The 60,948-nt window shown below is 42.8% G+C and overlaps 3 protein-coding genes across 11 annotated transcripts in view; all 3 read left to right on the top strand.

Annotated features, from left to right (window-relative positions):
* Positions 1 to 20,126: 20,126 nt before the first annotated feature.
* On the top strand, positions 20,127 to 27,517 carry kcnj21 (potassium inwardly rectifying channel subfamily J member 21). Its single transcript, XM_076281279.1, has 3 exons — positions 20,127 to 20,271; positions 20,631 to 21,495; positions 27,147 to 27,517. The coding sequence occupies exons 1-3, from the start codon at positions 20,185 to 20,187 to the stop codon at positions 27,515 to 27,517; spliced, it is 1,323 nt and encodes a 440-aa protein (XP_076137394.1). The 5' UTR covers positions 20,127 to 20,184.
* A 1,324-nt stretch (positions 27,518 to 28,841) lies between these two features.
* Positions 28,842 to 37,902, top strand: fbl (fibrillarin). Its single transcript, XM_076280726.1, has 9 exons — positions 28,842 to 28,943; positions 29,768 to 29,917; positions 31,709 to 31,849; positions 31,936 to 32,030; positions 33,466 to 33,636; positions 34,094 to 34,226; positions 35,730 to 35,842; positions 36,058 to 36,203; positions 37,398 to 37,902. The coding sequence occupies exons 1-9, from the start codon at positions 28,934 to 28,936 to the stop codon at positions 37,420 to 37,422; spliced, it is 984 nt and encodes a 327-aa protein (XP_076136841.1). The 5' UTR covers positions 28,842 to 28,933; the 3' UTR covers positions 37,423 to 37,902.
* A 1,565-nt stretch (positions 37,903 to 39,467) lies between these two features.
* Positions 39,468 to 60,948, top strand: part of dyrk1b (dual-specificity tyrosine-(Y)-phosphorylation regulated kinase 1B) — a 45,409-nt gene continuing 23,928 nt past the window's right edge. For 7 of the 9 annotated variants that reach the window (XM_076280723.1, XM_076280721.1, XM_076280722.1 and 4 more), the window contains exon 1: positions 58,841 to 59,437. In XM_076280723.1, coding sequence (XP_076136838.1) covers positions 59,296 to 59,437 — 142 coding nt within the window. In that variant the 5' untranslated portion in view covers positions 58,841 to 59,295. Of the gene's footprint in view, positions 40,208 to 40,353; positions 40,497 to 58,840; positions 59,438 to 60,948 lie in introns of those variants that run through there. The other 2 variants (XM_076280725.1, XM_076280724.1) reach the window with 2 other exon arrangements.

Raw genomic sequence — 60,948 nt, 5'->3', positions numbered from 1 at the left:
TGGCACGTGGTTTTAACATTTCTTTAATGAATGCGTTATCTTCGGCGACAACCCTCCCTTTGCCCGTTTATTCCTCTGGCAAGATGAATTTTTCACGCATAACTAATGGCCCATAATCTTTGCGCTTCTTTTTCTCCCCTCCTCTCCGGCTCCCTCTCATCTCTTCAGATATCTATCTTAAAGGGGGCCCTGCAAGTCTGCTGTAGACTGGAGCACAGTGATTAACTGGAGGTGAGCACATCCGCCTGAGTACGAGAGACATGGAGGCGGGCTAGGGGGTGGTGGGGGTGGGGGGGGTGGGGGGTTAGTTCTTCCAATTAGACACTCCAACGCTCATCTCGCCGGTCATAAGGAGCATGTCTCCCTAACGCCTTTCGCAGGGCTTTGGAGGGAGATAGGCGCGTATCAAGTCTTCCTGGGGAGTATATTTGCACTGGTTTAATCTCTGCAGGGAGCAATGTTCATGTGAATCCTTTCGGTGCTATTCCCAGCCCATCATATGCAGTAAACATTCCCTCATAGAAATACAGCGCACTGTTGGTACAGCTAATAATCTTAGGTCTGCACAAGGAGGACACATAGTACAGCACCTGCCTGTCATGTTTGTTGGCTTCAAATCTCCTGTCTCTATGCGAGCGCTGCCTTATCGAAGACTTCCTCACCAACCACGCAGAGTGAGTGAGGGCTGTTACATTCTTGTGTATTCTTCCACATCACACATCTTTAATGCGTTATCCTGTCTGTCAGCATCAGCTAAATCTGGCCCTTGAGAGACTGCCACATTAAGAAGGTGGTGTGGTGTTCATTATGAATCACACGGATGAGCGGAGAACCTGGAGGATGGGTGATGGATACTCTCCTTCCTGTACGCTGGTATGGTGTGTGTGTTTACTTACCCTGCAGGTGAGCTGAGATAAGGCTTTTATTTATGGTAGTACTTTGGTACTTGCTTGGCTTAGCCACACAGCAGACTGAAAAATCTGGACTGGAAGCATTCAACACATACATGACCCCCCCCCCCCCCCCCCTGCTACTTTACAAGACTGAATAATTTTTATACATTGCTTGAAAACATCATCCAAGTTTTACATATAAAGATCAATACTATCTCCCACTTTTTGTCTTGTTCAAGAACACAGAGAATGTTCTTTAAATAATTGCTTTCCCCTTTCTTTCTTTTCTTTCTTGCTTTTTTCTTTTTTTGCCCCAACGTAGTTAAAAATTAAAAGCCAAGACGGCTGATAATCCCCCCCAAGTCTTGCGTACCCCCAACAACTGGTCAGGAAAGCCGCAGGACTTTTATCCACGTAAAGCAGAGAGATGCTTTTAAGTCTTCTTATGAGAAGAAGACTTTGTGGACACACACACCTCAGCCACCACCACCTGCCCAGCCTCTCTCGGCCCTGATGATACACTCCCTATCTGTCCTAGAGTGTTTGACTCTTGCTCGCTAAGCGCAAAGTTTTTTATCAGCGGAATGCCAGGAAACCCTTCCTCCCCTAAGCTGCACCGGGACTTCAATCCGTCTTTGGTTTGGAAGTTGGAGATTGCTGTTCTTAATCTTTTTAAGTAGCCCTGATTTCGACTGGGGATTTCGCTTCTTCTGTGAGTGAAATTCATGGCGGCCCGATGGTTTTACGTAACATCGTCTTATTGTGTTTTCATGCTAGGCTTGCAGGCTTGGTAAAAACAGCATGTGTATATATGTATACCATACTGTCTGTATTTGGGTAATGTACCTTTGTTTCTTCCTAATTATATTGACCTGATGAAGTTTTTTTTTTCTAAAAAGAACCCAAAAAAAGCTTCATTGGCTGAACCTAGATTTTAGAAAACACTGTAATTCTCTCTAAAAATAAATTACCGGAATATTACAATCATGTATGAAAAGGGACAAAATGAGAGTCTATTCCGATGTAATGTGCTAAAACACAATTCCCTGGATGTTTAAAACTGGGATGGGGTTTGTCCTGGAGGCTCTGTCATACGAAACAAGATCCCAGTGATGAAAAAAATATCTTCCCATGTTCCACATCCTTGGGTAGCCATTCTTGTGGAAAAGCCCTCCTCAGCTCTCTTAAGCAGCACTCAAGGGTGGTCGTGGAGATCATTTGTCTCTCCTACATTTCACTGAATCCCCAGCATTATGCATTCGTTAGTGGATTAAACCTCTCGTCCAAGCAAATAATATACTTTCAAAACCACTAGTCAAGTAACCCACTGAAATTAAAATGAAACCCCAGTGCCATTCATTACAAAATCTCTGCAAAAACATTATGGTAATAGAGAATGTTCTTGATCCACCCATGAGTGCAATTTAATCATTATATCACATATCTTAATATGAATAACAAAGCAAATCATGAAACCAAGTGCCTCCTAGGGAAATGTAAAAACGGTTATAATCTCGCCACTGTAATAGCGAGATTTAACATTTGGAGATTGCACAAATAAATACCAGCTCTCTCCACCTTGTAATTGCGACTGCAATCACCCGTTTGCTGGCATTTACACTTAACCGATGCTTCCTCTGGTGACTCGGATGTGTCTGGCATTAAACAAGACGCTCGGAAAATGCTCACGGCTTGCTGCTCACATTGGGAGTCCATTGAGGAGGGTGCAAGTGGTCGGGGGGATGTGAATAAAATGGGAAGTGCATCAGATTGACTCGCTGGTATGTGTTTATTGATCTCTGAATCTGAGCCAAAGCCACACTGTGAATATTGTTTATCAGCTTCTGCAAGCCTTAGTGTCACTAAGACTTGGTGAACTGAAACTGGGTGATTACTGTGATATACGAGCAGTTATAGCCTTTTCCTCAAAAGGTGTAAACCATTCTTACTTTGCTTGCATCCGCTGTCTGTTTTTCTCCCACCAGACTCGCTGTGTCTGTATAATTTCGGTCTCCCACTTTCTGTCCCTGTCTAGTTCTCTATCTCTCTAGCTTTCTCTCTATGTCTCTCTTAAAAACACACACACACATAAAGAGAGAGAGAGAGAGAGTCACCATGCACACGCAGCAGACATGATGAGAGGGCTAGAGGCAAGCCCTGCAGGATAGCACACTAGAGTGGAATGGAAACCTGCTCCAAGAACATTGACCTGGTTCCAGTTGGATATTTGCATATTCCACATTTTTAAACAGCTGTGCATTTAAGGACGCAGTTGTGTTTCCTTGGAGCAACCATCGTGTCTGCACTCTCAATGACTCTTCATTGCCTTCATTCAAAGTAATTCACTGTTTACTATTGGCAGCATTTTAGAGTCCTTCCTATACTTCCTTCCTGCCTTCTTCAAAAAGTCAGTTCAGGCCGCCTCTTGTTCTCGGCCTGTGCATGCAGTGAGGGTTGACTGTGAAGGCTGTACCAGCCTATTATGTGTATTCTCCTCCATAGCTTGTCCTTCCCGCAGAAACCAAATGCACTGTCGATGTAATCCCTGCTCCACCAGTCACAGCACACAAGGCAAACCCCAAGTCTTCAGATCCCAAACCCAAACAAAACACACACCTGTAAACACATTCGTCATCGCTTGCTCACTCACTCATCCATACATAGACACAGACACACTCACACACACTCAGTGTTATCCTGTCTGGTCCCCTGGATTGAAAATAGCTGAAGGTGGCTTGCAGGCCTCCACTCTGAATACCTGATAGTATTGATAGAGTTGTAACAGGGACAGCAGTGATCCCTCTAGGCTGTCCTGCATACAAATCTCTCTGGTGTCTATCGGGATAGTGATACCTCCAGACTTCAGAATATCCACTCTGGCTTTGTGCAGCTTCCTGCATGCCTGTCTGTATGCTGCCTCTGTGAGTGCAAATCTTGTTTTTTTGGCCGCAACTTGGAATTTATGTAACCATCATTAGCTACCCAAGCTAATGGTCAGCTGTAGCGCTTTGGCAAGATATTGATTATGTAGCTACTGCTGCTGCCATGCATTTTGATTGTGTGTGTGTGTGTGTATTTTGTGTTTGTGTGTGTGTACAAACCTGTGTGTATCAGAAAGTTCAAGTTTCACTGAAGTCATCAAGTCATACGTAAAGGTCACTTGACTACTGATCATTCAGTAGTTTATGTTAAATAGCTTTGCATCCATAGACATACATACATACGGTATATGCATGAATATACACCTATAACATGCATATAGTTATGCCTTCTAGTCAGGAAGATAAAGCAAACATAGAAATGCATCATTATTGAAATAGATTGAGCAATGTTTTTTTATTGAGCATAGATTACCAAACCCAAATTCCATAATCCTGCAGTCATGCAGAGTACAAACCTCATCTCAACCCTGAGGGTTGGAGTGTTATAACTGTGTACGTCTGTGTTCATCCAGTGGGCACCGCAGGGTCAAAGGAATGGTCTGTTTAGAGGTGTTCTGGGAGAGCGAGGCCGGGGGGGTTGGAGAAGGTACAAACAGGGACATGCGGTAGCGTGAGGGGACAGGGGATGGGCGGACAGGGGGACGGTCGTGCGGCAAGGACTCGAGTGCTCCAGCACTCCGGGAAGCAAAAGATGAAGGCAACTAAATAATGCAAATGTGCAAATTTGGTACTTTACAGACAGACATCCCATAATTCACTCACCCGTTGTGTTCTCTTTAGAGTGCATACAGATACTAACTCACACACACACACACATACACACACACACACACACATACACACACATATACAGGCCATAGAGACAAACACACACAGACACACACACACAGACAGGCCGTAGAGATAAACACAGCTGCACACAGAATGGGGCCACAGACATGACCATCACTCTGACAGCACTAGCTACTTAAAGCTTGCGGTGGATATGCAAACACACTACAACCCACGTGTGTGTATGAGCATGTGAAATTCTCAGGATACATTTGCATACAGAAGCTGGAAAAAGACCAGCTGGGGCGCAGCGGAACACTAGGCAGCCGACCGCCTCGTAATGGACAGTTTGCCTTTCAAATCAGTGGCCTCACCACCGCATTCCAGCGGGAGAATGTTTTGAAAGTGTAGAATCACACTGATTCAGAGGAGCGGCAGCAGATGTGTGTCATTTTCGCAGAGTCCTTGTTGGCCGCTGAGTGCCTGCTGATGACAGAGTGGATGGGTGTCGCGGGTGGTGGAGGGGTGGTGCGCGCGGTGGGGGAGTTGGTGGCGCGGGTGGTGGGGGGGGGTTGGTGGCGCGGGTGGTGGAGGGGTGGTGCGCGCGGTGGGGGGGTTGGTGGCGCGGGTGGTGGAGGGGTGGTGCGGGCGAGGGTGGGGGTGCTCTTGCTGTGAATGCACAAACAGGCCCTTCTAAGGCCGTTCTCCCCCACATGTTGCTTTTTATGTAGCAAAAAGGACATAGACAACATATCAAATGTTGAAAATGAACATTTTGACCATTTCATGGAAAATGTATGATTATTTTGAATTTAATGCCAGCAACATCTTTCAAAAAAAGTTGGGATAGGGAATGTTTACCACTGTGCTGCTTCACCTCTTCATTTAACAAAATTCTGTAAATATTTAGGAACTGAGAAGACCAGTTAGCCTTGAAATCTAGACGCACCCTAGCGGCAGGAAATGTAATTTGCAGCCAGGGTCGCCTAGCAACTATCCGTTGGCTCGTAAGCTGGAAAAACCAAACTGTAGTCAAGCCAATCACATCGTGTATAGAGTCGGTGGGCGGACATAACCGTAATGACGGCAGAGTTGCGACAGTTCCACGTGAATTCCCTGCTACTTGAAAACAAAGACACGAACGAACAGCAGTCTTTGAATCGGCTTTGGCCGCAACTCAAGTTAAGCTTTTTTTAAGTTGCCAAAAGTTTAATCTACCAACTAGCTCCGCTGGTGGGAAAATGTATGGGACTCATGGGTTGTAGCGCTATCCTATTGCGTGCAGAGGGAATTTGAAAGACAACCGTTTATCCTGCCCCTTTGATTGAGCACTGCCAATGGTGAGTTCCCAGACCCAACATTTTGATGTGGGTCTGGCTCGTCAGGCTAAAGACCAGTTGCTAGAGTTTTGAGAATTAAATGTTGTCCCATTCCTGTCCTTTTTCCACGTTACCTCAGTCCATTTTAAACAAGTTCAGGCCCAGATAAGACCGTGGTATTTCTGTATCATGTCTAAATGCAATTTTGGCTGTTGCATGGTAATGTTTGCACTAGCCTTTCTGAATTGAGTATCAAACTGTGCTCATAGACAATGGTTATCAGAGCCCATGCAATGATTTTCTTTATAGAAACAGGTCTGGTTTTAATGCAGTGCCATCTGAGGTCCAAAAGACCACAGCCATTCAATATTGTTTTTCAGCTCTATCCATAGTTTGTAAAGATTTCTCTGAATTCTCTGAATATTTTAATGATATTATGTACTGTACTGTAGATAATGAACTCCCCCAAATACTTTCACAATTTCATGTTAAGAAGCATTAAAATTACATTGTTTCATCATTTGTCCATGAATACCCCTACATCTTTACTTCTAAGCAGGGGCGGAGCTAGACATTTGAAACATTGGGGGCTTAGCCCAGTGTCACACGCTGGAAGGCTAGTGGGGTCTGGGGGGCATGCCCCCTCGGCAGAAAATTTTGAAAAATAACCCCTTCTAGTAAATTCTGTGTAAACTAATGGACACATTGAGACTTTAAAAATGTGAGACTTAAGGTATCTGACTGGCACTAGGCTACACTGTGTAAAATTATAGTTTTGGGTCTTTCAAGAGGGGTCTATAGGCATAGCCTATCTGATCAGCATGCACTTAAGCGTTTATGAGTTATGGTTTGTATATTATAGGCTAGTATACTATGCTGAGATAACCCTGATGGACTCTGATCAACTTGTAAATGAACATATATTTTCAATGAAATAGTACGATTTGATATGTATATAGTCCAATAAGATATATGTTTGATATATTTTGGCAACTAAATATGAGTTTATGATTGGCAGATTATTTACATTCTGTTTTATTCACATTTTACACAATGTCCCAATTTTTTCTGATATGGGGTTGTATATGTGTGTGTATATGTGTGTATGTATGCATTTCTGTGTGTTTGATTCTGTGTAGCAGAGAGAGATGGAGGAAGAAATATGAAGTTTAGGGGCTTTGAGAGTGAATCACAGACACACTGCACATCACAGCTAGTCTGGTTGAAGCTCGGGTGGGTTTTAATGCACTTTTGTTAAAAATGCCAATTATGTTATTGTCATAGGCGGCAGTACACAACTAATGGCCTCTAATGTAGTGGCTAGCAGTGAAAACATGGACGGAGGGTTGTGACCTGGTTACTGTGACATATCATATTTAATGAGCCCATCACTGGCTGGCACTAAAGCAGTGATATACAAGAGGCCATTTTTCATCTTGCTGTCCCCTCCTGTAATTGGTTTTGCGTGTGTGTGTGTGTGTGTGTGTGTGTATCTGTCTAGAGTCCTGGATGTGTGTAAACACTGCATTCTGTAAGTGTTTTTCAAGTGTGTGTGTGTGTGTGTGTGTGTGTGTGTGTGTGTGTGTGTGTGTGTGTGTGTGTGTGTGTATCTGTCTAGAGTCCTGGATGTGTGCAAACACTGCATTCTGTAAGTGTTTTTCAAGTGTGTGTGTGTGTGTGTGTGTGTGTGTGTGTGTGTGTGTGTGTGTGTGTGTGTGTGTGTGTGTGTGTCTGTCTGTCTGTCTGTCTGTCTGTCTGTCTGTCTGTCTGTGTGTGTTTGTGTGTGTATGAGAGAGAGACACACACACACACACACACGCCAATGCTGACAAGTCATCTCCTCATTCATTAACCTTTGCTGTCTGAGCAGTGTTTCCCCCTGCTTTGAGGTGCAACACTTTGCCCAGTCGCTAATGCATAAATCATTTTTGACCATCTCCCACGGAAAACAAAGCAGACTACTCTGTGCAAGTAGAGCTAGCAGTTGAGGGCACCAGGGTGTTCATCCAGTGTACTCACAGTAACTGGAGCCTTTTTATAAGCTTGGTGATGTGGATAAACAAAGGGAGAAAAGGCCCCAGTGTTGCTCAGCATATCAATATGGTCAGCCTTAATGTTTTTGTTATGGGTTCATCTCACAGCATTTTTGAGAGATAATCATCCAGCATGAAAATTATCAAAAAAGTAACCAGCATAATAATAATAATAATCATGCGATCTAGGAAAAGTGATAGTCCAGATCTGATTCCTTTGTAATAAAAATGTCTTGTGTGAATGGTCATTGTTGCAATTACAACATTATAAGGATATTTGGAAATGAAAGTCATTGCTCACAGCTGTTGTGTGTAGCCATCTGCCCTGGCTTCAGACTCTTCATGCGCCCCCCCCCCTTCATCTCACATCTTCTCTCTCTCTCTCTTTAACCCCCCCCCCCGTCTCAGGTCTTCTCTCTCTCTCTTTAACCCCCCCCCCCCCCGTCTCAGGTCTTGACTCTCTCTTTAACCCCCCCGTCTCAGGTCTTCTCTCTCGTTCTCTTCATGCCCCCCCCCGTCTCAGGTCTTCTCTCTCTCTCTTTAACCCCCCCCCCCCCCCCGTCTCAGGTCTTGACTCTCTCTCTCTCTTTAACCCCCCCCCTCCCCATCTCAGGTCTTTTCTCTCTCTCTCTCTTTAACCCCCCCCCCTCCCGTCTCAGGTCTTCTCTCTCTCTTTAACCCCCCCCCCCCCGTCTCAGGTCTTCTCTCTCTCTTTAACCCCCCCGTCTCAGGTCTTCTCTCTCGTTCTCTTCATGCCCCCCCCCGTCTCAGGTCTTCTCTCTCTCTCTTTAACCCCCCCCCCCCCCGTCTCAGGTCTTGACTCTCTCTCTCTCTTTAACCCCCCCCTCCCCATCTCAGGTCTTTTCTCTCTCTCTCTCTTTAACCCCCCCCCCTCCCGTCTCAGGTCTTCTCTCTCTCTTTAACCCCCCCCCCCGTCTCAGGTCTTGACTCTCTCTCTCTCTTTAACCCCCCCCTCCCCATCTCAGGTCTTTTCTCTCTCTTTAACCCCCCCGTCTCAGGTCTTGTCTCTCTCGTTCTCTTCATGCCCCCCCCCGTCTCAGGTCTTCTCTCTCTCTCTCTCTCTCTCTTTAACACCCCTCCCGTCTCAGGTCTTCTCTCTCGTTCTCTTCATGCCCCCCGTCTCACGTCATTTCTCTCTCTCTCTCTGCTCCTGTCTTCATCATGGCTAATACGTCTCCCTGCGACTGTGGTGCTGAAAAAACCCAAAACGCTTCGAATCATTTACAGGCACCCCCTGAAGGCTGGGACTGTAATAGGCTCATTTCTGCCATTTAGGCATGTACAGTCGTGGCAGCGGGTTATTTAGGGGGTGATTTGGAAGACATGGGCACACCCAGAAGGGCTCACATTTCATTGTGATGAAGAGTGTTGCTACCTAGGGCAATGTCACCCCAAATGCTGTTGTGTGCCTCCATCACAAGCTCTCTCTCTCTCTCTCTCTCTCTCTCTCTCTCTCTCTCTCTCTCTCTCTCTCTCTCTCTCTCTTTCTCTCTCTCTCAGCCTTCTTTTTGCATTCATTTCCTAGGGAGCATGGGGATTATTGCAGGCTGTCTAGGACTGCTGGTCATTCCTGAGTCAAAATGGTTCTAATACAGCAATGGTGCATGAAGGCAAATATTGCTCCATTTTTATATATATATATATATATATATATATATATATATAATACAGCGATGGTGCGTAAAGGCAAATATTGCTCCATTTTAGATGTTTGAGGTGATTGTAGTGTGAGCGGAAAGTGACCATGCCGTCCATCCTCCTGACCTCACATAAAATGCTCTCTCTCTATCGTTCTCTGTCTCTCTCTCTCTCTCAATCGTTGTTTCTCTTTCTTTCTCTCTCTGTCTCTTTTTCTCATCCATGCCCTCGCCTCTCCCCCGGAGTGCACACTGGCCTCGGAGATGGCCACGTTGAAACCTTAATGTGCCACCCAGAAGACCCCCTCAGCCCTCGTAATGAGAGGGCGTATTTGAAAGAGGGGAAAGGAGAGGGGCATGTCACTTCCTCTATCCTCCCCTTCCCCCCTCCTCTCCAGCCTCAGCTCCCGACATTTAACCCCTTTTCTCCCATTAGGGCTGATCCACTGACAACGGATTCTCCTGTTCCCGCAAGGATATTTACTGCCTTCATAAAGTATGATACATTGATATTACTGTGAGACGACAGCTCACCGGATGATGCTTCTGTGTATTTATGAATCAGAGACAATATTTATTCCTAGCTGCTCACATGAATAACATGTGCGTATGTTGTTGCACAAAAAAAGACAATGTTTTATGGTCTCCTGAGAATTAGTTTATGAAAGATTGTGGCAGCAGCATCGTCTAGTGAGGTCAGTTTGTGGCTGACCCCATGCTGGCTCTGGGAATTCTTCAGATGGTGAGATGTGGGATCTCTACTGCTGATGTCATCAAAAGCTGCTCTCATTTGTCACAGCTCTAGCAGACCTTGGGCTGTTCTCCTCCTTCAAAGCATTGTTTATTTCCCAGTGAATCTGCTAACTCACGCGCACATTTGTCCTCATCTATAAATATGAAGAGAAAAAACAAAGCACCGCAACCCGCATTCCATGGTCTTTGTACTATAAATATGACAGTTGAAGGGAATTCACATCACAAGGAGATGTTTACGACTCTGATCAGACATTACCTCACAGTGCTCTCATTATCTGTTGATCTCTGATTTGTCCAAGCGCCTGTCTGACTTGCATGGAAATTAGTCAATACAATACAAAATTGCGAAACAAATTATAGATTGAATTTCAATTTACCAAATGATGGACTTTTACGAGAGAGAGAGAGAGAGAAAGTAGGAATACGAATAGGAGTGAAGCACTACAGAGGGAAAGAGAAGACTCCCAAAGAGAGATTGGAGATGAAAATAAGAGACTTGGCAGAAGGCACAGGTTTGCAGAGACGAAAACGTGCATTGAGAGTTAGCGGCGGGTGAACGTGTGTGTGCGCGCGTTTCCAAGGGATGACAACTGGGCATTTGTGTTGAGAGAGTGTTGAGAGAGAACTATATGCGACACTGGAGATTGCGGTCACCGTTTGGCCTGGTGTCAGAGTGGCTGGAGTCTTGGAGAGATGCTGTCCTGACAGAGAAGCAATGATGAGAACTGTGATAATCCCTTCAGTACCTGGCAACAGGTGGGGCCTTGCATGCCTTATTATGTCTGCTACGCTGTTCTCTGCTCTGGCTCCTGCTGAAATGTGGCTCACTAAGATCAACACTCAGTCAGGCACAGATAGACACAGACCATCATGCCACTGACCTCTCCGTCCTTTTGATGCCTGTGTGTGTGTGTGTGTGTCTGCCCGCAAACATGTGGGGGTTTTGTGTGTGTGTGTGTGTGTGTGTGTGTGTATGTGTGTGTATTGGTTCATTGAGGTTCCACAATCAAGTCGCAATGTTTCCATAAGACATCAAGGAAATGTTTATTTGTGTAAAATTAGTTAGCATAGACATGTTAAGGTCTTTTAACAGGTGATTCACTCACACACACACACACACACACACACACACACACACACACACAGATTTTATATGTGCTGTAGATACATTAGTATTACATCGCTAATGGTACATGGACATTCTTAGCCAACAGAATTGGCCTAATATACACCTGATAACCCTGCTCTTTTTCACTCACCTGATCTGACTCTTAATTGCATTGACGTTCTACTGAAATCTTTTGCAGTTTCATGCATGGGGGCATCAAGGAACTATTGCATTAAAAGGAATTAGCGGCGATACTATGAAATATGACAATGCCAGTGCTGCGCGCGTACGTGTCTGCCCTCAACATCCAGAACATAAATGCTACCACAGTCCGCGAATCGGCAGCAAAGGGGGAGGGGATATTTGCATTACGCGCTAGCTCTTGTGCCATTGCGCCCGTCTCCGTCTCAACCATATCAGCGTAGATCGGTCTGAAATGTACACAATGAACCATGTGCTTATATTTCCTTGTTCGTTTATGTTTTAAAACATTTCTCCAGTTTAGTGATTTCCTGTTATTGAATCTGGCTCAGTTTGGAGAGAGGTAGGCTCGCTCCTAACAGAACAACATCGCGACTCATTGACCGTCCAGTTGGGTTATCTATCAAGACGTGGCATGACTGTATCGATATTCAAAGGTATTAATTTATAACAAGTCAAAGTTACTGTAAGAGCCATCACAGCAGTTAGGAAGAAAATCATGTTTTAATCTACGGACACGTCCCGCTGGCGCGCGCGGACTCAGATGACATTTGGAGACCTACCAGGAGCTCCGGTCCGGGCGAGGAGTAAACACACTTCTTCTGTGCAGGTGACCAGCCGCTTCAGTATTATGTTTTCTTCTCGCTGAATGAGACAACTCTCTATGGGATGCAGTTCCGTTTTATGATGCAACTGAGAGTAAAACCATGTATGTTTTTATTAACTCACATTGTTTATATTTCCATGTTGCATGTCGTTTATTCATTCATGTAAGGCATATGAAACCCAGACATTTACCTAACGGAACACTGCAATTGCTTGTAGGGATATAACTGGTTATTAGTTAAGATTAGTTAACATTTTAAGATACGTTTAGGTTACCTCAAGGTTTGGGAGAATGGTCTGTTAGGGCTGTTGTAGCCTCATAAACTTTTGCACACTGACACGATGTTTTGTTGTAACAGTCGTCGTTGGTGGTGTGATATCAAGCTACCGCTTTCTGAGTGGATAGTCAACCTTTCATTCCAAGGTTGTGTGTGTGCGTATATCGAAAATGGCATACGCATAATAACAAGTGTTTATGACTGATGCGTCGTTATTTCTTGTGTGCTCTTTTGTAGTGTAGCTTACAGTCTTATCCTGTTTTTATTTCTCAGCAAGTGTATATTAATGTTATCACCTACGAGTTTATCTGTCAGCAAATTGCATTATGAATGGATCCCATGGTTGAGTGTGGTAACCCACAGAAAACAATTGCTTATGTTGGGATGTCTGCATTTAGATCATATTCTCATTTTGCACATCAATGCAATAGTTGTAAACAATTCAATCACAGTCCCATAACAGTACACGCTCTGCTCTTTATAATAGAGGGGTGTTCATCCTTGACATCTTTCTCAAATAGTAATTGTTACATAATTCAGAAGAGGATATTCGCTGCTGTGCCGGATAGGAATGCGTTCTTTGTCTCTAAGAGTTGAGTAAATTCATAATTCCGGAACTGACAGGCGGCAGCGTCTGTGCCTCGGGGCAGCGTGTCCAGAAGACGTACTGTTACCCATATCAATGATAGCTACGATGCGGGCCATCTCCACTCGCCCCTACAACTATGTCAAGATGATAAGCATTTTAACATTTTAGATTCACAGATCATGGGAAAAAGATGCAAGGATCCTTGGAAAAACTCTCGTTCGATCACTAAATAACAGCACTACAGAAGATGGAGAACAGACGTTCCGTGTTCATTGAAAGGAGAGAGCACTGTAGTTATGTGAAACTGTTGGGCACTAGCCTAAGCAGGGGTCTGCAACTGAAGACAAAGGGAAATCCGAAAGTGTCAAATACAATTATATATGACTTCATCTGAATTCAAATTCTGTTATGTATAGTAATCTACTTGAAATATTCAAAGATCTAAGAAAGGAGAAATGCATTATCATTGCTTCTCTGTCATTAGATTAATTTTATACCCTAATCTATTTAAGCCTCATTCTTGAAAGTCCACTGGCACCATAGTGAAATAGAATGACAAATAGAACTCAGGGCAAATGGTATAGAGGCTGTCCACTGGTTATGAATAATTGAGTCATTCAATTTTCTAGTCTTGTCTGTTGGGCATAGCTTACATCTGAATTCTTGAAAGGGTCTCAAGGCAGAGCCTGAATTAGGCTCCCTTTGTGCTTGGTGTAAGGGAATGCATTTTTTAGGGAATGCCGGGGGAAACACTCTTGCATTTGGGTAACCTAAGAATAATATTATGAAAGGAACGGTTTACTCGGTAATGTCCACGCACCCTGTAATGTTCTGCAGAGGGATTTTTTTAAATCAAAAGTAATAGTCCTACTTGCAAATATCTCACAGCTCTGTGTGGTAAAGACATATAATATGGGGCGCAATCATTACACAATATACATGAAGATAGACTGCTGAATGGTCTGCACAATAAGCACAAACTCATTTTTACAATTAATGTTATTTGTTATGTGTCTTTATATATATATATATACAACCAATATTAATGACTGTAGGCCTGTTTTATTTGTTAAGCTATTGTTATAATAGACTACACTAAACAAAGAGTCTAATATGAAGCTGATTCTAATGGTAAATGTAGGAAAAACCGTAAAAGAGTAACATTAAAACTGACGGAATATATGATGAAACCATATGAGAATTAACAGGCAGACATGTTCGAGTATAGTGTTTATTTGTTCAGTTTATCATAAATTAAATCTTGTGTAGATATTGTGGGATGTGGTTGAATTTTATACCAAAAACATTCAGCCTAGCCCTGATGAAGCTTAGTATGCAAAAGCTAGTTGGTTTTCCAAACCCCAGTAAATGTTGACTGGTGTGTAACCGTGCATTTTGCTAGATTCTGTACCCTCTTCAGCTGCACTGAAGTGCAATCAGCGTAGAAATCAGAGTCCCTGGTGGGAGCGGGAGTGCTAATGTGGGCCAGGGGTCAGAGGTCAAGTGGAGAGACGGACATCCTGCATGAATATTTGTGTCATTTTGAAAAACACTTTTAGTGCCTCACGCACATGCGCTGTGGAGACCCAATTATCAAACACGCGTGCTATGTCCCAATCTCAGGTCAAAAGAGGTGTTATCATTTGTCCTCAATTTCTCTATGTGACAGCCACGTAAGGCAAAAATTATTTGTTCCCCTTCATAGCACAATGACGTACTCATACAAGGAGGAAACATTTGTTATGTCTTTGGAAATTGTTGTTTTATTATAGGTTACCTTGCCCTCCACTTTAGAATCAAAAATGTACTTCATTCCTAGTGTGATTTAAACCCAAACCGGCTCTATGAGGCACAAAGGGGTTTTGAAATGAATGATTTCTGAAAAAGGCACATTTGTGCAACAGTTCGTCAGCAAATGCCCTGTTTGGTATCTTGCACAACACTATGTCTGATCTGCTTGTCCCAGAATTATTTGAGTGCACCTGGTGGTTGTCTGGTTTTAGGACGGTGTTCCATGATGCTGCTGCAGCCCAGTGGCAGCGGTGAACTACCAGCCTGCTCCGCTTCGCTTGTCCCACCTTCCCAGCGGTCTCTGTAGTCAGGAACAGCTTTAATTGGATTGTAATTGGGCTGAGGCGTAACTAGTGTGCATTGATCCAAGTTATATTGGCTTTGTATCATCTTATAGTTCACAAATAAACAGTGAGTTCAATGCTTGGTAGATACCATCAGTAAAGTAAAGTATAGGGAGTTGAGGCTTTGCATCCTTTACACATTAGACTGTGGCTTCCTATACTGTCTATACTACATTATGACGACTTCATCAACATAATGTCTGATAAAATGCAGCCCGATGTAGCATCTTTTCTAACTACCTAGACAGGAAACATTGACATTATTGCAATGAAAGTTTATTCACATTGTCATTCCATGCACATCTCAGCACAGCATTCTAATTGGTTATCTACATATCCAACTGACATACAATACCTTATTAGTTGCTTATTATTTCCTTTGCTTATAAATAATCTTGCCAGAGATACATTATCTGGTTTTACGGCAACAAATAAAATAGATGAGAGAGATTTCATTTAGCATAAGACAGCCTTGATAATGGCGTAAGGATGAATAGAGTGGCAGGGGGTGTGATGGAGGAAGGAAATGGATACATGGTAGTGTTAACGGCGGAGGTCATCCTTTTGCTAATGAATGAAATGTGGATACACAACGGGTGACGTGAGTCCAATTGAAGCAATACTGGGTCAAGCTGCAAATTAGATCAAGGTCAAACACAAAGTAGCATCAAATAGATACAGCAATCAATGGAATAGTGTCCCCAAGCTTATGCAGAAACAAACACCCAGAGTAGTACACAGTGGAGTTGGTTGTGTGTCTCCTATCCACAGTTCATTAAACTGCCTGTAATAATGACACCATGAGAAATAGGTGACCCATAACTCAAGGAAAAACCTTTCTGATCACTGGTGGCTATTAGTTGGTAATAGCCCAATTGCATGGCAAAGCCTGGTCTCCCAGTGTGCATTTTCCAGGATCCTTTGCTTGTTATTCAGCAACTCCAATTAGAGGCTCATAAAACTTTCGGAAAGCCTCAAGAAGAACAGGAGAGAAGACGAGAATGCAAAATAGGAACAAGAAAAGTAAGACAGAACAAGAACATGACCCTAGGCAGCAATTACCACCCTCACCCCCATACATAAAGAGAACAGTGGGAATATGCTAAAGTTCTCTGGAGACCACTTTTTTCCCAAAGGGACAGTGATACTTAAGAGAGACCTAAACTCCTAAATGAGCCTCCATAGAGTGCCCTTTTCAAAGAGTAAAACATGTCTCTGGCTTTGTATGTGAGGAGTTTGACTCTGCCAGAAACCTCAACAAGTGTTTATGTGGGGGATGCTCTCCTCACTCCCACCTGCTTTGTGTGTGCAGTCTAATGGAAGAACATGGGCAAACCAAAGGCTTGGAAACAGGTCTATTTCTGTGCCCGCACAGCTCTCCCCGTCCGCTTCTTCTCTGTGTGTAGCTGTTACCTAATTTGAGGGCAGAGACATTGATGGGTAAAATTACTAAAGAGAGGACTCCGTAATTTAAGTGGGCGATTTGAGGGTGCACTCTGTTGTAAATAAAATCTTTTGCCCAAATGCTCTTGAATTTAATGAGCTCTCATTCTCTCAGAGCTCCATTTTACACCAAATATAGAGGCTGGTTGCCATAACACAACATTTCTATCACCTTATCACTGAAATGTATATTATTTTCTGCATCAGTCAAAATATAAACACATTTTGGTATGACATAAAATAGCATGTTCATCGTACACATAAACATGTAACACATACAAACATCGAATGTGGGGATGGAAGCTCATTTATTAGTTTGTACAGTCTTATTGGTCCTCACATATTGCAAATTTGTCATTAGGGAGAAAAAAAACACATATGGATTTCCTGTACTCTGTGAATATAATTTTACTTGCCACATACTGCGCCTGAGGAAGACATAACCAAGCTGGCCACAATTCTGTTGTGGCCATGGGAACAGCCTTGCAATCCCTTTCGCCTATTTCAACTGGTCAGTGGCAGCAGAAGCCCATTCATCAACAAATGACCTTTCTGAATGTTCCGGACCTGTTCCAGCGTCAAAGTCTGTAAACGCATCAGTCTGGAGTTCAAACGGTCTTTGGGGAGGAATTCCTTATGCAGCACATGCTGTGAAATCCTCGGACAATTTGTCCATGAGGCATTATGTCAATGTGCATCAGTGAGGGCAGTTTACCACAACTGAATGCTGACCTTGAGGCCAGTGCATTAGTGACCCATATCATTCTACATAGTCGTCGTCTCTTGTACGAGCAGCTGAAAAAAGTAGTTATGTAAGTTATTTTTGGCAGAAATAGAACCAGCAGTCTGCTTTGCAACACTCGGAGGTGGTTTTGGGATAATTATTTTACGTAAAGCTGCATCAAACGCGGAGTCCTCGCCATAGACTCGACCCTAAACTCTTGAGAGTGAATAAGCTCTCCTGTCTCCTGCTCTGCTGCTGTCCCGCACGGCAGAAGAGATTGTGGAGTGGGAGCTGAAGTATCCTCCTCTGCGTTATTCACAGAACAAAATGCCCGGCCATTGCATTACACTCCCCGCCTCGCTCAGTCATTCCCCCATATGGACAGCTGTGTCACCCTGCCGTCATTATTTCCGCTAGGCTGCACATCAGTATTGAATGAAGCAATAAAAATGAGCAAACCGAAAGAAGTAGGAACCAAGGATGTTGTGAGGCAGAGAAATACGCAGAATCCATAAAAGACGAGCAGTGAGTCAGTCACTAGTGTGGACCTCTGCAACGCACTTCCCAATGACCTGGTGGCTCTTCTGAAGAGGCTCTTGTGAGGAGGCAGCTGGGTGGACGAGCATCGTCTGTCTGCTCCAGTTGGTGACATTTTGCAGTGACCCCTGTGCTTCCCATCCCTACTGCCTGTCCTGCCATCCCTTCCCCTGCACTGGCCTCAGCGCTGTGGGCTACAGCCTGCCTTCTGGAGCCCAACGTGGCGTCACAGTTGGACAACTTGCTGGAGCTTGACACTCATGATGGGGAAGAAAATCAAGTTTCATAATGTTTCATTATTTATTTTCATTGGTCGCAGTAATCCAGTGGCTACATATGATTTGATAATAGTATGAGTAACAATGACAAAATTGCAATGTTTCCATTTCTTTCAAAAATTGTCCTATAATAATATATTTGCTCTGTTGCTCAGAGAACCATTTGCTGGACTGGCAGCTCATTAAATTGCTTGTAAATGACAACAAAGCCAGAAGGCCACAAGGTCCTGCCCTATCATACAAAAGCGTTCTCAGTCGAACCATTCTTTCTCTCGCTCTCTTTCTCTGTCTTTCTCTCTCCCTCTCACTTTGTCTGTCTTGCAGTCTCTCTCTCTCTCCTCAGCCTCTCTTTGTGGTTTATCCTCAAGGTTGTCTGTCCACCTCCTCCTCCGTAGGGCTCATGAGGTCATCTCTGTGAGTCTGTGGCATAGCTGTGGTGTCCCGGCGTGTGCCTTCTGCCTCCGTCTGTCTCTCTCTGCCCCCTCCTTGCCTGCCCCCAACAGAGCCCTGGTTAATAACACCTCTGTGTGTGGGTGGGTTAATGAATGACTGACTCCTGGTCTCCCTTCAACTGCACCTACTGAGTAAAGGCACTGGTTGGTGGGAAGGAGGAGGAGGGCAGTGTGTATGAAGAACTCCCCAGGATCATGCAAGACACTGGGGAGACCTACAGGATGTCTTGGTAAACAATATTGCTTCCATCACTCCATCCTGAATCTTCAGGATAGTATCACTCCATCGTAACAAGCTACAGGAGAAAACATGAGAGCAGTTAGCGGCATAATGAACCCACAGTCCGCAACTGATGCAAAAGAAAGCAGCTGATGCAAAAGAAAGCACAGAAAACGTAATTTACAATTCAGCAATTGATCTATTCATAAGAAGTGCAGTGTGTGTGTGCCGCTTCAATCTGAGAATGCAGACCATTAAAGTCTTCTACGCAGAAGAAATGTAGCTGATTCCAGGTAATCCAATCCAAAGGCCATGATCAAAGCACTACCCATTCTCTAATGTACAAACCAGAGATCTTGAAGGTGGGGGTGTGTGACTGTGAAATAGATTGTGCTGAAGTGTGTATGTGTCTTGTTACCACCCACAGGGGAATAAACCCATAGCTGGCATTGATAAATAGCACATGTTTACATTGAAGTTAAGGCACGGAATCTGATCAATAGCATAAAAAAAATGCACCACTTGAGTGGATTTCAAGTGCAGTGCACCACAAGACAACCCAGCGTCAAACAGGGAGCCATAACAAGGTGTTGATACAGAGATCTATTTACAGAGCTTGCTTAAGATGTGGGGGCTTTATGTAGGAGCTGTGACAGATTGTGCAATTAAAACAGAAAATCTGGCCCGGCTGCAATGAACCATGGGACTTGCTGTCCTGGCTCTCTTCTGTGGGCAGTCTGGCCAAACACTTGCGAGACCTTTACAATGTCCTGGGAATAGGATGGATGCTCAGGCCGATAAAATAGTGAACTACTGACCTAGACGGAGGCTTCCGCTGCCTCCTTAAATAAACCATGCTGACTGATTTAGCACTCTGTGCTGGCCTTAAACACTGTGGAGATATCTAAAGATCAGCACATTCGATTAAACTCAACCAGCACTCAGAGGGAAGCATAAGGCAAGGCATACCAGAGGGAGAAGCAGGTCATCAACCAATACTAGTGCTGTATGGGGTTAGGCCTAGAATATCTCAAGAAATGTCTTAATTAAAATGAATAAACCCAGTGCTCCATATCATGAAGGGTTCTGTCAGAATATGTGTACAGTTGTTGGAATCAGGATGAGGATGTTTGCTTGACCATGCTTCTTTTAATGTATTTTTCCCCTTTCTTTTCAGTGTGACTGTTCCTGCTGCTCTATTAGGTTAGCCACCACCACTGTGGCCCCAAGGCTACCAGGCCATGAGCAATTTCAAGGGCCACTCAGGACAGGATGTGGAGAAACAGGGTATCAAGTTGCCAAAGAAATGGGCTGACCTCAAAGACAAGGTGATGCCTTTCAGCATCAGGAAAAGCTCTTGCCTGAGACAGGCACTATGTGCTCTATCATTACTCCTGTATCTAATGGAACTAATGTACTCTTTTCTATCTGCACAATCCTATGATGATTCATCTGTAATGAGCTGTCATGTCAACTTGCTGTCAAGATTTTCCCTTCCATTTATCTCCTCGCACCATGACAAAAGATGTTCCGTCTCTGTTTTGGGAGACCAAATCTTAACTCTTTACTTTCATATTCACTATAGTTACTGTTTTTCATTTGGGAAATAATACCGTCTTTTACAAACTTGAAAATTGACAAACACGTTTAAGCTGAATTCTCCGTCTTTGTATGATTACACTAACAGGTGCCCACAGATCGTACCATGGTGTTAAGGGGGGGGGGGGGAGATCCAGACCCCCCAAGAGTGGTGAAGAAGCGTCGTCAGCGATACGTAGAGAAGGATGGCAAGTGCAATGTGCACCATGGCAACGTGCGGGAAACCTACCGGTACCTAACAGACATCTTTACGACGCTAGTGGACCTGAAATGGCGCCTCAACCTTCTTGTTTTTACCATGGTGTACACCACAACCTGGGTGTTCTTCGGCCTTATCTGGTGGCTCATCGCCTACATCCGAGGTGACTTGGACCACACCGATGACAATGATTGGACACCTTGCGTCAACAACCTCAACGGTTTTGTCTCTGCGTTTCTGTTCTCCATCGAGACGGAGACCACAATTGGTTATGGCTACCGGGTCATCACCGACAAGTGCCCGGAAGGTATCATCCTACTGCTGGTGCAGGCCATTCTTGGGACCATCGTTAACGCCTTCATGGTGGGCTGCATGTTTGTCAAGATCTCACAGCCCAACAAGCGCGCCGAGACGCTCATGTTCTCCCACACGGCCGTCATCTCCATGCGCGACAACAAGCTGTGCCTGATGTTCCGTGTCGGGGACCTGCGGAACTCGCACATCGTGGAGGCCTCCATCCGGGCCAAGCTGATCCGTTCCAAACAGACCAAGGAAGGGGAGTTCATCCCGCTGAACCAGACGGACATCAACGTGGGCTTAGAAACAGGGGACGACCGCCTGTTCCTGGTGTCACCGCTCATCATCTGCCACGAGATCAATTCCTCCAGCCCCTTCTGGGACATCTCCAAAGAGCAGCTGGAACAGGACGAGTTTGAGATCGTGGTCATCCTAGAGGGCATGGTAGAGGCCACTGGTGAGTAGCCACTTAAGAGAATTTGTGCTTTATTTGACTATAGGTTGAGAATATCCATATTCATGCAGGTGTGCAGGTTTTAGTGACATGAAAGTAAGACCGTGTGCATACAATGGTGGAGATTTGCATGTGACATCTCAATAAACATACGGTCCACAGCACTGATGGTAATTTTGATACCACAGATGAATGAAGACCCAGTCAGACCAATGGTAGGACAAATCTGTTTTATTTACAATGATGCTCATCAAAGGAGAGACAGCATGACTTCACTTAAAGATCCATCAGCTGCTCTAACTAGACAAGGAAATAGTTAGGGTTTAAGTATCCTTCCACACTGACAGGAGCTGGCATTGGTCATCCCATCTCACATGGACTACACTGAATCAGACTCTGATTAGTGCCAACCTGGCAATCTGGAGCAGATAGCTACTGGCGCAGCCATGCAGAACCATGAATCCCTGCAAAATCATAATATTCCCTCGATCTCTAAACACATAGTCACACACAGATACACACAGGGACAGTACAGGAACAGAATGAAATAACAACAGTCATCTCATATGTGGAAGAACATACAACAGAAACATCAGGACATAAGTTACTCATGAATACAAAAATCATAAGTTCTGAATCCAATACTTTCAAGACCCCTATAGCATATATAATAGCATATTCTAACTGAGTCAGAATGAGCCTACTAATTAACTGAGAGTAATACATCAATTTTGTCTAATTCCTAGACCAAGATGAAAATAAAACCAAAACACACAAGAAACAATTCTAAAATAGAACCCAATGAAGGAAGTTAATCAAATAAAGCTACATGGTTACCTCACATGCATAAAAGTGGTCCTGACTTGATTTCTCACAGGGTGTAAATAAAAGTTTACATACCACAGAGGAACACTGATAAAAAAACAATAACAAAACAATAGACAAAAGAAAAGAGGAGTAAGTACAGACACTGAAAAATACCATGTGGTGCAATCTGTAATCGTCTACTAGTTAAGGCAAATATCCTACAGGAATAGTTCCTGTTTTGACCACTGATTGCAACCTGAAACAAAGCACAGAGATAGATCTGATCAAATAGTGCTTCCTAAGTTTCAACTATTAAAATTCTTCCATGTCAATACTTTTATGATCAGTCACCAAATTAGTCATTAGCAATGAAAAATACATTCACATGACCTGTTGGAAACTCTATTTTTGTGTGCTTCATATCAAGTACGGTTTATCATACTGTGGTCAAAGTGAATCCAAGACAACTGGTGTGAGACCACAATAGAGCATAGGTAAATGATCTGAAGGCATGTCTATAAACATAAATATATAAACATGTCTATAAACATGTCTTTAAACATATTCTGAACTCATATAACAAATGAAACATTTTATTTTATGTTATTGTATTTTATTTTATTGCTGTTTTCCGAAAATAACTTTAAACAACAGCTTTTAAATGGTCTGGTGTCATCATACCACATTATCATCTTGATGTTGTGCATGTATGGTACTGGTTTGCATCGTAGCTGCAAAAACAGTTGTAAAAACCTTTTCCATGTCAGTGATGAAATAATAGGCCCGTTTCCACTACCAGATCTGGAACTTGATTTTACGGGAACGTTTGTGCGTGTTTCCTATAGATGAACGGCCCCGTAACGCGACGTTCTGGGAACGTCTACGGGGTCAAACCTTGGTGTAGGTACTTCAGTGCCGTCCCGATTAAGCGATGGGCGGGCAGGAGGTGACACACGATGTCATCAAGCGCCATGTTTAAAAACCCATCAGTCCACAAGCAGCAGAAGAAGAGAGTCAGAGCAGTGGGTGTGTTGTTAATAAATATATGAACCTATTAGTTCAGTGTAGTGAAGTCGACATATCAACAACCTCTCATCCTCCACGAAGAAACAAGCCATCTTTAATTATAATTTGATACACTGTAAGAGCTAGCTGTCGTTTTGTTTATGTTATCATATTATATATATATATACATATACATATTATATATATATTGGGCAGCCGTGGCCCACTGGTTAGCACTCTGTACTTGTAACCGGAGGGTTGCCGGTTCGAGCCCCGACCAGTGGGCCGCGACTGAAGTGCCCTTGAGCAAGGCACCTAACCCCTCACTGCTCCCCGAGCGCCGCCGTTGTAGCAGGCAGCTCACTGCGCCGGGATTAGTGTGTGCTTCACCTGTGTGCTGTTTGTGTTTCACTAATTCACCGATTGGGTTAAATGCAGAGACCAAATTTCCCTCACGGGATCAAAAAAGTATATATACATATACTATACTTATATATTACTCTCAGACCCCTCCTTATAATTTGCAGCAGATTATTCCCTTAGCCTTGTTATGTATAATACTATAATAATAATAATGTGTGTGTGTGTGTGTGTGTGTGTGTGTGTGTGTATGTGCGTGCGCGCGATGCTTAATGCATGTCATGCTGTCTATGGGGTCTATTAAATTTACGAATGGAAAATGTAAGCCAAAGATGGAATATATCACATACCCATAATCTCGCATGTGTGCTCCTGTGACTTGGAGTGGGTTGGAGCTAGGGATGTAACGATTACCGGTATAATGGTAAACCGCGATAAAAATGACGATAATAATTACCGTTTTCATTTCAAACATCATGATTATCACTGTTGATTACCGCGGTGTGGAAACTGTGTGTTTAATCCTTCCCAGCTTCATCCGAGCCTGCTTTTGACATACTGTAGGCCTGGTACAATGGAACAAAACTGGTATCCTACTGATTCTGTTGTCTAATTGATGGTTTTAACTACTATTCGGATTCGGCTACACCTGATGTCCATAGTGACTTTTTTACTTATTTATTGCTACTTTTGCACTGAACAAGGAATGCACTTAATTTCGTTGTACCTGTGACAATGACAAATAAAGATATTCTATTCTATTTTAAAAGGCGGAACTTTTTCACTGCAAAATATGCACTGTATCATGTAGCCACTCTGCGTCTTTTTATGTTCGTGTCCACATTAAATCCATTCCACTCACGTTATCAGGAGAATACAGTAGCCTAAAGTTTTATTTTGAGTGCTTACTTTGGTCTCACTCATTGCATCCAAATGACAGAAATAGCAAACTCCAAGTTATGGTAGGGTAAGTTCAGCTATAAGCACATAGCCAATTAAACATTTCAGCTTGTGTAGGCCTATCAGTGCTTTCTGAACATATTGAACACACTTTTAGAAATACCTTGATAATATCAAAAACCGTGATCATTTTAGTCACTATAACCATGAGGTTACATTTTCATACCGTTACATCTCTAGTTGGAGCAAGGATTGCCTTGATTACTGTTTAGTCCCTGTTTAGCACAGCACACAGCACACATTGTCCCGGCAAAGCTTGACATAATTTAGTTATAACAACAGATGTTCCTAGAAATACCAGGTGTAACACTGAAGGATGATGTAGGAGGTTGAGGGTCCGACGACACTGTAGCCATCAATTGGTAAATCAGTGTAAGTTGATGGTATTGTGATACTCTCAGCACAAACATTGGCATTGGAGGAGAAGGTGGAGGACAAATTCTCTCCCTTACTCCATTTCCATGTTTCATAGTTGAGTTGACCATGACAACTCGCAATAAATTAATGGCCATCATTTCTGATTGTGTTTGCAAGATTGCCCTTTTAGGTACACCCCCCCCCCCCCCCACCCCCCCGTGGGAACCTACTACTGCCAGCAGCAATCTCTACAGAGGCTCTGTGCAAATCACTAATTAGTCTGAATTGTGACTACACTTGACATAGGCTCCAAGTACACCTTACTAATTGCTTTAGCTATTGTCATTGGTGCCAATATGTGCCGTAAGTGAGCACTGCTTGACTGTAAGGGGCCAAGGGCCCTTGAGATGTTTGTTTGCGGAAGGAAACCCAAGATTTGTCAATAGGCCTGCCTGAGGGAAATTAAAAAGCTGAGGCTGGGGTGAGGGAAGGCCTAATGTGACTCATGATCGAATAGCCATGCCCTTCTCTCATCTCTTCTCTTTCACTGTCTCCCCTCACTGATTCATAGTCAAGAGTGGGTGGCATAGATAAGCCTCATTCTATCTTTCCGCTTCTCTGCTCTGCTGTTTTAATTTGCAGAAGAAGCTTTATCCCTTTAGAGGAAAAAAACTTTTTATTTAGCCTTGGACTATGAATCAGGAGCATTGTTTTGTTTTAAACCCAATTTAGCAATTGTAACCAAAAACTAAATATGGCATACTATAAATGGGGTTTTGCACTGCTCTATTTGTTAAGTCAAATTTGGATCCATATACCGCAGGAATCAGTCAGCTTGTTATGAAAATAGCTCCCATCAGTGCCTCTACTGAGAGAAGACATTATTATGTTCGCTATTGTTCTAACTGTTGACTAAAATGCATGAAATCTCTTTCAAACATCACCATCACCATAACCCATCAATGATTTCTCTGTGTGTGTAATAATATAGCTCTTTTTATTGTCTGTCAATCTGCCAGGGCCCTGGAATAAATTAAACTGAATGTCTGTTATTCTTGACATTTCATAAAGTGGGATTTTCTCCTGAAATTAACTGACAGAGACAGTGTTCGCCTTTCTTAAGGGAAACAAATCCTCTAAAGAACATCATGCTTTTTTGAATAAGTATTAGTACAAGCACAATGAATACCATCTGAAGGCAGTAAAGATGAGCTATTTAATGAGTTTACACCGCCTCAGGAGCAACAGCACATCTGAATAAGCCAGCACATCTAGATTGACATGCATTCTGGGCAATTTGCATTATGTGTCTGTGTGCACATATGTGCCTATGTGTTTTTTTTTACTCATTCTGAGGTTTTTTATGCCTCTGTAATCTTCGGGCTTGTCTGTTTACGGGGGTAATACGTAGAGTAATTGACATGGCTCTTACTCATTCTGAGGTTTTTTATGCCTCTGTAATCTTCGGGCTTGTCTGTTTACGGGGGTAATACGTAGAGTAATTGACATGGCTCTTCAAGGTTCAGTTGAGCAGAAGATGGGAGGAGGCACATATGCTATTTATAGGCAATCCACACACATACATATTCAACACTGTATGTGAGGTAAGGGTTTGTTTAAAGACTATAAAGAGAATAAACGGTTATTATTTGCTAAGATACTACCATTTTACGGTGCTTTTTACATCCAGTCATCTGTTTTCTTGCGCATGATTTTTTATAAGCTCACACATAACAGAGGTACAGCCTTTTGACACAGTGAACTCCAACAAGAAAAAATCACTTGAATCTTTTATCAGAGCATTTAAAACATCTCCAGCCAAACCCATTTATATTCCAGATTTAGAGAATAATAGGCTACAGCAACCTTTCAAGCAGAGCTAAGTTCTTCCCAGAAAAAATCTCTGAAGCAGCGTTATCCCTTCCTACTTATGTGTGTGCGGACACACAGTATGTTTTCTACACATCAGAGGAACTTGCTGAATCAATATTATGGGTTCTCAGGCTTTCGCTATACTTATTAAGGCTATTTAATAGTTCTATTTATTATTGCTGGGCATGTTTTTCATACTCCTTATTACAATTTGTTGATGTCAGTGTAAAAATTGAGATACTTATAGATTGGAATGCTCTGTCACTCTGCTCTGTCTCTCTGTCTCGCTGTAGGGATGACCTGTCAAGCCCGGAGCTCTTATCTGGACGCAGAGGTGGTGTGGGGTGAGCGTTTCACCCCTGTCCTCTCCCTGGAGGAGGGCTTCTATGAGGTGGACTACGACACCTTCCACCACACCTACCCGACCCCGACCCCCCCCTGCTCTGCCCACCAGCTAGCCGAGCTGGCCAAGAAGGGAGAGAGCATCCCCATACCACCACTCTCCCCCCATGACACCGTGGAGGAGACGTTGAGGCCGGAGGTGGCGCCACACACAGATGAAGGAGACACAGAAGGGCCTGAACCACGCGAGGATGAGAATGAGGCGGACGGGGAGACAGTCAGCAATGGAGACATGAACAAAACGGACAGCGGACTAGAATGACATATGTATGTGTGTGTTAATCACATCCACGTCATCCTCCTGCTCTCCCAGCCTGGGGTTACTGAGTTAGCTAAACTGAGAGTAGTTAGCTAGGGCTTATAACATTTGGATGTAATAAGGCATACATGAGCTTGTTTCTCACTTGTTTACACTGTCTGAATCATGTGTCAATTAACTCAAATTAATTAAACTTTAGTTCTCTTGACATCAATCATGAAGGCTCTTATAGGCCATTGTTTATGTTGAATTTGGACAAGTTATCCAACTCACAAAAAGTACTTTGGTTATAGAAGTAAGCATATACTGCACTATATTTACTCTTGTGTTTTTGGTAATGGAATGGCACAACTACTCAGTTAATCCATAACTGAACCTTGCTTTACGTTTTGTATACAAAAAGAAAAATGAGTCAATTTATAAACCAACATATGAGCCTGGTAGAAAAGTAATCCGATGACCAGGTGAGGTAACTGGCATGATATTTGGAACATGTTCTATTTGTACGTTGTTTGTATTTCTGGAAGCATATTCTTTTGTGTTTACCAAAATCGTATTATTAATGATAATACAATAAATCAGTCAGCACAATATGTCAATTTATGGTGATCCTAAGGGCAAATATTGACCATATGGTTATAGGGTCTTATTGATCTGATATTCCTTAACATGATGCCAATACATAGTTAATTTTCTTTCTCTGTTATAACTTAACTGAATCAGAATGTTTGAGGCAGTGTGCTTGTAGACTATTTCACACATGACAGGACTACATAATGCTCACTTCATGGAGGCCTACGCTTCGGCAATGGATGCAGTGATTCAATATGGATGAAATGCGCCATCTACTGTTCAAATCGCGTGTTTTCGAACCAATGTTAATAAAAGATTGACCACCCCAAGTCAAATGGTCTGACTCTGTACAACCTAAAAGTTGAGGATATCAAATTTTGTTTTAGAGCACTACCAAATTTTGTTTTAGAGCACTATTAGGCTTTAACTTCACTTACATGAGTGTGGGTCGTCTGAGCAGCCTGAATAACAGCCTGAATTGGGTAACGTGTTCAAACCATAGACACCTGCAATCTACAGTCAATGGTTCAAACTAAAACATTGAGAAGAAGCCTTTGCAAATGCTCCCTCACAAGGAGAACTCCACTGTTGACAGAAAAATGGTTTGTGTGCCAATAAAATAACTTGGCTGCAGCTATTTTACCAGACTCCTGCTATTACAATGCTTCCAAGCTAGGCGGCGACATGGGACTATCGGTGACCTGTGAACCTGGATAACCAACCATCTCGTGGTGCATCATGGGTAAGACCATGTTCTTGCGGCTGCATGTGTAAGATTGCTGCACACGCGAGTCGAATACGCACGGAGTGAAGTCGGATACAGCTGGTCCAGGTGTCTAAGTAAAAATGAAGCCAGGTAAAAACGACATTTGTGTTTTTTTGTTTTGTTTAAGAATATATGTAGAATGTCGTGTTTCCCATAAAGAAGTGTTCTCGCCTATAAATTGCGCCGTGCGAAGTAAAATGGTCAATCCTCAATTTCAAGCGAACCGTGTTCATATGGGCCGACGTTAGCAAGTTAATTCGGAATACTTCCAACATATGTTCAATGCATGTATTAGTTCACCATACAGTTTACAAATGTGTTAATCTAGTCGCATTGTCGTCGTGGACTTATTTGTTTACGTATACGCTTTTGATCGCACATGTTAAACTAAGTAATCCAGGCTAGCAAAGCCGGATGATTAGCCCCAAAGCTAGGTTGGCTACCCACGTGCGCACTTCTGTGGAATGACAATAAAAGGATGTATTGAGGTAAATAAATATAAAGGTTTGTCGAACATTGGTTGACACTAGCTTCGTAATAAAGTTGGTTAGTCGTCATATAGACAGTTATGGATGGTAACCTGAGTCATCTGGATGCCATGTGTTTTCGGTTCAAAAGTTAGCACTGACCATGTGTTATTAAAACTCAGACAAAACTTTTATAAATGACTTTCACCCGACTGTTTTTTTCCCCACGAAATAAAAAAATGAATTGGCTGCCCTGACCAGGCAAAAAATTAATACACAGCTGTTACTTACAATTTCATTAGTTGAAATATATTTGTATAACGCAAATATAGTAAATATGAATGCGAGATTCAACTGTTATGCCCGGAAAGGTATGTAACGTTATGAGTGTCTCTTCGTTGACGCTTACATGTTTAACAGAGATGCTTGTTTTCTTAATATTTTCAGGGTTCAGTCCTCGTGGTGGAGGTGGTTTTGGGGGCCGTGGCGGAAGAGGAGGCTTCGGTGACCGAGGTGGTAGAGGAGGCGGCGGTGGTGGTAGAGGAGGCTTCGGAGACCGAGGTGGCAGAGGCGGATTCCGTGGAGGAAGAGGTGGTGGTGAGTGGATGTCCCAATTAGCCACACTACAATCTCACTCTTTACACATGATGGTGCATCAAGGTTCTCTACACACTTTTTTTCTGACGTCTTAATCCTCTTGACCCTTGTGAAGGTGATGCAGACATGCAAGCGGTTTGTTTGAATTATGTTCACTCAAGACTAGTCTAAAGAAAACTGGTGTGACCAGCTTTTAACCAAATGTTACTGACCACAATGTGATTGCATATGTCCCTTGTCCCCAACAATGCAGACTGGTTTATTGGCCTTTCCTAAACCCTGTATGCAGTTAAGCAACAGTGTCTGTCTTTGACAATTACATATTTGCCTTACTAAAGGTTCAGTTTTATTTGTTTGCTAGAGTTATAACTACCTTATATATCACATTATCAAGCCCTCGCACTTTCTTATGCCATTTCAGTCATACCAACAAGAATGTATGTATATCTATGATTAGAGGCTGCTAGCCATTGTTTCATAAATTGAACCTTTGGAAACTAGGGCTGAAATGATTACTCAAGTAAAGTAAGTAAAGCATACTTTATTGTCCCCAAGAGGAAATTTGGCTTGGGCTTCGAATCACAATCACTGCAATCACAGACATACACAGCTCATGCATAAGGCAATTAAAAAACAGTTAGACATACAGCCCCACACCACCACAGTTACAACAAAAAACAATTCAGTCAGAGCTGCACACTGGATCACATATAGGTAGCCAGCTATCTATCATTGAGCATCTTTATGGCAGTTGGAATAAAGGTGTTTTTGTATTTATTTAATCTGCAGTTTAATACTCTAAAGCGTCTACCTGAGGGTAGGAGGGCAAACTCCTCATGCAAGAGGTAACTTATAATAATTAAATTACAAAAAATTATCAAGGCAATTTGCTTAATTCGCTTTGTTTAATTGTGGCCTGCTCAGCTCAGGGATCATTCTTTCACACGGATTGTTATTGCTGACGTGTACACCACATTCAATATTAAGTTGGGGCGATGATTGAGAGCCAAGAAACCGTCTGTAAAAGGCAGAGAATGTTTTCAAACACAGTGCAATGTGTCAACTGCAAAATGATGATTCAACATCTGAACCAAAAGCATCCAGCTGTTTATACCAGCTCACCAAGCATAGCTGACACAAGGCAACGTAAACATTGATGTTAGCTGATTTAAAGGTGCTCTAAGCGATGTCACACTTTTTTTGTCACATACAGCAAACATCATCTCACAATCTGCTAGCTGCCTGTCAACCGAATACACTGTAAAACAAACGCGCTTTCTGGAGACAGCCCAGGCTCCAAAAACAGCCTGGAACATGCAACATAAACTTTTCCAGCCATTCACCAACGAGATGCGCGTTCAGGAGAGTTTCAGTTGCACGGGAAGGGTCGAGCTAGCTCCGTTTTGTTTGAACGTCAATAGAAGTGACATTACCCAACATTGCTTAGAGTGCCTTTATTGTACTGGTGCTAGTTAGAACGTATGAGTCTATGAAAAGTTGTGGAAATTTAAGTAGTAAATTAATTCATGTTAAATTGAAAGTGAGCAATACACCAAATAAGTCCTTATTACACACACACTCATCTCGTCTGTCTCTTGCGCACTTGTGCACACACACTCTCGGTGTTGGGTTACTTTACCAAATAGGCTTATTGACTCCTCAATGTAGGTTCATGTAATCTTGCAGAGGGATAGTCTCAAAAACCAGATTGGATTTTTATGTTGCATATCTGCTTTGTCTTGGAATAGATTGTTTCATATCAGTGTTTTTGTTTCTGTCACTTTAACGCAGGTGGTGGGTTCAGGTCACCTGGTGGTGATGGAGGCTTCAGAGGACGTGGAGGTGGCCGAGGGGCACCCAGAGGCAGAGGAGGTGGACGTGGCGGTTTCAGAGGGGGAAAGAGAGTCATGGTAGAGCCTCACAGACATGAAGGTGAGAAGGCTGGCTAATATGCTCCTATCAAATGGCAATTGAGGTTGTGATTGAATACAAAATAACATTTCTGTATTTCCCCCCAGGTGTGTTTATTTGCCGTGGCAAAGAAGATGCCCTGGTCACGAAAAACATGGTGATAGGAGACTCTGTTTATGGTGAAAAAAGGATAAATGTTGAAGTAAGTCCCCTTAGCTGAGTCCTTTCAGTTTTTTTTGGTGTTAGCTAGGTTGTTTCCATTTTGATATTGTTAACAACTTTGTCAATTCAGGACAGCATTGCATAGTTTGTGCTCTGCCATTAAACTCTGTCTACCATCAGCTCTTCTTGGGGGTTGTAGTGACCATATACTTTACACAAGAGGGCACAATTTGGTTTCCAAGCTAGCACAGTCATGGGGGACTGGCGGGGCATTGGCATTTTACAGTAGCTCATGTCCATGCTTTTATCAAATGAATGAATATTAGCAACTCCTCCTTTAGGGCATTACATAAAGGTTGGCTCTTCTGACCATTTTGGTCAGCTGACCCATAGCAGCGTTGACCAACGCAGTAGACCTTTCCAACTCAAAGCAGTTGGCCTTGGTTACTGTTGCTAATGTCCCACATGGTTTTGCAGTGGTAAGGTTAAACCTAATGTAGGGAGAACGAGTGTTTAACGAAAAACTATGGTTACTTGTTTTGACATTACTCAGGCATAATATCTAAGAATTTTTCTGGAAACTGCCAGGCGTGATCCCACAACTATCCTACACAAATCACATGGTGCTGTCGGCCCAACCATGCTATGAATTGCAGTATTGCATTGTTAACATGTTTCTATTGTCTGTGTGAAGTGGAAATTGATCCTTGCAATGTCAAGTTGATAGTGTTGAGTGATTGAAGTGAAGCAGTTTATTGCAAGGATCAATTTCCCGTTGTATTTTACACACTAACCCAAGGTTAATTTCACTTCAAGTTTATAACTATTGACCGATCTCGAAACTAGACCACCTTGTTGTAGGTGAATTGCCTATCATAGCTGTTTTCTATTAGAGCCATGTCTACAGGCTACCTGTGAACATTAAAAAAAACAGGAGATTTAAGGAATAAGTTCATGCCAGATTGTCTTAATTTGAGTTGATATTCCTATGCAGATCGGCAACAGCAAGAAAACAGGCACTTTAAGTTTCATTCATCCTTTTCTTAACTTATTCCGCTGTAGGTTTTTTACTGTAATTATAGCCCACCTGCGACTGATATCTCTGTACACAACATCAAAGCCAATGCGAATAGCACAGTAACTTGATTAGTTTGTGACAAACGTGAGAGTAGTGTCTCAGCAGGCGGAGAGTCAGAACATTGGACAATATGATTGGTATTTATTCTGTATATGATTGACAGGTCAGAAAGGTCTATTGGTGTTAGCTTCGGTACTGCAGTTGCAGACTAACGTATGAAGGTAATGGATAGAAAGCGAAGCACGAAATTGATACACCGGCTGAATCTCATAACGGATCTAGATCAACTATGGATTTTGCCCATGGGTCGGGAGTTTTTCATTTACTGCTTTTGCATGTCGGTGTTCATATCAAGGTGCAAATTGCCAGTCTGATGCAGTCTTTGCTCTGATTCTAGGAGGGAGAAACTAAGATTGAGTACAGAGCATGGAATCCCTTCCGCTCAAAGTTGGCTGCTGCCATCTTGGGAGGTATTGACCAGATCCACATCAAGCCTGGCGCGAAAGTTATGTATCTTGGAGCTGCATCAGGAACAACAGTATCACACGTGTCCGACATCGTCGGTCCAGTACGTATAGATGCTTAGATTTGCATATCATACTACTCTTTGTCTAATCCTTTTCTCATTAAAGTAATACCCTAGTCTCTACAGAAAAAAAGCCATCAATTAGGATGGGCAGAACTGTAAATTAAGATATTATATATATTGCTTTTGTCCTCCATAAGAGGAGTAGTCCCACTGGCTGTGAATGCAACTGAAGCACTCAACTTGGAGCAAAAAAATAGTTTTAGAAGACTGGTTTAATTTTGTTGAAGGTAGGTGCCGCCATCACGTCTGGTGTAGCCAGTTCCATTGATTAGAGTGACTGCTAATTGTTGCAGCAGACACTCCGTGAACGGAACGCTTCAGTCACATAGTCGGTGTAGCCTCCGTTAGATTTCTTGTGTTGTGAGAATGAGGCAAGCTCCTACTGATGAGGCATTATTCTGTTGATGACCATTGATTACTTTGTTTCTGCTTGTAGGATGGCCTGGTATATGCAGTGGAGTTCTCTCACAGATCGGGCAGAGACCTGCTAAATGTTGCTAAAAAGAGGACCAATATTATTCCCATCATTGAGGATGCCAGGCATCCTCACAAATACCGCATGCTCGTTGGTAAGTGCTTCTAGCCCCCCCCCCCCTCCTTTTTTAAGACTTGTATTTGTCTGCTCTAGTTCAAGAGCTGACATTTTATTTATTTTTTCTTCCTAGTGCATACTTTTGAAGCTGAGTTAATAGATAAAGAACTAAATGGAGTTTAATCTTTTTTTTAATTAATAGATTTCTCACTGCAAAATGTGCACACACCTTTGCAATGATTAGTACAGTATTAGCAATGTTTACTTCTATGAAATCGTATAGCTATCCTGCCTTTCACCCGTTACCAGTGCCTTTCTGATTGTTAAGAATTACTAGTGCAGTGCCCGTTCAAACATGCCATTCCTGAAGAAAACCCGTAGCTCAATTACATGCCCGCATGTATGCCTGCTTTAAAAATAGGATGATAGGGAAACATCATGCCAGCTAAGCATTCAATAATGAATACTGAATATTATAATATATTAGCCTATAATTAATGTGGCCTCTAATAAATTTAGGCATGGCTGCATGACATTTCTACAGATCAGAATGACATAATGACAACTGTTTTGAGTTAAGGCTAAATGTAGGCTATAGTTTACTGAATAACTTCCTAATGCTATTCGAAGCTTGCACATACTTTTATTTTGAGTGGTCACTACATACCCGTGTTTGATGGCGTGATAAGTGCCGTCGCTCAGTCTGCAACTTGTCTAACGTTAGCTATGTGGCATTAGCCTATCGCTCGTTTCAATTTGGGACCTTGCAGTCGGAATTGTCGTTTTAGTCAAAGTCTCTTGAAAGTCCAAAGTAGCCTGGGCTATTCGAGTGGTCACTACATACCCGTGTTTGTTGTCGTGTTTTTGCAAGTAATCATCTTATGCAAGCAAACTGCATACAAGGGAGTCTTTATTGTTGAGGTGAGACATGATAATCATCTTGCATCTTAACCCACAAGCGGTTCCCGAGTAATCCGTTTAAATTGCGACTGACTATCATCAAAGTGAGACCTAGCAGAGCCCGTTCTCTGGACCTAGCTACTGTCAGTACACGATCCATGGGGTGGAGCTCCCCTGAAACTGGTCCCCTTGGAAACAGTGCAGTGCAGCGATAAACGTCCTACGTAAATAAGCATATTTTGTAATATGCATTCAAAAAGCTTCAAAATCGAGAGTGCACACCTTTGTGCCACGCGCGAGCCACATACGAAATCTTAGGTCAGTCTGACAAACGGTCAGCGAGATATGCGTGACACACACACACACACACACACACACACACACACACACGGACACACAGACGCTTCTTGCTTTATAGATAGATTGTAGTAAACATAGATGCAACAAGTTCATAGGTTGCTTACTGGTTCACAATTAAGGAAAGTTGTGGTTAGATTTCTTGATGTAATGCATACATTTTGTGGGAAATTCTGTGTATTATATGGATCACTTCCCAAATTCAGATTATCAATGTTTTGAAATTAAGTGATGCCCTTTAGTGTTCAGGACCTCTGCTTATTCATACACTTCTTTTCTACAGGCATGGTGGATGTTATATTTGCGGATGTTGCCCAACCTGACCAGACGAGAATTGTGGCTCTCAATGCACACAACTTCCTTAAAAATGGTGGCCATTTTGTTATTTCAATTAAGGTGAGTACCTCTGCATTAAATTTATTTGTTTTATTTATTTATTTATATATTTATTTACCAAATTGCAATTTAGAAAAAGTACCTCACAGAATTCAGAATGGACTTATTGTATCAATCTTGGACTTAAAGTGTGTTAAACATGCAAACCTTGTATTTTGGTGACCTCAAGGAGTAGTTGTATGACCTGGTAAATAAACATATTTCTTGTACTCCAGGCAAACTGCATTGATTCAACGGCTGCACCAGAAGCTGTGTTCGCAGCAGAAGTGAAGAAAATGAGCGCAGAGAACATGAAACCCCAAGAGCAGTTAACACTGGAACCCTATGAGCGAGACCATGCGGTGGTGGTTGGGATTTACAGGTGAGAACAGACATGGTCATTTCCTAACAACTCTTAAAGGAGAAATCCGGGCTATTTATTTATTTTTTTCCTCATGGATCTTGATCGCTAGACGAAAAATGACATTAAAAATTCTGTGCAACATGAACAGGATCCTTATGTGACAAAATTAAGAGTTTTCAACTCATAAATTGTGAAGAAACCGTTGTAATTTAAAGTTTGTACTGTCACATACTAGACAGGAAACCAGGCTCTCTGACTTTGCAGAGAGTCTGGTCTAAATCCATAGGCAAGCGTTTATTTCCGGGTGGGAGGGCACAGTTTGAGGTTTAAAATCATTGGAGTTCTTTGAACCAATTACTAACAACCGGCGTTTCGTTATACAGAGAAGTTTCTCTGCATCACGCCCATAACAAGCAAGCGTGCATCTTATCAGCAAAGTCACACGTTTCATCTGCGTAACTCTCGCCAAAATGCATCATATGGTGTTTTGTGAACGTACCCAAGTCAAACTTTCATATAAATGCATAAGTACGTCCAAAGCGCCATTTTTAAGCTTGTATGCGTTGTCGTTTTCGGGTGAAATGACCTTTTGAATGGGAGTCCTATAGGGCCACTACTTTTTTGATACAATCACGTCAAAATAGCTATTTTTCAAACACTAAGAAGGCTCGACACAACATGAAACTTTGATCGAAGTATCATCAGTGTCTCTACACATTAACTCGAGCATTGAGAACATTGTTGGTGCACACAGAGTTTACTAAAAGAAACTGCTCGTTGCCATCTTGCAAGGAGGGAGTTGTCCAAAATCTTTCTTTTTAGTAAATTATGTAGGGCAGGAAAAAGTAAACAAGAGTAGTGTGCAGATGTGACTGTACAAACGGTTTCTTCACAATTAATGAGTAGAAAATTAATCGTTTTGTCACTTAAGGACCCTGTCCTTGTTGCACAGAACTTTTAATGACACATTGTGTCTGTTAACAGGCAAAAAAGCACATTTAAATGATTCCTCCAGACCTAACATTGTAGCTCACTGGGAGCACTGGCAATTAGCTGCAGCTACTCCAGTTCGGTAGCATCGTTTTTTTTTTCCTATCGACTACTCGGTGACGTCTAGTGATCAAGACCCATGTACATTTTATCTATTTATTTATAAGTTTTGAAATACCAGTTATTTCTTAAATTGTAATTCATTCTTTGTATTTCTCACAGGGCACCCCCCAAGCAGAAGAAATGATTTAATTGATCACCTTCACATTTGATTTTATTTTATGGACCCTTTTCTCCAACTGCTGTTGTAACAGCTTTGCCCACAAGAGGCCGCAAGGACACAGTATGCAAGGACCCTAATTAAGTTAGGGTATTAAACCATCCAGCCCCAGCGCTGCCCTGGTCTACTCAAAAAGTATTTCCACCATGTGTATCCTCCAGCTACATTTTTGTATATCTGTAAAAGTATGCCCTGTCGTCTGTGATTGTCGATGACAGAAATGAAATAACGTTATAGTTTAGTTTAGGCCGACGTGCTTTGATTACCTGTGCATCATTTTTTTTTCTTTTGTTTCTTTCGGTATAAAAATGAAAAAAACATCAGTTAGAAGAGAAAGTGGAATCAGTCTTTTATATTTTTGGTTGGTGACTGTACCATTGCGTGAGAACATTTGTATGATTTCCAGTGTAGTCGTTTTCTTATTAAAACGTCAGAATTTATGTCTCATGACAACTAGTCATTTACTTATTGCTTGTAGAACGTTTCATGGCCATTTTTTTTAATGCTTCTGTGTCTATGACTGCTGGCGACATAAATGGAATCGGCTTGGATGTGGAATATGAACGGCATCAGTGTGTGAATATCAGTGTGTGTGTGTGTGTGTGTAAGTGGTAATACTGCGGTATTGAACTTCATGTGGTGCACTGAAGTAGAGTGGCGTTTCGGGAAGTTGGGATGTGGGTTCCTTAAAATAAAAAGCGGATATTTAAGTGAGAAGATGTGAGCAACTAGGAACAACATGATCTAAGTGATACTAGACCAACGATAATATAATATACTTCTGGTGGTATACCTGACCAAGCATCTCCAGTGTTGAGTACGGTCGCCGCCATTTTAAGAGTGAACGAGCAGGAAGAATGACTCGTGGCTTCCGAGTGGTGAAGACGCGCTACCGAGGCGGGAAAGTCAAATAAACTTTCTTGGTAATAAAAAAAAAATCTATAACCAGTCATGCTAGTGTAAACAATGTAATTTCAGACTGGTGTCGCATGACCCTGTCCTGCAGGTCCTCTACAAGATACGGGATGGATAATCTGTCAATTTGAGCGCTGTCATTATTTTACACATTATAAGGGGGCATGATGTGATGCACGGTCGGAGACATTAACTTTCATGTTTCCGTTTAATAGTTGCATTCATTTCATACCGATCACTTCCCAAACCGAGAAAAAAACTCCTTTCTGAAGACTTTTGTCATTTTTTTCAGCGTGCGAATTACTACTACACTCTCTCTCTTCACTAGTCAGCTAACAGTGACCTTAACGTTGTCACGTATAAACATTTGTCAGATTAACTTCTCCATACGGACATATTTCATTTAAATCGTGTTGCATTAGTGTGAGGTTAACGATAGCAGCTAACGTTAACAGTGTGACATTAGTCAGTGTTTGATGATGCCAAGCTTGGGTTCCCTGACGAGATATCGTATTAAACAGACAGTTATTTAGCTAGCATAAGTTATTTAGAAATGTGTTCAGTGTCTCATTGTCAACGTTAACGGCTAACGTTAATGTTAACCTTAAGCAAAGTAACGCACTGATAAGTTAACGTTACCAATGCGATTCCTTCCCTATAGCTAGCTACGTCATCTTTGTAAATTGTATAACGGTAACATTATTGACTATTTAACATTAACCAATATTACATAGCCGTGCGACTGTGGGTGAAAATCCAGAGTCGACTAGCGTTAACGTTAGCGTTAAAATGTTAACTACCCTATGCTAATGATCTTGCTGAGTTAGCTGGCAGACCCACCGAGCTGTCGCTAGTCCATTTATTATCACTTTGAAATATTTGATTGAAGAGGACACATAATATTACTAAACTGTAGTCCATAAAAGGACGATGTATTAGTTTACAGTGTATTATAACTTACAAACTGACTACCTGCATAGTAACACGAACTTAAACCTCCTATTCCAAGCCGCAGATTTGTTTTGGCGGCCATTTTGTGGGGAAAAGTCAACTGAACGTTGCACTAAAGCAAGCGGGAACGTGCTTTGAGCCGGGCACGCGCTTCTCATGAAGACCCTCTCCTACTCAAGCGAAAGGCAGTCTTGGAGAGATCGAGATTATCGGGTACCGAGGGGGTGTCCAGCGAGTGTACATCGCTAGTCATAGCGGTGCGACAACACACCCCAATTTTGTTTTATTCGTTTTCTTTTTCAATTTTTAATACTCCTCTCGTGCACCCCCTTGCTGCACCGCAACAAGCAACACTCTGCTAGCCAGCTAGGAACCACCAGTGCTAGCTAACGTTAGCCAGCTAGCTACCTAGCAAACTAGCCGTTCAGACCCACAAGGTTTCTCGCAGAGAGAAACTGAGAGGGAAGGAGGGCAAAAGGACGATTTCGGTTTCTGCCAGTATAACATCGTAATGTCTAACTGCGTGGATTTTTACTCGTCATCTGTGGTTGCCTTTTTGCACTAGTTGTGCTAACGTTATCGTGGCTAAGAACGCTGAAACCTGGACTAACCGTGAGCACATTTGCTGGGTTGCGCTCTGGAGACTAACCTTTCAGCTTTCCTGGAGACAGATGTTTTGAAGAGGATTTAAAAGAAAATTATTGTGACTATACCCCTGAAAAGGATCGCACCCATCAGAGGGGTGACGATTAGGGGGGAGGGGGGTTTGGTTTACCAGTTACCGGTTTTTAATTCTGCCCGGTACCTGTCGTGGAGGTTAGGACGGAGGGAGAGGGAATACTGATAATGGCTGCTCCGGGAAGCTGGCATCAGACCGCTGCCTAAGGTAAGACCACAGTGGTTAAAAAAATTGTTTTATATGGGTGTCTCTCTATTTGTTGGTGAGAAATGATCAGTAGATCCATCTACAGCAATATATTTCTTCCAAGATCCTGCTGGATTGTCTGTAACGTTATAACGTTATCCCTCAAGCGTCAAGACGTGGTGTTCCAGTGGCGAGCTCTATGCCCAGTGTATAGGCCATCAGTACCGGGGACCGAGGCGGGAGGAAAGACACATGGATGGGCAAATTCGGCTTGCGGTTTGGTACTAAACGGGGCATGCACAAGACATAGGTACTTTTAAGAATGTAACACTAAATAGTTTATCAACTGTTATCTTTACTGTAATTGCCTTCAATGATACACTGTCTGTCAAAAGATGTGATTTGGGCTGATGGAAACCTGTGCTGCCAAATGCGGGGATTTCACAAGCATATTGATCATTACATACTCGGGATTGTAATTGTGTGTCATTTCTCGTCAATAGCATCACAATTATTGACATATTAGTATGAACGTAAGCCATATCTTATCAAAAATCGATCTAGATGAGGCTGATATTTAAAAATGGGTAACTAACGTTAGCAGAGGCAATCGTGTATCCATGATCATGTTAGATGTGGGTTGTGGAAGATTTAACACATCTAGCATTTCTTCTTCAGTGATGGGCTTTAGTTTGTGTTTTACCATCCCTCGAATCGCATAACGTTGCAGTATAATCAACACAATATCTTCGTTCGATACGAATGTGTCCATAAGTGGCTGTTACACTACTGCAAAACTGCAGTGTTGCATGACATGCAAATCTTTTGAACATAATGCCTAAAAGCCATGCATCGTATCCAGTTGGGTGCATTTGGAATTCAAGGCAAGAGCAACGGTAATGCATCCAAATCACTGACGGGTATTGCGTCTGCAGATCCAGGACGGGGGGAAACCGAAGCATTTATAGATATTTAAATATGCTGTCGTTGTAATGCAGCTCAGTATGTTGAGTGACGTTACAGACCCCCCTGTCAATGTTCATATGTGCACACGCTTGTGGCTTGGGAAAAGTCCACCGATTCTGATGAAATACCCTCGTTTTTGTCTAAAATGACAGAGGAGTATACCACATTTTGTATTTTCCTTTTAATCTGTAGCCATCGTCGAATGGTTATGGCTAGTGTATCTTGCGGTACCTACACCCTTCATTTTCATGTGCAAGGCTGTCGCTGTGGTGCTGAAGTAGAAATGCCGGTTCAAAATGGATACACTTTCCTCCTATTGCTTTTCCACGTAGCCTTCTCGTTCTCTCCCCCCACTGCAGCGCAAGTAACCCCCCACATTACCCTTCAACGGGATTCATTTTATGCACATTTGAATCAATTCCTTAGTTTTACTTCCTTATATTCTTGTGAGAGAAGAATGAATGTGGCCAACTGATATGATGTTGGCTTGATGCAGTTTTACATCATCTGAAGTACTGAGTCATTGTAGTTATCAGTCATTCGTTCTGATCACAAAGCACACTTAGGCAAAAACGACAGATCTTAAGATGTCGCTGATAGTGACCAAGACTAGGATCTTTATTGAAAATGCATTTCTCCAAAGCTGAGTCCATCATGATGGAGGCCAATCTGTAGCATCCATCACCAAAATCTACTGATAGGCTCTGTCCCTTTCACTTGCCCAAGTTAGTAAGCTGTCATAGGCTTGTAGTGTTGTGTAGTAACAAGACTACTTGTTTTGGTACAGATGCCGTTGCCAAAACAGTGCATGAACAGTCCGTTCATCCTTCTCTTTCTTTGATGCTTTTCATTTTTTGGAGCAAGTGGACCACTGTTGAAGATTTCATTTGGTATTGGTAGCAGAGTGACACAGTTGTGAACTGACTGACTAAGATCATTGTATGAAGCCTTGACATGATTGAGAAGAAAAACAGCATGATGTTGCTTTTGCTAGCCTTAAAGTGTGGATATGTTACTGCAGTGTGTGAGGAGTGTCTTTCACTTTGAGAGAGAGCTTCAACCCATCTCAGGCCTGCTGGTTTGGTGATGCATTGACTTTGTATTGAAGTGTGTAGGCTATGTATGGATAGACATAAATGTTTGCCACATTCACTGAAGTATTTCTCATAAGCACATTGTTGTTGATATGCTTGTGTATCTGTGTCTACTCTGTTTGTTTGTGGGTGTGTATGCGGGCGTGTGCGATATGTCTATGTTTTTTTCTGTAATTCACCCCTACCCTATTGTAAAGTGTCTGATAGAAAGACTGATCATATTGACGATTGGTACCTATTTCTTGTCACTTCTTTGGTGGAACGCAGTGTTGACTGAGCCCAGACGAAATTGCTGCCTGCCGTGTTTGTCTTTTGCTGAGAGAGAGAGACCACTTGAAGGGGCCTTCCCCCATTCATTTATTGATTTACTTCTGAGTTTGATGGCTTAGGGAGTGGAAGAGGGAAACACCCACTTGCTCACAAGTTCATATTGCTCCTCCCCACCACCCACCTGCCCTATCTTCTACACACTAGTGAGTGTGATTTACAGCGAAGGCAGCATATCGCCCGTCGCCACGGATGCACACTGCCCAAAGCAAAGAGGCTCAACAGTAGCCTATGCCTTCTCCGGCAGCCAGTCCCTCACTGCAAGGGCCATGTAAGACTGGGGGAAAGCCACAAGTGTCTGGGGAGAAAAACTAAATTTTTACGGTAGTGTGTTGTCTATTCAGCCAACTGGTCTGCCATTCTCAAAACGAAGCACACATTTTACTACCCATATAAGATTCAGTGTGTTTTTGCCTAATCCCCCTATAAACACTCAGTAGCATCCCCACCCCTCTCTTCTCCCATCCGTTTGGTCCCATGTGACTGATCTGACTGTCCTCACTCTATTGGGATCACTCTCTCTGCCCATGTGAGGCCATTGATTTGGATGCGGCCTTGAACATGCAGGGCTTTGGCACATAATGGGACCAACCCTGAGGGTGATGGAGCCCTTCTTTTTCCTAAGCAAACAGGTGCCCTCCTGTTTACGCTGCCAACTGGGTCTGTGAGATCTCTCTCAGATTCTGTATAACTGTCTGCCACCAGTATGATGAGAAGAGGCCTGTCCTAATCACCCAAAAGTTGGTGGGATAAGTACCAAGTAGGTTAAATCACCCATTGATCTGAATCTGATTGATATGATTTTTAAATGTGCATTGTAAGGAAAGATTCTCATAAATGGCAAAATAAAAAAAAAATATGTGTATCACTTCAGAGCTATGGTGCTACAATGTAGTGGACTAGAGGGCTGGACAGTCTATGGTGGTTGACTAATAGTTCATCAGCAGAGCGTAGTGAGCTGAAGACGTGCGTTTGCTCTAGTACCTATAGCTGAACTGGAAACCCCACTCTCCCCTCGCTCCATTCTCTAAGTGTCATTTTGTATTTTGGGGGGTGGAGGTTGCTATTTAAGGACTAGGCTATTACCTTGTCTCCAATGGACTGTGTAAGGCCCAAGCTCTCCTATACACTGTGGCATGTGAAGAAATGTTAATTTTAGCTAATGTGTGACTCACTTCTGTATGAGGAGTAGACCTAAGCTTTGATGTACCTGGCGGCTGTAAGGCTATTTGATATAAAATATTACTTTTCTTTGTCTTTTCTTTGCCATTTTATACCACCAGTGTGTCCGAAAACTGTGACTTGGATGTCACCGAATAATCTTGCTCTACCTGACAGGATAATCATGGCCTTTAGATTTTTGTGGCATTTTGTATTTGGGGCAAGATTGTAGGGGTTTAAAGGTACACGTATTTGTACTGAACCGTTTAGGTACAGGATGTTCGGTTCAATACAGATGCGTACCGAAAGTACCAAATTCAGGCTTTAACAATAATGAACAGTAGGCCTTTTTGCTTGCGGACCTTGTTTCAAATTCGAGTTTCCACACAAACATATTAAACAATGGACCATGTCAGTTTTTAGACCGTTAACGTCAAAAAACCTTTGACACCTTTCCAAAATACTATTCCTATCGAACAAAAAATATATTGTCAGTGGATTACAAGTGTACTGTACCAAAAATTAACCGAACTGTGACTTCAAAACCAAGATACACACCGAACAAGGTACACACCGATTTCTGTGTACCGTTACACCCCTTCAAGATTGTATTTTGAGAGCTGAGCTAGATGGGTTTTTATTTATGTTTAGTTACACACACATAACCTATGACATAACCTTACTGCTGTCACTGCCACAAGGCTCTCTTAGGCTCTTCTTTCTGCCTATATGCAGGAGGCTGAGGAAGTCACAGAGCACCTAGATGGCGAGAGGGGTAGCCTACAGGCAAAGCCTCTGCTCAGACCATAGGCACATGGAAGGGCTTTCAGTGAAGATCGTGGCCCACCTGCTTTCTTGTTCCTCTCCATTTGATTCCTCTGGTGCATCCTTCCATGGTCTTGGGGTTGATGGTTACAGACGGGTAGTAGTAGGCATGGCGGCTCCCACTCCAGGCCTCTGATGTGCAAGATCTGCTGTCCCCATTCTAAAACCGGACAGGTCCACTCTTAATGCAGTTTTCTTTCAGTCTTTGCAGTAGCTTATAAATTGGTAATGAAACACACACACACACACAGAGACACTGATGCAGGGGCTCGTTCTTTGCTGGGTAGTCAGTGAGGGAGGAGGAGGGATAGGGATGTGGGCTGGCCTAATTTAATAAGGTGTGTTGAGCCTCTGAATAAGGCATGGAGCAAGAGCGAGAGTGTGGAGATGCCAATGCACAGGTGAATAAGGCGTGGAGCGAGAGTGTGGAGATGCACATGCACAGGTGAATAAGGCGTGGAGCAAGAGGGTGGAGATGCACAGGTGAATAAGGCGTGGAGCGAGAGTGTGGAGATGCACAGGTGACCGTGCTCACTCACAGAACAGGCATCATCTCGTCTCCTCATGACCTCACAGAAGCCTGTCCCTAGGGCAACACCTGCGCCTGCCTTATGCCCCCCACCATCACCACAGCCCCTTTTCTCTTTGCTGCTTACCAGTGATGGACCTGCACTGAAGCAGGCCTTTGGAACAGGCCTTTGCTCTACCTTGCTATACATGGCCAGGATGCTCAGGCTTCTGCCCCTCCTAACACTTCTAACAAAGTAATTCGGATGTCTGTTAAAACAGGAATGCTGCCCAAATATTTTCTGCCGATGACAGGATGGTGGTCTTGTGTAGGGCTCATTTAAGCCCCTCTGCATTTGTTTCGGCCTGATTGCAGGGTTCCTTCACTTTTGCTGAGCTCTGAAGAGTTACACTACTGTTCAAAAGTTTGGGGTCACTTAGAAATTTCCATTCCACTCCATTATAGACGAATACCAGCTGAGATCAGTTGCATTGTTTTTTTAATCAGGGCAGCAGTTTTCAGATTACATTATGTGCTTACGTAATTGCAAAAGGGTTCTCCAATGTTTTCTCAGTTATTCTTTTAAATGATATCAGATTGGTAAACAGAATGTGCTGTTGGAACATTGGATGAATGGGTGCTGATAATGGGCAATGTAGATATTAAATTAAAGATCAGCCATTTCTTTCTACAACAGTCGAGAACTCTTTTCAGCTGGTATGGTAATGCAACTCATCTCAGCTGGTATTCTGTCTATAATGGAGTGGACTAGAAATTTCTATGTGTCCCCAAACTTTTGACCGTTGTCTGTTTTCCCTCTGTGTGTGAGATTTGTTTTGAAGTGGCAGTGCTCTTTACCCTGTAGGCAGGTTTAGTGCTTGTGTACATTGTTCTCTCAAGGCCTCAGTTGGTGTTCAGTCCACCAAGAAGCACACTACTGTAAGTGTAATGATGCTATTTGATCACTCAGGTTTGTGTGTGTGTGTGTGACTGTGTGTGTGTCTGTGTGTGTGTGTGTGTGTGTGTGTGTGTGTGTGTGTGTGTGTGTGTGTGTGTGTGTGTGTGTATATGCACTCGATAGCTAATACTGTATGTGGGACTGCATATCAGATGTGCTTCTATTTGTGTGCATGCTAATGTTTTCATGTGTAGAGATTAGTGTATACGGACCTGTGTGTGTGTGTGTGTGTCTGTGTGTGTGTGTGTGTGTGTGTGTGTCTGTGTCTGTGTCTGTGTCTGTGTCTGTGTGTGTGTGTGTGTGTGTGTGTGTGTGTGTGTGTGTGTGTGTGTGTGTGTGCGCGCGCGCGCCTGCACGTTTATAATACTCTGGCCTTCATATGACTACATAAGAGTGAGATGTATGGAGAGGAAGTCACAGCAGATTTGTAAACGGCTCTTTCCATCCAATATTGTCACCTGTGTTGGGGAGAATGTTGGTATAGATGACACTATTGTTTATCTCAGGTGACTAATTCCCATTGCATTTGGTAAGGGGGAATGCAGGCTATGGTTTTTGTGTATGAATTCATAGAGCTATGCGCAGGAGAGTACAGTACAGTGGTGTGTGTGTGTGTGTGTGTGTGTGTGTGCGTGCAGAAAAAGGTTGCTCTCCTTGGTGCTGCTTTCTTTCCTCTCAACAGCTCTGCCCGTTGACCTGCTTAACACGAGAGAGAGAGAGAAGAAGGGAGGGAGAGAGAGAAAGAGAGAGTGACACAAGGAACAGGCTAGTCTTTGGATAGAGGAGAGGAGGCCCATGTAGGATGGATAAATGAAAGAGGCTACACATGGAATAAAAGGGAGGAGAGGAGGAAAAAGACAAATAGATAGCCTAAGTGGGTCTGTGTGTGTGTATTTTGAGATGATGGTAGGACATTGATGGGGGTTCTGATATCTTACTTCATCACTCTGGGAAGTCCAGATCCACACCTGCAATGAGGGTTTTTCCTCAGTGTTGTACATTTCATCCATTGAAAAGCTTGCAGACGTACAGATGTCTGTCTGTGAATGTCATCAGAACAGGCATGTTTTCTACAGGTATCCTTAGTTTCATAGCGGATACTTACCTGAGGATTGTTGGTTTTTTTTAGCCTGAGGCACTGTCTGTCTGTTGCAGCCCAGGCCTGTTGGACTGGTGACCTTTGCCCTAATCTCACTTGTCTGTCTGTGGCGGAGTGCTACTAACCTGCTAGTCTTTGCTCTCTCTGTTCCTCATCTTACCTTAGTGGTGGAGAAAAGGTGGCACAGGGCTCTTGCATCAGATGCTGATGTGTCTGGACGGTGGTAGCCAGCTAAAATGGGTTCAACCAGGCCGTGCCTTTAGTAATGCAGGTTTGGTTTTTTCCACGTTGATTGATGGTCTATCACTTGACTTGCTTGTTGGAGCTCAGCCCGGCCAAGCCTGCCTGAACTGAATGCTCCCTGTGCACTGTGTCCCCTGAAAAGGTCATCCTAAAGGAGGGTGGAAACACCGCATGTGGCTGTTCATCAGACTAGTGCTATCAGACTAGAGGCTGAATGCATTTGTTCTTGAACTCAGAACTAAAGCTCTGACACATGACGGCAAGCCTTTGCCACGCCTCTCTTTCCATTTCTCTTTCTCTCTGCTAGGGGTGGGCGATATATATCGTCTGCGATAATATCGTGATTGTTGTTTTAACGATGTGCAAATTGACATTATCGAGTATTTAAATTACTTATGGGGAAAAACACTCGAAATCACGCACTGAAGACTCATACATTCCCAGGAGGTAGGCTATGCGGGAGAAGTGCAGCAGAGCAAGTGTCACGTCATCACTAGTGGGTCACAACGTTGTCCCACGCAGCCTAATGTTTATTTTGTGCAGCGAGAGTAGCCTACTTGGGATTTTATGGCTACTTCTGTTCAAGTAGCATTGATGAGAAAGTCACGTTTTTTCCTACACGGTATTATATGGAGAGAAAACATTGGCCTTTGAGTATTTTAATAGTCAGTTGTAAACAAATAACTATTCTCATGTAACTCTTTTGTAAATGGACTTCGCTCGAAGTTCGCTCTAAATATCTACGTTAGCATCTCTATGGGATTTCTCATATACATTAGCCATAAGCTAACGCATTAGTTTCTATTCTGTAACTTGGAATACTAGCCTACGTGATTGCTCTAAAACAAAACATAGAAGGAAATAACTGAGATGTAGGCTACTCTGTTGGTCTGCTCTTAGTTTTACAGTGAATCCTATGTAAAGGTTTGAAAGGAACTTCAGCTTCAGACTTTCTCTTGGGAAACTGTTAGGCCTATTCATCTTCTCTAATGTAGCTGGCTAGACCATGTCAATGCCACACACACAAGTGGGGGCAGAATTGGAAATGTGTCATAGAGTGACAATGCATTGGTTGATTTGGTTAAAAAGTCACAGGTTAGGTTATTGGTTATTATTGTAATGATGCTTTTCATAAATAATGAGCTGTAAAGTAACTCAGACTTTAACAATTTTTTAAAGGATATCGACTAATTATCGTTATCGTCAAAATCACAAAAAATATCGAGATATTATTTTTTGTCCATATGGCCCACCCCTACTCTCTGCATCCCAATTTACTCTCTTTGCTGTGCAACTTTTGTATGAAGAAAGCCTACTTGTGATATGGAAGTCTATTCTACACTGGCTTGTATATTGTTCCCATTCAGGAGACTAACAGCTGCGAGATTCACGATTATAGTTAAGACTGAACTGAAATGAACGTTCACATTAGAAGTAGTGACTGGGAAGCGCATAGCTTAAAGACTGCTAAAAACTGGCCTGCATTTCATTCTGCATTTCATTCTGCATTTTCCCCATCGTTATGCCTTACAAATTTTCCCATGTGCGTCTGTCAGAGTAGAAAATGTACAAAAGTTTTGAAGTTGTGGTTTCGCAGCGGCGACTCTGCACTTTGGTCAGCTTGAGTGTGTAGCATTTTGGGGAACACCAGTGACCTGTAGCAACAGTCTGGGATGGATCGTGGTGACTGTGGCATTATGGGATGTCGTAGCTGTGGTATTGAGCAGCTGTAGTGGCGGAACAACTGTGAGCTGTGTAGCGCTGAGAGAGGCTGTATGGGAACGCTGTGGAGCTGTATAGGATCTCTGTATTGGGGACAGTGCTGGGTCACACTCCTCACAGGGAGCCGAAAGTGGGTCAGCACTGGGGGAAGAGAGGAGAAGCAGAGAGAAGCGGGCAGACATCCTCTTCCATGCCAGCAACGGGCCCCCGGAAGAAAGTCACAAAGCTGGGAGGTCCATGGGAGTCAAAAGCTTTCTGAGATTCACACACGGTGTCTGGAGTAGATGGCAGTAGATCCCTTGATTAGACTGAGCTTGAGGTGGGGGGGGGGTCAGCGCCAACCAAATAGTTGGGAGGAAGAAGAGGAGTCTTGACCTAGGAACTCCAGGAAGCCTCTAGTTGGAAATCCCTGGCCTCAAGGGTATGGGGGTGGGGCAGTGTTGTAGGATGTTCGTAATGGTGGTGGATGGTGGGGTGAGTTGGGAGTGGGTGGGTTGGTGGCTGCTGGCTGGCTTACCCCACAGGCAACGCCCAGCACTTTACCCGGATTGCCCTAGATAAACCCTTACTGCATAAATGGGTCCCACAAATTGTAAGTGGCTTTGGATTATAAGTGTCAGCCAAATGAATTCATTAGCTAGCTTGTCTGTCTGTCTGCTCGGATGCCGGTGCGTGTGTGTGTGTTTGCGTATGCGCAGGCGGACAGTCCGCTCATCTGTGCACCGTCATTCCACTGCTTTCTAGACACCCTTGCAACTCGGCTGGGTCTCGGTGCCACAGTATCCGGAAGACCATAGCAATGTTGCATTCATGAGTCTGTAATGTCTATGAGCGTGCGTGCAAGCTCACGCTTGTGGTCCTCTTGTCCTGGGAGGGAAGTTTAGACTGATCTGATGCGTCGTCGTCGTCGTCGTTGTCTGCAGTGGCCAAACCGCGCCTGTGTGTGGACCTGCATGCCTGTGCACTACCCTTGTCAGCCTCCGTGGCGGCTCTAAGCTGGCACAGCAAGAATTAAATAGCCAGAGCTCCTAGAGATTATGGCTGGCTTAACAGAAGCTTAATCACATCGTATGCACAGTATAGGAGGAATCGGTAGGTATGCGGGTGACTGAGGGGGGAAAGGAGACGACGGGAGAGAGGAAACTCGGAGAAGACTGAGTGACAAGGAGAGAAATGCTGAGTTGGTTGCAAAGGAGAAAGGAAAGCGTGATGCTGAACGATGGGGGAAGTCCTGCGAGGCTGTGCGACTGTCAGTTGCTGCCGCCGCTGCTTCTAGTGCCGGGTCGGTGGTGGGGATACTGATGTGCATCTTAATTCTGTGAGAGGGCTTCTCTCCCCCTGGGCTGTTTGGAGCGGCCTGCACTGTGGCTGGTGTACACGTATGGAACACAAGAACGCCTCTGTAGCCTAACTGTTGCTGGAGAGACCAGCGCCCAGGACCCACCTGTCAGGTTCAGGAGGACATTCTTTAGAATGGTTTCTCTGAAAGATCCAGTAATGTCATGATTCTGTCAACTCCTGTCTACTCTACTGACCTTGACTTTGTTGATGAAAGTCATCGTCGTCTGCCATTAATTGCATTGTTACCACACTGCTTTGTATGACATGTAAGAATGTTATTAAAAGACTAGTAATAATTGGTAATTGAGGTGATGTGGTCATAAAGATTGTTTTTTGGCATACCATTCAAAAGAAGTTATGTGGATGATGGATGTATTGATATTTGCATAAGCCCTATGTTTTTGTAGGGAACTATTTGCTCAGCATGATTAAAAACTGCTGTTTACAAGATGACCATTACTCCACAATATTCTGACCATTACCACAACCACCACTCTCTCCTGTCATAATTAATCTCCCTCAGCATTTTAAACTCATATGCAATTCACACAATGCTGATCAATATAAAAGGTGTCCAATGAACTGGTAGATAAGATGAATGTGTATTTTAGTATGTGTTTTGGCTATGTTAAAATGCCAAAGTGATAGTTGCCAAGTTGGATCATAAAGAGTCACAAAAAATATGCTCTCAGCATTGCTTCATAGGATGCAAACCTGTTGGGATAGTTGGATGTCAAGGAAGGATGTCAAGTGTTTCATGGATGAAGGTGCCTAATTTGTGCAGTGAGTCTTTCGGTTTGTACCCTGATGCATCGTACTCTGCTTCAACAGGTGCCTGCATGTGTTCCAGCATTGTCTCTTGTGGAAGGGCACTTTTTGCTTTTTGTAAATTTTCCTCAAACCATGTAGTTACGAGAAGTCCTGAAAACTCTACAAAATAAGCCATCTCTTTTTATTGAAAAGCATTTTCATGAAATTGATTTCAGACACTGTTTTGCATACACAAGATAATTTTGCTGTTTTCCAGAGATGTCGTGTTGCTCTCGTGATGGCAATACCTCTGTAGAGTTTTTTTTATGTCTAATGTCATACTATTTCAGACCTATTGGGCTGTTTTCCTGATGGTCCTAACCTTCAAGAGTTTTCATTTACAACAGTTGGAAGTAAGCTTAGCTGTAACATACAAGTTGTGACCTCAGACCTCAAAAGTGATTAGAAAAGTTTAACACTGTATTCAGGATCCAGATATTTTTCTCAGGGTCAAATCTTCTCCGTCAAATACTTTAATTGGCATCTGGCCCAGAACTGCTAACCTACAGTGTACCTTAAGCACGCTGGCTCACAGTCTGATTCAATTGCCAGCTCTACTCTTGCAGTTGCACTTGGACTTCATGCACTTCACTCTTTTGGCCACTGGGGGCAGCAAAGAAAGATGCAACTATACAGTCTTCAATTATCACAACCTTTGGCTCACGTCACACCCTGGTAATCTAGTGCCCTGGTCATAAAATCCACTCTTACTGGCTCTGCTATTGTTTCTTCCCTCCACTATTACACACACAAAACAATGAGGGAATTCAATGCATATATATAATACACAATATATGCATATGTATACATGTAAGTGCTATAAAGAGAGGCAATTTCTGTGTTATGATTCATGAAAATGTGCTCTCTCAGTTACATTTTAGAGAGGAAGTGAAAACAACATAGAGGTAGAAGTGGCGCAAGTATGATTTTTATAAAGTAGCCTTTTTTGCATCTTTTACCTCGAAATTGTCGGCAGGCCTACCTACCTACATACCTACCTACCTCCTTGGCTTGGGATTGGCCTGGGATTGGGAACAGCCCCAACAGTCACTTGATCTTGCCATACACTCTTTTTGACCCTGTAATAAACCATAATCCCTCTGTTGTAGACAGTGTCATGGTATAGCCAAGTGTTTGAAACTGCAACACGTGTGTTTGCATGCATGCGAGCGAATGCGCGCAAGAGTAAGGTGTCTGAGGAGGGACGTAAGTAATCAGGTGTCACTTTGTCACTTTGCAGTACCAATTTGTCAGGTACTGTGAGGATGCCAACAGACCCCTCTCACTGACATTCTGTCTGTCTCTTGTGTCTCCTAGCAAAGATGTGTACTTTTCAGGTGAAAGGTCACATGGAGGGGGAGGAGGATGAGGAGGGAGAGCCTCATCAGGGATTAACAGTGGGGATTCTCCTGTGTCTCTCTCCATGAAAGGGTCAGGCATAAGCACGCTGGCACGTGTGGGCTGATGCGCAAGCTCTTTCTCTTGCAAGTGTGTGCGCGTGCACACACATATTCACACACACTTATGCACACACACACAGGCACGCGCACACATGCACGCACACACATAAGATATAAGACTTAGAAAATGCAGTCACTTACTATTGCATTTAATGGGACATAAAGATTTCAGTGTTTTTGATCCAGTGAAGCTTGCGATGAATGTTAATCTGTGGTGTGATTTGTGGTGGAGGCCCTGGTAGTAGCTTGCCTCAGTGAGCTGTTTTTTATATTGCTGCAATTGAAGGATTTGCATAACATTTTGAATTAAACTTGACTTAAATCAGAGTACAGCACTTTACTCTCCTGCCCCCTTCATTATAACTGAGAAGTTTGTGAGCGTCTGTACAGACACTTTTACAAAACTTTTGCAACAAACACTTTAGTAAACATAGTCTCTCATAAACATGCTGAAAAGGGAGGTCCATTTATAACTGGCACCTTTGAACAATCCATATGCATGTTTCTCATTGGGTGGTGGATCGTTTAACCAGTCAAGTGCCCGTTTGTGTGTGCCATTGACATGTCCGGCACGTTAGGGCCCCTGAAGGTTTATTTCCGCTGTCTTTTCTTGGGACACCCATGCAGCCTATTCTTGGATGAAACCTCAAACGTCAGGTTAAACTTGACTCGACCAGCACTTGGGTTTCTTGGCAGAACTTCCACGGCACTAGCAACATTGGGCCATTTTTGTCACATGTAACTTTAAACTTTGTCAGACAATATATAGCCTCTGCTGAGAAATACAACTGGTCTTTTCTGGGTGGCACATGGTTTGTTGGTGTGGCTCCTGAAGTGTGTTATATAGCATGTGTTTAGTACACTCTCTTTCTGTTGATTGTTGAGTTGAAGTTTTTGGAATATTTAATAAGCATTAGCCCCAGGAGCTACTGGGTTAAACGATTGAATATAGTGCAATTGTCTTTTAAAGTTATGGAGATTGGCTTTACATTATTTTTCACATTGGGAATCATACTTTTTGTTTATAATTTAAAAGGTTAAATTCAGTGCTGTCTTTCTTGAATGCCCATTCTCTCCTATTTTGGGCTGTTACCAAGTGAGACATAGAAAATTAACTAGTCCCCTGCTGACAGTGTTGAGAAGTATATGTTTGGGGAAAACTTGACCTTTTGCTGAACTGTCCACCTGTTTGCTAACTTAAGTTCATGTTCTGCATGTGGTCAGCCCACACCTGATCAACCAGTGAAGAATGAGTTGGTGGGGAAATAACAGTTTACTTGTCTATTTTTGAGATCAGGGGGTCAAAGCACACCATGTAACCTTATATAGTTGTAAAGATGTGACTCTTGGTGAACAGGAGGTGTTCCGGCACAGAACGGTTAGCTATGCTATATATTTGGACGTTCTGCCTGTAGATAAGGAGGCTGAAAATACAGCAGAGGAAAGCATATGATTTGCTCTCAATAAACCCGGTGCATGATCTGCTTTTAGGGCGGAAATCATGCTCCTCTCCTTGCATACATTTGGACAAATGAAGAGATATCTAGCTCCACAGTGTTCACTTAAAAAAAATCCAGTTTTTGCAGAGCTGAAACACAACCCCGGCAACCTCCCCGCAGTGTAATTGTAATTCGCTGCTGTGTTACCCCGCCATTCCTTTTGCGCTCGCTAGCTTCTTCAGTGGAGTTCGACTACCGTATCTTCCCACTGCATCATGTTTACCTAGCAACACGCATCACCCGCTGCCGGCCCTCCCATTGGTCATTTCAAAACGCACCCGGGACCAATGGCAGGGCTGTTACCATGGTACAGTGTGTAGTTGCCGGGTGGAATTTTGCTGCAAGGCACGTGAGTCCCGGAATCTTCGCCTTGCGTTTTTAATCTCGGGTGTCTGGGAGCTTTGCGAACGTGATTTATTGGAACCGAGTCACATTCCCTCTCGAGAGTCAGTTCACATATACATTTAAACATTTATCTGTACATTTGTATGTATAAAATGAAAATAATGCAAAGACTTTCGAGCTGCAATACCGCTGTGAATGGAATGCGCGCTGTGTATGCTTGTGAGGGGTAGAACTTTAAAATGTTAAACAAGGTAGTTTGAATTAAACCAAATTAACATAATTATTCCATTTTTTGTGCATTAACAAGTGCTCGTCTTCAAGTATGTGTATTTTAAATACAATGCGAAGGCCTATAGATGATAATTTAGAAACTCAGTAATTAAAGAAAGATTTTTTTAAATGTAATTGTCCTCCTTGGGGGTTAGAGGTGGGTGTGATTTTGTATATCAGTGTTACATGAATGTTTCATTTGTTTCCGATACTCTTCCTGAAGCCCATGTACTGCGATTCGGGTGTGACCATCCCCCTTCTCACTAAACTTCTCTAATCATTGTAGAATGAACTTTGACCTATAAAGCACATAAATGCGTCAGACGGGTTTAATGTGTAAGGTTTCTGGACATATTTCGTAACGACAACGTCGTTGTCCATCAAACAGCCTATACAAGAGGTAGAACCTATTTTTTTGTTGTTGTTTTTTCTCTCTCTGGGGGGGACACACGCACAAATTGGCTACCGTGAAAGAATGACGCCATGGTTAACCTCGTTTTGTGCCTCTCCTCCCATTGCTCAAGTTGCTACACTTCTTAAGACTACAATATACACTTATGAACTCGCAATTTCATAGGAGCAGGAATTGCTGCTGCTGCTGCTCCACACACAACACGAATTATTCTCGGACATTCCTAAAAGACCAGTGCCAGGTTATTACAGCATTACTTAACTGTCCGTGCTGTTCAAACAACGTGAGAAACTGAGATGTTAAAGTTGAAAAGTGATATAAACTTATTGTTTTGTTACGGTCTTGCTAATGTATTGCTGTATCACAGTTCACTCCAGGGGGTGTTATGATGTAATACATTTCTGGGGTAATACAACTGCTGTTTATTAACGCTTCAGATGAATTGCCTTAACAACAGGTCTTGAGTATTGCAAATGCATAGCCAAAGTCCACTAGATTGACCTCTGGTTTTGGTCGGTTGCATAGAACATTTGCATGTGACCCTTAGGATGCAGTCAGTCCATAGAGGCCATCAAAAATAGGGGAGCTGTGTAGACGGCATTCCTTTCCTTTGCGTGCATATGTACAGTATGTAGACTTTTGTTTTTTGCAATATTGGAAGTTTGGTACAACACAGATAGTGTCAAGTGCTCGTTCTGTAATTTTCTGTAATATATCGATGCCGTGGAATTATCTAAGATTTAGTTTGAAGTCAATACTTTGTCTAAACTAAGTTGGCAGTGTAAAGTTTCAGTGGAATATCCGGTGACCGAGTCTGTATTGCAGAACAAACGTTCTTTTGATAAGGGTATGCCCTCCCCTGCATTTGTATATTTTTATTTATTTATTTGCTTCCGTTGTTGTTTTATCCCCTCCCCTATCAATCTACCTGAAGTCTTTTGCCATTTCCGCGTGCACATCATTCTGCCTCCGCGCAGCGTTCGGAGACAACAAGGAGCTAGGGGGACAGGGCAGCCGCTTCATCTTTCTCCGCCTACATACCGCGCTTGACCAATTGAAGCAGTGGAGAGGACCTCTTCTGACCAATAGCGCACAAGCTGCCGTGGCGTCGGATAGCAACAGAGCCTACGAACGCGCACTAGGGGGTGGAGAATGAGATGTCTGTGAACGCGCTTTTGGGTTGGGGGGAGGGAGTAGGAGAAGGAGAACTCCACGAATAGGAAGGTCTGTGTGCGCGCTTTAGCACAGAAAAGTTGAAATAAGTTGAAACTTTAAGGGCACTTCATAATCAAACACACACTTTAGAAATAACTAACCTGTATAGATCCATGCACAGAGAATTCGGATATACACTTGTGATTTTCCCCCAAACAGTTATTTATAAGTAATTAGGTAACACAAGACATACACACTTAGTTTTAATCGGGATTTCTAATATGAAGAACATATGACCGAGGTGAGACATGGAGTCCTTAACAGCTGAGTGTGGAAACATTATATAGCTCCCCAAACAAATTGCATTATTGTCAAAATTGCGTTGTTTATTGGATCTTTTCTCTTATTCACTTATGTGCATTTAAGCGTGGGCACTTAACTGTTAGTCGTTTTCTGTCTATATATATGTACAGTATATGTATCTGCGAAGTAACTATAAATGGAGAGGACCGGCTTGGTGGCGCAACTACGTAGGGTAGGGGGAAGTCAAAATATGTGCGGGTTGAATTGATCAAGCACTTGTGTCTCGCATATATAACAATTGGACTAATGTGTTTTGATAAAAGTGTGCGTCATCTTCCCTATAGCTGTTCCATGACTCTCCCAGTAGATCCGCTTCTTTGGGTGCTAAAACATTTATGCGCGAAGAGCTGCGTCAACCGAGCTCCTGTCAGGAGCATATCTCAGATGTCCCCCTTTCCACCCCCACCCCCCCGCGCTTCAATAGCTGTTGGAACAATCCTCATTGCAGGGTGTGGATCTGGAGCCGGACAGAGAGGCTAGTCAACAGGGAGTAATAACGGGAAAGGGGCGAATATGACTTAAACCCGCTCGAGTCGGAAATAATTTCGGAGGACAAAATTCTTGCGGAAGATTCATAAGAGTGAAATCCGAAAACCAGGGGGACAGTAGCGCTCGCGAACTCAAGTAGACACGCAGGAGGAGAGCGAGTGCCAACTGAGTCCTACGCGGAAGCTTCAGACAAGCAGACAGGATGGAAGTAATAACACAGGAAAAGATCTTTGTAGTTTTTGTTGATCTCGACATTAAGTAGCTGGGAACCTTGAAGAAAATTTCCGGCACAAATCTGACTACGCAAGATTACCCTAAAACGCTTGTATTGTAATAACTCTCGCCACTCGTGTTGTTGTTGGGGAATGCATTGACGGAAAAAGGACAGTTACTTGCATTGTTGTTGTGAAGTGAGCTGTCATTACTTTCTCGCTAAAGGAAACCTTCGGACCCGTGGACCGCTTGGATTTCCCATAATATTCAAGACCACCGCGTCTACAAAATAAAGCTTTTGGTAAAGCTGAAACAACAGGGTTTTTTTTAATTGTTTTGAGGACCTGTTACGAAGAAAACAAACGGAGGCTTTGATTGTGAGCCTCGTCTTCAGGAATTGTCTTCGTATGTATCGCTGAGACTCTGGGAAAGCTCTCACGAAAGACATCAAGGATTTTTTGAAAGCAGTCGTTAAATGTTGTGCCTGTGACATCGGTTGCACCTCCGCACTTTGCTTCGTTTCGTTACTTTGTGTGTTCTTTGCATGCACGTGTTTGTTTCCTCTTCCTTCAGCATTATTCACAAGCTTTATGCTGTTTTGAGCCTCGTGCCCCATTTCACCCCCCTCCCTCGACCTGCCAGCACATAAGGTCATCATTTGACATCTGCGGACTTTGCTAGCGTTAGTTCCGTGTAAGGGGGAAGGGTGCATTTTTTTGCTGTCTGGCGGAGAAGACTGATCAACGTTAAGTTTACTTATACATATTCCACATTATTTTGATATCTGTTTTTTTTTTTCTGGAATCAAGCTTCCCCCCCTAGAATTGTATTCTCTGACTAGGATTAACCAACTGGGATTCCTGGTGAAGGAGAGGAAATTAGCCAATGTTTTACGTTTGTTGTCACCTACCTGCTTCATAGTGACTGATTAGTTCACTGTAGGTAACCTAGACGGAATATAAGAAGCCACTGCTATTTTTAGTGAGAGTGATGGGGTAAATGGTGTTGGAAATTGAGACCCCCCACCCCCTACCCCCAGCCTACCAACACTTCCAGGTTTAGCTCTGGTTCCCTTGTCAGCTGGCGAATCATCCTGACTGGAAAATTTAAGTGTGGGTCCTGGCCCAGCAAGGTTTTACCTACCATTGATTTTTTTTTTAAATCTTGAACTGCAGACAAACTTTTTTCCAATTCTAATGGGACTTGTGAAACATCTGTAGCTGTGAAGTAGACATTTTGTAACCAAATAATATCAACATAGAGCAGAGAAAACTATACATATATATCTACAAATATAAATATATATCTATATAGAAAGAGCAGAGATACATATATATATATATATATATATATGTGTGTGTGTATATATATATATATATATATATATATAAATTATATAGCAAATACATAGTTTAAGTAAATATATTTTTACGTCTAAAGTGAGCATTGTTGCCTGAAACCCAAGTCATTGCCTTAGAGAAACATAGTAATAAAGGGAATAGTAATGACAGAAGTGAATCTGTTTGGAAACAAGTTAATGGTGCCTTTTCGTTCATCAGCTCCTTCTGTCTTTGTCGCTTCAGGATTTCATTAGTAATTGAAGAATATTTTGTGGTAAACCCAAGTCAGATCCTTATGTATACCTGCCTTTTACGGTTCACACTTGAGTTTTATTGCTGTTGGATGTACAGTGCTGGATCGAAGAACGTCTGAAGATTTATTTGGCAAGGATTACTTGATACTTGACGTGTCCACAACTCTCTCCAAAGTAATTTATCGGGATCCACACACCGATAAACTTGATTGACTCGATTCCTGGGATACTACAGCCCCCACGTAAGCGTTTCCGATGGTGATCACTTCGTCAGTTGAGGAGAAGCCGCAGCCTTCTAACAGAATGGTCGCAAACTTGCCGACTGAATCCTGGATTGGCAACCCAGATCAGAGTCGCTACATACCCCAGTCACACCTGCTACGGAAGCCGACAAGAAGTTAGTGCTATCTCTGTTTCTCTGTCCCTGCATGCATCGTAAACAAAGCACACACACTCACACAAGCACATCTACAATGCCGTTAAATGTAATGGAGCTATAAGATCTCAGTCTTGATTACATAATCTGCAAGTTTGTGTGCTCTTCTGCTCTTCTTGACGGAGGAGACAGTGGGTTTCCCAATAACAACCTGTCCCCCCCCTCCTCCTACTTGTGCACCTGTTGAGTGTGAGGATGAATGGTACTGGGATGTGTTATGCATGTTATGCGGACAGGGTGTTGTTGAGCCACCGATTTTACAATCCCACGGTGTGGTACTAAACAAAATAACTTATTTTAATTCAAGATTATTGATCCCTTTTTGGGATTTTCTTGTTTTTACTGACTCTATTAAGGTAGTATTTACCGTGTCAGGAAGAGATTGCAGTCTAAACTTTATTTCTGCTAGCTGTTGCTTGTTTTGATACAACTCTGCTTCATATTTGAATGATGTTCTGGATAGTTGAGATGTAAGCTTAACTTTCTTCAGGTAAAAGCACTAGTGCTGTCTGACTTCATAGGATGTTCGTTTGCATTTCCATTTTAATGTATGTTGCCTGTACTTAAGTGGTGATGTCACAGCTCATTCTCTCCCGAACCAACAAACAACATCAAAAGCGTGTGCTGTCATAGTTACAGAAAAAAAAACAGTATTACAGTAGTGATGTCACCACGAGGGAGAGAAGAGGCGGACGAATGAATCGGGGAAGACCTACAATAATTTTGCTTACGTTTTATCTGAGGTGAAAGTGCAGGCAAAGGGGTTGTCGGTAAAAAAAAACATTGCTAGTATTACACGTTTTCATCAGAAACTATTTGTTGGGTTAATTTTTAACTAAATCTGTCACTTGGATGCACAGAAGGAGAAGTTGTGCTGTTTTGAAAATGATTGCAAGGGCGGTTGAGTCTGTAGTCTTGTGTCTTAGTGTAGAGGAAGTGATAAGTAAACCATTTATCAAAGCCTTTTTAGTAACCTGTATGGCATTTTTTTTGCTGTTTAGACACCTGAAGCACCTCTGGTGTTATGGCAGTCCAGGTGGTCTCTCATATAAAGGTTTAGCACACCCCAGAGGCGCTTCCATGCACACTTTGGACATCTATTGTGAATTCTCTCATATGGCTTAAGAGACCACCGTCAGGTACCGCTCCCTTTCCCACCATTGTCCCGACAACCATTTGCTGCAAACAATTGTGGGAATAAAGACATCCGTGCACAACTAAGTGGTTCTAGGACTCGTCTCATGCATATCTCGTATGCTTATACGTGCATGGTGCTGTTGCTATGGAATATGAGCAAGGTTTGGTCTATGAGGATGCACCGCAGGTCATAGTTGCCACAATGCAGCAAGCAGCCACACAGAACAGTGTGTTCCTATGAAATTCCAGCACATTACAGATGAGGGTAAATTGAACTGATTTACTTGAAGAGACTGGATTTTTCTTTTAGAAAGCAGAAGTCTTTCAGAAGACTT

The sequence above is a fragment of the Alosa pseudoharengus genome, unplaced genomic scaffold (assembly GCF_046254945.1).
Source record: "Alosa pseudoharengus isolate Yale_2024_CS ecotype anadromous, Long Island Sound unplaced genomic scaffold, YU_APseudo_1.1 YU_APseudo_1.1_scf_12, whole genome shotgun sequence".
Classification (NCBI taxonomy): Eukaryota; Metazoa; Chordata; class Actinopteri; order Clupeiformes; family Clupeidae; genus Alosa; species Alosa pseudoharengus.
The sequence above is the reverse complement of the archived record's forward strand: the minus strand, read 5'-3'. Positions and strand labels throughout refer to the sequence as shown.

Bases quoted from the DNA above. Each gene is read 5' to 3' on its own strand.
- kcnj21 (XM_076281279.1), top strand. From the start codon at position 20,185: ATGAGCAATTTCAAGGGCCACTCAGGACAGGATGTGGAGAAACAGGGT. The intron at 20,272-20,630 runs GTGATGCCTTTC...TTACACTAACAG, and splicing joins GGGCTGACCTCAAAGACAAG to GTGCCCACAGATCGTACCAT. The intron at 21,496-27,146 runs GTGAGTAGCCAC...GTCTCGCTGTAG, and splicing joins GGGCATGGTAGAGGCCACTG to GGATGACCTGTCAAGCCCGG.
- fbl (XM_076280726.1), top strand. The intron at 29,918-31,708 runs GTGAGTGGATGT...ACTTTAACGCAG, and splicing joins CCGTGGAGGAAGAGGTGGTG to GTGGTGGGTTCAGGTCACCT. The intron at 31,850-31,935 runs GTGAGAAGGCTG...ATTTCCCCCCAG, and splicing joins AGAGCCTCACAGACATGAAG to GTGTGTTTATTTGCCGTGGC.